The following is a 72,089-nucleotide window of genomic DNA, read 5'->3' on the forward strand; positions in this document are numbered from 1 at the left end:
ATAATAATTCAACACAATACCAATATGTGACCCCATCGAATAAAAAAAGAAAAATTCAATTAGCATTATTTGAAATGGTTGCAAATTAAAGTTTTATCTTAAGGCGAGGCTTGGCCAATGAAAAACTTTTGCAATCGTAAGGTTGGAGGAAATGAATGCAATGGTTGGACCGAGGTGGCGATGGCTTGTTCATTAAGGGGCCCTCTACCATCCGTCCTTCCCTCCCTCTTTGGTAGCATCTCCCTGTGCCTCCCCATCACAGTTGCCTCCCCTCTGCCTCCCTGGTGACCTATACTCCACCTCCCCTTGTGCTCTGCTCCCCTCCCCTCCGATTGGTTCCTCCCGTTCGACTACCTCTTCTCCTCCTCACGTAAGATTTTGGCAATGCCCAAATCTAATAATAATGAGGTTTCACAAAACAAGTAATTCTTTGATGCAAGAGCTTTATAAAACACTTAATACAAGAAGAGGACAAAGATTAGCACGTATTTCAAGCACTTGTGAGCAAAACATCACAACCTATCTTTAATGAGACCAAACACACATCGAATATACATACTAATATACCTCACTAATGAAAGCATGCTCAAACATACCCACAAATCAAAAAGGGGTATCATGAACCTTGCCTTATCCAACAACAAGAGTCCACTTAAACAGTTCCCAAGCTTTGCATGAAGGTGGTGGCCTAAATTTGACTAATATTACAAGGACACTTTCAAAAAAGCACCTTAACACACAAAACCTTCCAAGTCACTTGAAATGTACACACGTTGGGTTTTCCATTGCTCCTTACATAGTCACATATGGCCTCCCCAAGTCACTTTGAATATACACACGTCAGCTTTCCATTGCTAGAAAAAGCTCTTTACATACAGAGAGAGTACTTTGGAAAGTGAATCAGGCCACATGATGGCCTCCTTTCGACTTTTGACTAACTTTGGCTTTCCATTACTAGAAAAGGATCCTCGCTTAGTAATGTCTCCTGTAACCCCCAAAAAAAACGGTAAAATAATCATTTTAGCGCTTAGAGAAGGCATAAGAAGTGTGGGAAGCATTAGACAACAAAATTGAAAAAGGAAGGCACAACACCATGCCCCATCTTGCTACAACGAAACTCTACTCATTCCCAATCCAAGTAACCATATGCTGCTTGCTTGGTGAATTCGTACCTAGGCCTTTACAATGTGATTAGGAGAGTGACAAGAATATATCATCATTACTTACATGTACATATTGCCTCGTAATATTTGGTCCCTCGCATATGATTGTTCCTTACCATGTCTTAAAAGAAAGAACACAGTATATGCGGGCACTTCTAAAGTTGTAATCCTTGAGCCTATCCTAAACTACATCAGTACAAAGAGGTGCTTGGAGTTACCAGATAACATTAAACCTACATTGATTCTTCAAAAGCTGGGAAATCCTAGGTAGTTAGTGCAGCTAGATTTCCAAACAACCCAGTGCCCATGGCAAGGAATGATTAATATAGAAATATGTTCCAAGTACTTCCATATTTCCTTCTCGTGCAATAATCAATTGGCCACTTTAATGGCAAATAAACATAGACAATAACCGCCTTTGTGCTTCTAGATTATTGACTCTCCTAACACATGATGCATGAAAGAAGACCAAAAAAAGCCACAACAAGAAGTTATACTTCCCACGCCTTTTAGTTGGGAAGAACACCAAATTGGGCATGTTGATCAAAACACCAGAATGCCTGATTTCTCCTTGAACTCATAATGCTTTTTCAAACATCCATGAACACAAAATCCCCTTGGTTTGAAATAATTAGCTAGCACGGTATTAAACACAGTTGAGACCTTTAGCTGTAAGTGCACCTGAATACCTTGGATGCATTCACACACTCTGTTACAGAAACTTCAGGCTTATCTAGTTCCACATCTTCATCGTCTGTTGAAGCCACCACCAGACAAATGCCTCTTCTTCTCACTGTAAAAGGAAAAGCCCACTCAGGTTCCAACATTCAGGACTTTTCTGCTATTGGGAAAACCTTCAGATAGCAATTTCACAAAGATAATTCCAGCTGTGTCAAAGACCTCACCATAAAAATAATGCATCTACCACAAACCTTTAACTACCATAAACTAGCCAGCTAACTCTCATAAATCAGGTCTTACCAGCTCACAGACACCCAATTTCCAATAACTGACATCCAAACATGCATCTCATCTTTCCAAATCATCTTTGAAACATTGGAAATATGGAAAGTAGCCTGCTTGCTCATCAAAAGGCAACCTGCTATCTTCATGAATGTTAAAAATTCACACATCAGATGATAAGGAGTACACAAGAGACTAGTTGAAAAACCTAATCCAACCTTCCCCCTCGCTTCAAGCGTCCGACTGTTCATACAAACAATGTCCAGCATCCAAAGGCTGAACTTTGAATCAAAACCAGGAGGCCATGCAGAAATGCATGTATCCAAGGACTCAATTTTGTGGGCTGAAAGCATGACATGACCATGTTACAATTGCTAGACTACGAAGTGCTGTACTTTACAAGAGCTGCCTTCTTTTGACATGCAGTATTCCAGAATGACTCATCTGCTAATGAAAGCAAAAAGGAAAATGTAATGAGAAGCAGCTACAAGCAGTCTATCTAAGTTGTCAGGTAATCCCACCACTTCTGTTTTAGGCTTCGCTCTTCCATCTCTTCTTCCTCTTCTTCGTCCTCTTCTTCCTCCACACGCTCCCCACCTTCTCCTTCCTCATCTACAACTTGTCCATCTTCTTCTTCTCCCTCTTCCGCTTCCTGTTCTTCCTGTCCCTCTGCATCCGCTTCTGCCTCTACCCCTGTCTCTGTTTCAGCATCACCATTTTCATCCCCATCATCATCATCTGCCTGACCCTCTCCGAGTTCAGGAAATCGACCAATTCCTACACCTACTTGTTCAACACCTTCATTGGTGCCCGTCTCGAATCCACTTCGACTTAACTCCACAGCCACTTGCAAAGTAAAATTCTCTTCATCATAATCCTGTGAATTTTCGTTTGGAGCTTGACTATCAGTCATAGCTGTTACATCCTGGTGAACTCGAAAGGAGAAATCAGTACGCAAACGAATGAATAGGTTAGACAGATACTGAGACCCTGAAAATTGCAAAAAGAAAACCAAAAAAAGGAACACAAACAAGTCTGCAGCAATTCACCAAAATATGAACCCGAATTCATGCACAAAAGCATTTATAGTATGTAGGTTGACAATGAATAGTTCTGATTTCACAGAACTGGAAGGATATTTGAATAATAACACCACTGCATGTGAGTCATATTGCGCCAACATTGTAGACCAGGAAGGACAGTATGTTAATCGTACCAGACGCATCAAGCATTCCTTGAACCTCTACTACAGGTTACCAAAGAAAATATCTGCTATCCAAAGTACCAAAGACAGTATTTTTAGGGGCGAGGGAGAAGGCCAAGGGAGGGAAAAGCACGAGGAATATGGAATTAGGAAGCACTGCCATAACCACAACAAGTACTGTTGGAAAAGGGCACAAGGCTCATCACCAAGCTCTTTGTCAGTAACCTTCAAGGACCCTCCGTATTTTCAAGCAGAGCAAATCCTTCCAAAATTTGCACATGGATAGAAAACGATGACTGTACAAGGCAATACAACAGCATTGCTGCACTTGCAATGGTAACATTTACTACTTGTCATCTAACACAACCTCTGGATGGATCCACAGTACAAAGATATCTCGAATTTCATGACGCCCAAACAATGGGTCCAAATTAGCCAGCAACATTCAGTACATCGACTGTCCTTCCAGAGTGAAAACAAGACTAAGCAAGGCTACTTACATTCACATGATCCGGTGATGACACTTCCTGCAGGTCATCGTCAACTTGTTTATCTTGACCTGATATTGTTTTCTCTTTATCATCATTTGACGTTTTCTGGGCTCCCATCTTTGTACTGAAACACCACCAAGAGATATATTTTAAATCCTTCAAACCTTGCTCATGTATCATGGTTCCTGAATACTTTTGAAACTTTGCTAGCTGCTACCATCACCAAAGGGACAATTGAAGTTGGGGACATCTCACTTAAAAGTTAATTAAAATTAATGCATAACCCTTGTACATCTTGCTAGCGTAGGATTAAACAATTATTTATGCAATGCTGTAAGGGCCCAGATCAACTCAAAAGCTTTTGTTGGAAAGATCCCCCCCCCCTTCCATAGAGTATTTCGATACTTATTCCGTTTATCGATCAGTTCGACATTTATAACTAATGATACTGAATATGACAAGTCAAGGACTTCAAAGAGCCGCCTCAACTAGTCACATCCAGAAATGGTTTTTGAATTAGATGTATATACCTTCCTAAGACTAGAATACATCTAACCTTACACACTAAGAAGGTGTTTGTAAGGGACTTTAAACAAACTTATGAGTAAATGAGAAATCTATAACCGATGAAATAGCATAAAGAGACTGATGTTTCTTGCCCAAGTACTTGAGAGTTCAGCTCAGATCCAAGATAACTTCTTCCTGAAGTAGACCTACACCATGGCACTTGTTGAAAACCATCGAATTTCTAAACTTCCAAAATGTGCCTAATCACTATTGCCCTTACCAATTGCCAACAACTGAAAATCACATCATTCAACTTACCTCTGTCACTGTTAGAATTATAGATATAATTCAGCAGTGACCAATGTAATTTAATAAGCTAGTTAGGGGCACTTTTCCCTCTTTAAGAGTTTTTTCCCCCTAACTGCAGTTAGTTCACTAACTATGGTTAGTGACTACTAAGGTTTTGTCACTAGGACAAAACCTTATCTCTCACTCATTGAGTTGTACTCTTCACACTCTTCTATTGCAACTCAGCTCTCAGCTTTCAGCTCTCCAGCTCTCACTCTCTCTCTCTCTCTCTCTCTCTCTTTCTCCATTCTCTCACATTTGGTATCAGAGCAATTGATCCAGTTCCCTGCTTCTTCCCCGTTCAGCTCCAGCCTACAACCCACGCTCCTGCTGCTACACCTCGCCCGTACAGTCCGTACGACTGTACGGAATCCGTACTTGGTCTGCGCGTCCGTACCTTGCCGTACCTTACCTACCGTACCGTACCCGCCGTACAAATCTGCAACACGCGTGGTCGTCGTACATCGCGTCCGTACAAGTGCCGTACAGTCCGTCATCAGACTGTACGGTTCGCCGTACATTTCCGTACCTGTGCGTACAGTTCGCTGCCACCACCGTACAGTTCGCTGTCACCGTCCATACCAACACGTACCTTCTCCGTACTCTGTACCTTTGTACTCCGTACTTCCATACTGGTCCTGCTTCCGTACAGCAGGTAGTCCTCCGTACAATCTCTGATTCCGTACAGGAGAAACTCGCTGGTGATCTTTGGCAGGCTCATTTTGCAGACAGCCATTGTTTGGCTCAGTTTTTTGGGAGTACATTTGGGGCATTTTGTTTGTTGCAGACATTGCAATCATTTTGTAGTTTCGGAGCTACACTTGGAGCAAACATTGCAGATTTGGTCTAAAATTTGGGGCTTTCTGCTGAAATTGCAAAATTTGGGGCTTTCTGTACTTCTGCCTCTTTCTGGTTACAATTTCAAGCTCGAAATTTGGGGCTTTCAGTTTTGCACTACAATTTCTTGAAGAAATTTGGGTATTTTGTAATTACACTGCAATCTCGCTGTGAAATTGGGGGCATTTGCAGACAGAGCGCAATTCTTACAACATTTGGGGCTTTTGATCAATTTGCCCCTTTCGGGTTGCAATTTCAGGCCTATTTTGGGGCTTTTGTGTTGGGAGAGCAATTTCTGGAGTTTTCAGTTCATACTGCCTTTCTTGAAGTGTTTTGCAGCACTTTTGGCAGATTCTGGAGAGTTTTTGATGCTTGGACAGATTTCTAACAGTGCAAGTACAGAAATCTGAGTTGCATTTACAGCCGGTGCTTGGCTGTGTTTTTTGGGAGTTGTGCATTTCATTCCCAGTAAGGGAATTCAGTTTTGTATCTGCTTAAATCTCTTTCTCAGATATGGCCCAGCAAAATCGGAATGACTTCCAGTTCAGTGGTCTTTCACAGGAAAACAAGTTGGATGGTACCAACTACTCCCTCTGGAGTTTTATGTTACGCAATATTCTGATTTCCCGCAATTTATGGGATTATGTGAATGGGGGTGAGATCCGACCAGCAGGTATGGCACCTAATACCCCTCCTCAAAAAGGAGGTGGAAGAGGTCGTGCACAGGGGGTAGCTGCAGAACAAGTTGTTGGTGCAGCTATTGCTACTACTCCATATCAGAAGAGATGGGATTCACGAGATGCCTTAGCTTTGTCATGCATCTCTCTTTCAGTGAAAAGATTTATCATTCCGCATATCCGGTCGTGTAAGACCTCCAAGGCAGCGTGGGATATTTTAGAAAGCATGTATACAGCCCGGAATGATGCAAGGGTATCTTTCTTGAAAAGAGAGTTAAGTAATACACATATGGAAGAGGGTGACTCCATGTCAGTCCACCTCACAAAGCTACAGGATCTTAGAGAGCAATTGTTAAACATAGATGAAATTATTCCTGATTCAGAGATGATTACAACCACTCTGAATTCTCTTCCTGAGTCTTATCTCAGCTTTCATACCTCGCTGAACTGATCATTGAGGGGGGTGCAAATCCTCTCACTTTTCATGAGTTGATAGGACTTCTGCTTCAGGAAGAGCAGACCAGGAAAAACTTGGCTTCACGTGCAGGTGAACAAGCCATGCTCTCAAAGTTTAAATCAAAAACAAAGGGACAGGCAAAGACATCAGTAAATCAGCCTTCCAGTGGGTCAGGACAGCCTTCACAAAAGGCTAAAAATGATGCAAGTAAGCCCAAGAAAAAGGGTTTTTGTCACTACTGCAAAAAGCCAGGTCATCACATTGCAGAATGCAGGAAAAGGCTTGCAAAAGAGAAGAAAAACAGCTCCGGTATGGCTGTTTCAGATTCAGCTCCTCATGCATCTGACAGTGGGGATGCTGCAGCCAACTTTGTTGGACAGGATTATGCCTTTTTATCTTGCATTTCAGATTCTAGGCTGGCTGCTCCAGATGCTCGGGATAGTACAGCCACCTGTAACGATGATACTTATGCATTTTTTACTTGCAGTTATGACTCTTCTACGGATGCATCTGCTTTCAGTGTCAATGAAACACTGAACACTTGGTATTTTGACAGCAGTGCATCAAAGCACATTTTGATGCACATCACTTCTAGGAAGTGTCTTTTTACTTCCTTGCATCCACCTCCCGTTGGTAAGAAAGTCACTTGTGCCAATAACTCATCATATTCAATACGTGGCACAGGAGATGTTGAGCTCACTGCCATTGATGGCTCAATTTTCAGACTTTCACATGTCTTATATGTGCCTGGTATAACCAAAAATCTTCTTTCAGTGTCCACTCTTAACAGAGCTGGATTTCAGGTCATCTTTGAGGATGACAAATGTGCTGTCCGAGACAGGGAAGATGATTATGCCTTAAGATTATATGGTACTCTGCTGCGTGGGCTTTTTCAGCTTGATCTGTTTGAGAAAAGAGCAGCCCATGCTCTTGCAGTTTCTACCCCTACTGCTGCCATGCAGAATGCAGAATTATGGCATGCCCGATATGGCCAAATGCATTACAACAGCTTGATGACACTTCAGAAGCATTCCATGGTTGATGCATTGCCACCTCTTGAGATACCTCCTCCACATGCCTGTGAAGGGTGCATTTTAGGCAAGATGCATAGATTCCCCTTCAAGAAGGATGGTTCAGTTAAAGCTGTCCGCAAATTACAGCTTATACACAGTGATGTCTGTGGTCCCATGAGGACTCCATCGTTGAGTGGTCATCTCTACTTCGTTACATTTATTGATGATTACTCCAATTTCACTTGGGTCTTTGGGCTGAATCGCAAATCAGAAGTGTTCACGGTGTTTAAACACTTTTCAGCCATGGTTGAAAATGAAACCGGACTCAAGATACAGACATTGCGCACAGATAGAGGTGGGGAATACTTGTTTGCAGAATTTGTTGCTTTTCTGAAAGGCAAGGGTATTGTGCATCAGCTCACAGTCAGGCTGACCCCTCAGCAAAATGGCAAAGCTGAGAGGAAAAATAGAACTCTCATGGAGATGGACAGATGTATGCTGAAAGCAAACACATGCCTCACAAATTCTGGCTTGAGGGTTTGATGTGTGCCAATTACATTTTGAATCGGGCTCCCACTAAGGCTTTAAAAACAAAAACTCCCTATGAGGTCTGGAATGAGAGAAAGCCTTCAGTGGATCACTTCCGAGTCTTTGGATGCCTTGCTTATGCTCATGTGCCAGTTGAATTTAGGCACAAGTTGTTAGATAAAGCCATTAAGTGCATATTTGTTGGGTACAGTGCAGAAAGCAAGGGGTACCGTCTCTACAATCCTGCTACACGCAAGATCATAGTCAGTAGAGATGTGATATTTACTGAAAATTCAGCTCACACTCAGGCTGAATTTCAAATGCCTTCTTCTTCAGAGGATGTCTTTGAGGGGTTGCTACCCATTGCCTTGGGTTCCCCTGCTGATATTTCTGATGCAAATCAGAATTTACAGCCACCTCCAGATGCTTTAGTTCCGCCACAGGATGTCTTGCCCCCTCCACAGGCAGTGGAACAGGTGGTGCAGCAAGAAATTGCAGACATACATGCAGCAAAAACAGTCCCAAACTGGCTGTTACAGACTCTCAGGGAGAGTAAAATTGATGCTCCGTTACCTGGCAGGACTCGCAGTGCAGCAAGGCACATGGAAGGTGCTAATTCAATGGAATCAGCATATGCAGGTACTCTTCTTGATGAGGAGCAGCCTGCCACATTCGAAGACACAAAGGACAATGTGCATTGGATGAATGCCATGCACGATGAGTTGCAGTCCATTGAAAAAAATCAGACTTGGGATGTTGTAGACTTGCCACCAGGTAAACATGCCATTGGCACACGATGGGTTTTCAAGGTCAAACGGAAGCCAGATGGCTCCATTGACAGATATAAGGCAAGCCTGGTTGCTAAAGGCTATGCTCAGAAAAAGGGCATAGATTATGAGGAGACATTCGCTCCTACATCCTGGATGACCACCATCCGATCAGTTATTGCAATGGCTGCACAGTTGGACATAAAAACAACCTTCTTAAATGGGGACTTGCTGGAAGAGGTGTATGTCAAACAACCTCCAGGCTTTGAAATTACAGCAAATGCACTTCATGTATGCAAGCTCAACAAAGCTTTATATGGGCTGAAACAGGCCCCTTGTGCATGGTATGCCAAGATTCATGCCTTTTTGACCAGCAAGGGGCTGCACAATAGTCCTACTGAGAGCACCCTCTACATCAAGATGGATGGGGGGGAAATTTTAGTCATCCTTCTTTATGTCGATGACTTACTGCTCACAGGGTCCAATGAAGACAAAATTGCAGATTTCAAAGCTGATTTGCAGACCAACTTTGACATGTCAGATTTGGGGCTGCTTCACTTTTATTTGGGGATCCAGTTCTCTCATGAGAGACGTGGCACTGTTATGTCTCAGTCCAAGTATGTGCAGAAACTCTAGGACAGATTTAAAATGCATGATTGTAAGCCCATAGCCACTTCCATGGAGCCGGGGCTGAAACTCACAATGCATGATGCAGGAGAATTAGTTGATGCCACACTTTACAGTCAGGCTGTTGGATGCCTCATATATCTCTGCAACACTAGACCTGATATTCAGTTTGCAGTATCTCAGGTGAGCAGGTACATGCACAGCCCAAAAACTATGCATTGGCAGGCAGTTAAGCGCATCTTCCGTTATTTGCAGGGCACGAAGTCTTTTGGCTTGCTATTTCCCAGGGGGGGTGACTTGCGGATGCATGCCTACGGTGATTCAAATTGGGCTGGTGATTATGATACAAGGCAGTCCACTAGTGGCAATTGTTTCTTTTTGGGTAAATCTTGCATTTCCTAGCTGAGCAAGAAACAATCTACAGTGGCTACCTCATCATGTGAAGCTAAGTACAGGGCAGCTTTCACAGCAACAGTTGAATGTGTCTGGCTGCGACGTCTATTTGCTGATCTTCATCTGTCTTTGGAGGGTCCTTCTCCAATTCTCACTGATAGTCAGTGTGCCATTGCAGTGGCAAAGAATCCAGTGTTTCATGCTCGCACCAAGCACATTGAGGTTCACTATCACTACGTCAGAGAGAAGTTGCATGGAGGAGAGATCAGTATGATCTTTGTGTCCACACATGACAACGTTGCAGATATTTTCACCAAAGCACTACCACGTGAAAAGTTTGAGGCATTTCGCAATGCTTTGAACTTATATCCGTTTGGTGATTGATCAGCCTTGTACATGACATTAGCACTGCAGGGGGGTGTTAGAATTATAGATATAATTCAGCAGTGACCAATGTAATTTAATAAGCTAGTTAGGGACACTTTTTCCTCTTTAAGAGTTTTTCCCCCCTAACTGTAGTTAGTTCACTAACTATGGTTAGTGACTACTGAGGTTTTGTCACTAGGACAAAACCTTATCTCTCACTCATTGAGTTGTACTCTTCACACTCTTCTATTGCAACTCAGCTCTCAGCTTTCAGCTCTCCAACTCTCACTCTCTTGCTCTCTCTCTCTCTCTCCATTCTCTCACAGTCAGTGCGAATAGCATTCTTCCAAGTCAGATGTATTAACCACTAAAAATCTTTCCATTTACTAACTTTCCACACCATAAACCTCTGGTGACCAAACACTCCTAGAAAATATGCATGTGGGACTCTCTCCTCACCATACACAAAGGACACATAGGGGACATTCTGGGATTCCATTTAGCCAATCTAGCGCTTACTGGTAATTTACAAGCAATTGCTCTCTAGAGTAGCAAGTTGCTGTTGTACAGACCTGGTTTGACGCTGGTTTGCTGTTTGCATGCCTCCCGAGACAGCTGCACGTACCCCAAGGCTGCTGCCCGCATCTGGATGTGTTTTTGATCGCTGAATTGCTGCTGCACACATTCTGAAGCACTCATTTTCGAAGCAGGGCTGTCATTTGAAGCTGCACGGGTCAATTCCAAGCTGCAGGTGGATTTTGCCATGGAAGATTAGCCCTTCTTCACTTGCCCAAGCCTCTACACCCACTCTTCTTTCTGTTCTCAGCTCTCAGAATCTGTATCTCTCACTCTCTCTTTTTCCCTTGGTTGGAAGTCTTTTCTACACCCCTGGGGGGTTGGGCAGAGGATAGGTGCAGGAAAAAGCCTGCCCTTCTCCCATGGACAGCGGTTATATACATTCTGACTTCCTTTTGGTTTGCTTTTGCTATCTTGGAAGGTTTGTTGCTTTGCATTTTGTTGTTTGGAGTTATTTCTGGGCATTACAGGCTGTAAGTAGATACCCAGTCATAGAGGGTATGCCTGGTTGGTGCCAGAGGAACAAATTGGTTGCAGTCTCATGCCTTAAGGCAATTTGAGCACATCTGGGGATTTGCATTGATGCCTTGTCACAGTCAAGTGTCACAGTTGATGAGAAATGCCTTAGTTTTGACCCTCGCACTTGGGTACTAATGGTGCACTAGAATTGGATGCAGGCCGAGGCCAAGGATTGGCTCTGGTAGTGGAAAATGCAAGCAGAACAGTATAAGGGTGCGCCCTTGTTGTAAAGCGGAGTTCCACTATTAAAGAATTAGATAAATACCGAAAGGGGCGCCAAGGTATTTGGGGCCAGTGTGGTGTCTCGTGTAATGTTTCTTTGAGCAGGGGCATTCTAGCCTCCATCCAATTGTTTTCAATTTATTTCCAAGTGTTTTTCAGTGGCAGTTAATTAATGGAAGTGATTGGGAATGATGCAAGGTGGCTATAGAAGGTGTGAATGCTATGATCGTTACGGTTTACTGCCCTTTAGTTAACTGAAGGCTGCTTTTATTAAATATAGAAATACACTGAAATAATTTAACTTAATATAGTCTCGTGAGGCACGTTGACAAGTGGAGGGTGACCTGTTTGCAATTTTCCATCCTGTGTGAAGGAAGTTTCTTTCGAGAAGTAGAAGATTGCCATGAAGATGGCCCATGAAGGCCCTAACTTCAATTGAAGCATGTATTTAGCATGGTCATCTTCACTGCGGTCAACATTACTTGCAAGTATATGCATGGCGAGAATAGCTACTTTATTGGATGCTCTTACCCCTCTTTGAATCTTGTCTCATCATTGTGGTATTTCATGAGGATATGATGATATTTACCAAACGGGAGAGTAGAGTCACTAGGCAAGCCTTTAAAACGACAAGGCAAGGAAGTGATTGGTGCAGAATCCGATGAAGGGGATGAAGGTTGGGTTAGTTCCTATGTAAGGTTGTCTTTCTGCTCTAATGCTGAATGAAAAGAGTAAAGTTGAAAAGTAATCAGCAATGGCGTGCATTGAACAGTTGCTTTCTACTTTTGTTGTTCGTTTTCTTCAAAATTAATTTTGTTTTTGTTATTGCAAAAGAGGCTTCATAAAAAATTAGGCATATCTTTAAACCTTGCAACAAGGAAGCCAGCCCAAGAAGTCCAATGTTTGGCACTTTTATGTGGAATAGCAATCTTCTCTTAGGTGGCGGAACAACAACAACAAAGATAAAGGAAAGTCGTCAAAAAAGAAGTCTGATGCAGATCATGAGACCTTGAAGGCGAATTCAAGTTGCAACCACTGTGGCAAGAAGGGTCAATACTGGAGGAGTGCCCGAAGCGGAGCCACAAGCAAGGTACCGGTTCATCTGCATCAGCCGTGACAACCCCAACGTTTGTACAAGTGGAGATCATGGACACTAGATTTCCATTTTCTTCAAGTAGGGAGGTGATGGGTCAACCCATAGGTGAGCCTCGAAAGGATAGTGGTGCTTTTAGGCACATAACTCTTTCCCGAGAGCAATTCTAGACCTTCGATGGCAATCAGGAAGTATCTGCATCGATGATAAATCCACTATAACAGTTCAAGGTGAGGACAAGCTAAACATCATTCCCAATGGCAAGAGGGGGGAAGCATACCCCCTAGGTACTTCATATTCCGACTCCTATTGTCAGAGTATGAAGATTGCAAGGCTGGCAAGCGCATGGAGTTTGAAGAGGAGTTAGTGGCTATCAAAAACAAAGCGACAAGCCTGGTAGTTTCGAAAGGAGCAATTGACCACGGGTCTACAAACTCTCTGTACTTTCTTCTCTTATAGGTACTCATCTTGGTGATTTGTGGCATTCCGGACATGGTGGAGCAAGAGCGAAGCCTCAAAGTTGGCGTGACTTAGCTTGGGGGGGAGGTCCAAGCACGAGCAGATCTATGACATAGGACAATTGTACTCCGGGTTCGAAGCAATCTCATGGAGCAGTGAGAAGCAACAAGCCTTATCATCAGCACCAAGTTGCTTGTGGAGCTGCATACAAGATGGTACGGCTATGAAGGCTACTTGGCATGGAGGTGATTTCGATGAAGGACATGAAACATCTTCAAATGCTCCATCAACATCCCAGCTCCGTCAACATCCTAGTTCCCTAATCTTTCAGATTGGAGATGGTATTAAAATTTGAAAGTGAACATTTAACTTTGAACAACAAACATTGCTTTCTAGAACGTACCCCTGCAAATAAAGCACATACCTGAGAAAATATTGGGCTATAGGGAGAAATGTTTGAGAAACAAGAAAATGGTTATTACATCATACGCAAGGGACTTCTAGTCTACATACCCTTGCCCAAGGTTGCAAGAACATCCACATACTCCCATTCACCACCCTTAATCCTTTCCATGCACAATTTTTAAATTCCAAGAGAAACAAAAAAGCTTGCAAAATTGCAATTCGAAATCAAGATTCAAGAAAATTGCAATAAGCGATTTACCCCCCAAAAAAAAACCCTGCAATTTTGCAATTCAGAAATTGCAATCAAGATTCATGAAATTTGCGAGACTGGATTTGTGTTAAGAACCTGCAAATTGCAAACCTCCTTCCCTTCCCCCCCCCTTTAAAAAAATTGCAAATTGCAAGCCCCATGCCTATTACTACTCTATGGTCCACCCCCCCAATGCACTCCTCATATAGGGGCTCACAGGTGGGGAGGTGACCGGTCCTATTCCAACAAGACTATGACCAGTTAGATCTCCAGATTATAATTAATTTCAACCATATATCTAGATGAATCCAGGAACATCTAGAACCAGACCTTCCCTCCATGGTAGATCTCCTCTTCTAGGTACTTCCACATTCTCTCTGCTGCCCCATTACAGCTCATGTGCTGCCCATGTGGCAGCCCCATGCCTATTACTACTCTATGGTCCACCCCCCCAATGCACTCCTCATATGGTGGCTCACAGGTGGGGAGGTGACCAGTCCTATTCCAACAAAACTATGACCAGTTAGATTTCCAGATTATAATTAATTGAATTCAACCATATATCTAGATGAATCCAAGAACATGCGCAAACTCATCCTCTTAAAATTATAACACACGGTGCAGTTTCAATCAAACAATAGTCACTCATAAGATTGAAAACCATGAACTCCATCAAGCATAGCAGGGACTAGCTACTATGATATCCCCATTGACGTTATCAGCGCCTAACAGTGGGTGTCGACCACAGTATAAACATATGCTCTCACACATATAAATCCACACACCTACACATACTTGAGCATCCATTTATACAAAGGTCTTCATACTGAGTTTCTGTCAGCACTCCAGAGGTGAAGGGCAGACTCAGCCGTGACAAAGGCTAGCACTAAAGGAGAATTCAACCATGTCATAAAATGCATCCTACATACTTGCACAAGCTACTTGGTAAAGAATCCATACCAAAAGTATCAGCCAGTACATCACAGCCACTTTCAAACGCCCTGCTGAAGATTAGTTCTCAGAGGCACAGTTCCTTTAAAACTAATCAATTTTTGAAAAAATAGGAGCACTTCAAGGTACACACAGAAATTGAAGATGTCTTACATGGTAGAACGCCTAAAATTGTAGCGCTTGACTCCAGGAGTCTCTTTTCCAGAATCACCATTTGCACTACTCCCAATATCACGCTGACGTCGCTTCCTCTTTCCACCAGCCCCAATTTCAGATTCAGCTTCCATATCTTCTGCATCTGTGTCACTCATTTCTTCATTAGCTTGTTGGCGCCGCCGTTTTCTTGCTTGTCTGCTGGATTTAGTATCTTTATCCTGCTCACTAGCCGATGGTACAATAGAATCTCCATCCTTACCTTCTTCAAATCCTTCTTCCATCTCCAACAGTCCTTCCTCTCTATCACCATCCGAAGCATCTTTGCCAGTCCCTTTCCTTTCCTGATAGGGTTCCAAGAAAGCCTTTGCATCCTCCACAACAGCATGTATAGAGCGTGTTCTCTTGAAACCCTTACCTTTCCACCTTTGTCCGGAGTGATGCTTTCCTTTAACACCATAGACATGATCTGGAGTAAAGCTGCCACTCGATCTCGACAGATGTGCAGCCTCGCTATCTTCTCCATCAACTAGTGTCTCCTGTGGTTGTTGACTGCCATGCTCATCAGGAGAATGTGCTGCAGGAGCTTTCCAGTTCCCGTCATCACTTTCTTTTAGACCTTTTGTATCTCCCTTGAAAACAAACTTTGCAGACTTTGCTTCCGGAGAAAGAAAGAGCCCTGAAACACATCTTTGCAACCAAGAAAGTCGGCTTGGAGTTCCCAAGGATTTTTCAGGAGTCGTGTTGCTATTGACTATGGGTGGAAATGAAATGCCTTTCTCAAGAGTTGATTCCTGTACGAGAGGCAAATGCTGCTGGTCGGCAGTTGATATCAAGCCTTCAACATCGTTCCTTTGTAGTATTTGCTGCTCCGATCTGGTGCTATCATCTCCAACCTTTAGATCTTGCCTCAATTTTCTCAACTTATCAGCCTCCTGCAGGGTCTCCTCCCTTTCTTTGATCAAGCCTTCCCTCTGCTCTTTCAGCTTCTCTCTCTGTACCTGCAATTCCTCAATATCTTTCCTGATTTCCACCCACTCTCTCTCAGACTCTTCACGGAGTTTCATGAGTTCTTGCCGTTCTTTCTCAATCTTGAGCCTCTCTTGGTTTGCTTCCTCTACTTTCTTTTCAGCCTGGTTTCTTAGTGTTCCTAATTTTTCCTTTTCCCTCTCTGCATCCTTTTTCATCCTCAATTCCATTTCCTTGAGCTGCTTTTCCATTTCCTCTTTTCGCTTCTCTATAGTTCTCTCCAAATCTCGCCTCTTAACATCTAGGTCCCTCAAAAGGTCCTCTCTTTCCTTTTCTACTGAAGCAAACCATTCACCCCTTTCATGTTCTACAGTGCTGGTGAAAGCTTCCTTCTCAAGTCGCAATGTTTCAGAATCTTTCAGAATTTGCTCTCTCAATGATCTTTTCTCTTGCTTCAACCTGGCCTCTTCATCACGCAACCATTTGGATACCCTCTGTGCCTCTTGATCGGCCCTTTCAAGCTCTTTCTTCAGCTCCTCTCGCTTCTCATCAAGAATGTCCCATTCCTTCTCAAATCTTTCTTTCTCTTTCTTCAATTGTTCAGCCTCCATGGCCACTGCTTTAGTGCGAGCCCTGCAATCATCTATTTCCTCTTTTAAACAAGTCTGCAATTTAAGTAACTCCTCCCTTTCCTGTTCAGTAACTCTAAGTTTCTCTTGCTCTTCTAAAATCTTTTGCTTCTCTAGTTCAATATCTGCCCTCGATTTTCCAGCCTCTTCTAGCAATACCTTTGCAGCTTCCCGTTCTTCTTCAATTCCCTTCTTCTCTACCTCCAGTTGTTTCTCCTCAGTTTTCACAGCACGTTCCTTCTCTCTAAGTGCCTTTGATTTCAAATCTATTTCCTTATCCTTCTCTTTCTGCTTCTCAGACTTCTTTTCCAGCTGTTGCTCTCTTTTTGCCAGTTTCTCCTCTTTGCGGTGAATTTCACTTTCTAAATCTTGAACTGTGTCCCTTTTCCGATCAAGCTCCTCTCTTTCTTCTGAGAAGGATTTCCGTTGCCTTTCCAGCTCTGCCAGGGCCACTTCACACTCTGCCTTCTTAGCATCCAGCTCTGCTTTCTGCTGATCCACTGCCCTTTGCAATTCAATCTGCATCATTCAATGCCTTGGGTTTAATGTACATTACAGAACTTCAGAAAAGGAAAAAGACAGTACAATAACTCTTATTAAAAGCAAATAATTTATATGAATCCAGGAACATTCCCAAACTCATCCTCTAAAAACACAACATAGTGCAGTTTCAATCTCACGAAAGTCACTCATAAGATTGAAAACCATAAACTCCATCACGCATAGCAGGGACTAGCAGGAACATGCCCAAACTCATCCTTATAACACAACACTTTTTAAAAGAAAAGTCTATTTTTTCTTGAGCAAATCCAAAAGCTAGTCAATACTTAATACCCTTGTCAACCAACCTTTATAAGGCCTCTTCAGCATAGCAAACAATCTACAGCACTATTCGAGCTCCTCCTTTGCTAGCCCCCCCTCCACCCCTTCCGTTGTCACCCTAGCTCTCCCCTGGCTCCCCCACCCCCTCAGCTGCACCTGTTCTTCCTTTAGTCCCCCCCTCCTGCTTTTGGTTCCTTCTTCCCTTTCGTGCAGCTGTTTTTTTTCCCTTATACTCACTCCTTCCTCTTCCACCTTAGTCGCCCTCCTCTCCCACCACAACTTTATCCGCAGATGTTGCCGAGGGTTTCTATGAAGGTGGTGCAGCATCCCTTAGCACAGCCGCAACTGTGTAAGGGGTTTTTTCCACGTCTTGGTGGCGGCACTTCATGCAGAGTGCCTTGGAGTCTTCCTTTCGGGTCGGGGTGTGCACTGTGCAGTGATGGGCTGCACGTAGATCTTGTCTGCCCAAACCCGCTCAGATCTTGTTTGCCCAAACATCCCACTTGAGTTTTTCTTTTGGGCTGCAGCTATCATTCGCAGCTGCCCCTCTTTCCCTTCTTCTGCCTGCTCTCAGCAGCCTTCCTTTGCTTTCTTTTTCCTTGTCTTCTTCCCCCTGTGCCTCTTCTCCCTCAGCTATCACGAGAGGTTCTTTGGTTCATTATTTTGGGGTTCGAAAATCCAAGTGGTGAACTTTTCTTTGATCTAGCCAAAGGGGCTCTCATGGCAGCTCCCTCGGCTCCCACACCCCTTCAGTTATCCTTTCTCCAGAAGACAAACAGAAGGTGCATGCAGCTGTTCAGTATCTCCAAGACAAGAACACTGGTGGGCCATAGCGTCGGCCTCACACCCACGACGAGGCAGGTTCGCAATTGAATCTAGACAAGCTTGGGGCTAGAGGGTGATCATATTCAGCAGGCCACCATCTGTGGGAGGGGAAACTTCCTCGTCCAATTGAGTTCCCCCAACACAACAAAGCCTTGGTGGAGCCGGGAACCATCTTCCTCAGTCAGCACTTAGTATTCTTTTCATCCCTAGTTTCTCGGGGACACTCCGCTTTTCAAGGGTTTCGAAGGAGTATCGGCCTATCTGTCCTCCATCGGCAGGTGCTTTGGCACAGTGCTCAAGTCCTCACCAACCACAGCAGCTACATTTTTGCAAATGATGGGGGTCCCGCCCCTTAAGGTGATCATTGAGTCACATAAGACTCCACTTCTCAAGGCTCCGGAAGGAGTGTCGGCCAATCTCGCCCTCCATCAAAGGGTGCCTTGACGCAGCACTTGAGTCCCACCAACCACTGCAGCTACGTTTTTGGCATATGATGGGGTCCCGCACCGGTGATCGTTGAGTCTCCAAAGACTCTACCGGATGAGATATTCCTTAAGACACTCTATGGTTGGGGAGAGCTCGGAAAGAGGGTTGAGGTATTTGGTCTCCCATTCGTTGTAGAAGGATGGGCGATTCAACGCGAGCCTATCCTAGGGTGGCAGGATAGGCCCCCCTCCCTCGCAACATCATCAAGGGCAACAACAGGAGTTTCGTGACGACAAGGCTGAGCGTCAACAGGAGCCCAAACCCCCTGGGTGGAGCCCTCCAAGGGGACTTGGACCAAAGTGGAGATGAAGAAGCCCGACAAGAAGCCATCTTCAACAACGAACGACAGCAGAGAGGGTATCGCCCCCTCCCCCCCCCCCCCTCCCTCTTTGGAGGGGAAGCAAGCAAGCAGAGTCCCCCTCAAGTCGATCTCAGACCCCTGAGTTGACCCCCCAACCAACCTACCAAAGTCAAAGGCCCGAAGTACTCAAGAAACTGTATAGAGGCATGACATTAGAGAGCATGTATCACCTTCCCCCCTATCCCTCCCATTTTTCTCTAGTCCCCTCCGCCGCCCCAGATCCTCCATCCCCCTCCCCCTCCCCCTCCGCCTCCCTCCACCTACCTCCGTACCCCTCTCCCCTTCCTCCCGCAGCCGTTCTTACCACTCATCCTCCGTATACCAAACCTCTCCCCCTCCGCCCCCCTTCTTGATTCCTCCTCTCCCCTCTCCCCCTCATCGTGGAGTCCCATTACCCCTCGGTGCCCAAGCCAACAAGAAAGGGCATGGCTTTGGCCTCTCCCTCTCGATCTCTACAATCTTCCTCTCAATCCCAAACCAACCCGACCCTCTCTCGGCACAAGATGTAGCTCCCACAAAGCAAACTAAGGCAAATGGCCCCTTTTTCTTAACTTCTAGGTCCGATACCTTGTTCAAGATAGCCCCTTTCGTGCGAGTTCTAGAAGCTTCGACCTTAACGTCCTGGATCATTGCCCCCTCAACTTGGAGATGACAGCTTTGATCCTGCAACCTAGAAAGGGGGATCCATTGGAGCAATTCATTACCCCTCGGGAGAGGAGAAGTGGACGCCCATGCATTTGATCTCATGATGAGGACCTAAATGTTATGCATGATGGAGGAGTGGATGGGACCCCAGGGGAGGGAGAAGTGGATTTTCCACGACGACGCGGCTATCGTCCACTTAGGCTTCTCAACATACATACGTACATATGGGGTTTGAGCCTTGCAATAGTTGTGCTCCAATTGGGATCGGAGGTTCAACTCAGATGTTCCAGTAGTGTGCTAGCCATCTTATCACATGACAGGCAATGTGGATTGGTTTACAGATTGGTAACTCCAGCTTTGAGATCCTGAACGTGTACACCCATGCTTGTAGACCGCAACGCTTTTCTTTCTGGAGGTGGCTTACTAAGAGCCTCCCCGATGTTGACTCAGGTTATTGGAAGTGACTTCAACAACCTAAAGTTTTGAGGGACCGGGCCTCTTTTTCAAGCATGCCAACGCCTAAGAGGAGCACGAGAGAACAATTCATTTTTGCAATCAATGGTCATGACCTGATGAGAGAGGTAAAGCTTTCCAAACTTCCCAACAATCTTTGCTTCTCCTTCCGCCAATGGAGGCATATCGCCTGCTAGAGCAACTTGACAGGTTCTATGTGGGGGATGGGGCAATGGACAAAGGGGGAGCTACAGACATTTAGGCAGGTCTTACTATGTCAGATCACTCGGTGATTGTACTTTACCTAGAGCAGCCCTGCCGTGGACTCTCACAAAAGGAGGTCCAAATTTTAGATCAGCAAGAAGAGGTGCAGCAGGCCATGACAGAGATTTGGCAGCAACTGAGAGCCCTCCTAGGGGTGGTTAGACTTGGGTGGCAGATGTGATCCAAGCAACGAAGAGCTCCAATCCCAAGCTCTTCGTCGATGAGTCTCTTCAAGAGCGAAAGAGATCACTAAGGCGGGATCTGTCTTCCAAAAAGGGACTCAAAGAGTAGGACTCGATCTCACAATTGGCTCATAGACCATCATGAGAGTGTGTAGCTCAACCTCCAAGATACAAAGAATCATCGCGTTGAGTTCTCGTACCTTTCTTTGCAAGCATGGTGGGTACAACAAGATTTTTTCATCCCGTTGGCCACCATTCAGCGTGGACATAACTCCAACGGCTGTGGGAGCAAGTACTCAGACCTGAAAGATGTACCCCTTGTGAAGGGTGTGACCCTTGATGAGAGGGTACATTACAATAGAAGTGTCTCTTCCATAGAATGTCTCTTGTGAAGGGTTGTGCCTCATAGGAAGTCCCCCGTCGAAAGGGCATACCCTTTCACAAGTGTCCATTCATCAAACCATCCATAAGTCTAGATATAGAGAAAGGAATACGTCACAGATCGTGACAAAAAAAACCAACTTGTTTGCAACAATCCCAAGGATACCCATCTAGATCCTTTGCACGGGGCAGCCCTTGAGAATGTGGGATCGCCTCCTGAACTCTGTTTGCTTGACAATGGTGACTACCATATACCTGCAACTCCTTTAGCCAATGGGCCAATGGGCAAACCTCCATTCGCCACCATCTAGAAGAAACAAGAGATCTTTCGTGGCCTGATGCTGGTCCATAGACACGACAAAAAACGAGAGATACTCTCGAATGAGCATTTGACAACTCCATGCATACATGGCTGATACTTCCTGAATTCATTTGTTTGAAAAGCCCAATCTTGCATGGTGCCTTCGAGAAAAGACCACTTCACCTTGTGACAAGTCTTCTCGAAACCCAAAGGAAGGATCACAACAGATGGAGACTCCTCTCAGGCTCAATCAATCGCCTCCCAAAAAGGTGAAGATATGTTGCGTTTACGAAAAAAACTTGTCTGCCCGTCGTGAATGATATCCGTGAGGAGGGTTGCGACTGCAAGCTCAAGACGTAGGCTAAGACCTTGTAAGTAGCGCCTAGTAGACTAATCGGTCTTCATTGGCGATTGTCCTTCTCCCTTTCCTTCTTTTCAAGACTGTGGAAGAGAGCTTGCAAGGACTTGAAGCTCGGGTTGGAACAACTGTTGATAGAAGTCGTTGGTCATATCTGGAAGCCACATCTTCATGCACATACACTTTGGAGTACACACCTTTTCATGTGTGACTCTTCACTCTCTATATAAGAGAGGCCCAATTGTATGGATGACACACTACAGATACACTACAGACACTCAAGCAATACAATTATTCCTTGTTCTCTGCTATTTCAGTCTCCTTTCTGTTCCTTAGCACATTTCTAAATATAGTAAATCTAGGATTTCTTACAGTGGTATCAGAGCAAATTTCGCTCCTGCCTGTAGGAAATGCCCCCCACCTTCTAGCGCCTATCCGATACATCTCTTTCCGCTAGAAGGATATCCGTGCACATTGTGCATGGAAGAGATGGAGAGAATGAGCGTAAAAATTTTTAGCGCCAACCCTGCCTAAAGTCATCAATGGCCTCTCCATCTCCCACACATCACGAGTTGATGTGAATGGACACGACAAAAATCGTGTCTTTTCATGTGCTTGGGCTGTCCCAAAACCAAGGGACGCACCTTTTCCACCATCGGACACACCTTTTGATGAAGAGTTTTGACTCCTCACCCAAGGGACACACCCCATCGTGGAAAAAAGGACACACCTCTTCATGTGGGGACACCCCTTTTAAAAACAGGGCCACACCCCTTCATGAAAAGGTACACCTATTCCAAGGGTCACACCCCTTCGAATAGGCACACCTTTTGGAACCAAGCACCCTTATCGGGTTTCTTACACTCAAAATGAAGAAATCCAAAGATAGGTGACCGAACTACTCGATAAAGGTCACATTCGGCCCAGTCGCAGCCCTTTCGGATCTCCTGTACTACTTGTGGAAAAAAAGAATAAGTCAATGCGCCTCTGCATCGACTACCGAGCCCTCAACAAGCTCACTATCAAAAACAAGTATCCATTGCCTCGCATCGATGACCTCTTTGATCAACTTCTACACGCAACACAATTCTCAAAGATTGATCTTCGTTCAAGTTATCATCAAATTCGCATACGAGAAGGCGATGAGTACAAGACAGCTTTTCGAACAAAGTATGGACACTATGAATGTTTGGTCATGTCTTTTGGGTTAAACAATGCCCCGGCCACATTCATGACACTAATGAACGACATTTTCAGGCCTTTCCTAGATAAGTTTGTCATCGTTTACCTCGATGACATCCTCGTTTTCAGCAAATCCCTACATGAGCACAAACAACATCTTCACCAAGTTTTTGAAGTTCTCCGCGCAAATTCTCTCTACATCAACATTGAGAAGAGTGAGTTCTTCAAGATCCAACTCGAATATTTGAGACATGTTATTTCAGCTCAAGGCATCTCTGTGGATCCCAAGAAGGTCGAGGTAATCCAAAACAGGCCTACTCCTAAGACTGTTCATGATGTCCGCTCTTTTCTCGGATTGGCAAACTTCTACCATACAAAGGTCTATCAGTTTTCCGAAATCGCAGCTCCTATGTCCGAATTATTGAAAAGCACAGCAGTTTTTCATTGGCTTCCTGAATCAGAGTATAGTTTTCAACAACTCAAGCAAGCACTCACTACCACACCTGTTATGGCTATTGCTGACCCAAACCTTCCATTTGAGGTCATGACTGACGCTTCCGACATCGCTATAGGAGCAGTCTTGATGCAAGAAGGCAGAGTTATTGCTTTTGACAGCCATAAGCATTCTGATATCCAAACTCGATACCCGGTTTATGATAAGGAGTTTCTTGCCATTGTACATGCTTATCGCTCTTGGAAACATTATCTCATGGGAGCCGACTCGGTGGTTAAGACAGACTATCACTCTTTAAAGTATATCTTTACTCAGCCAATCATGAACGCTCGCCAAGCACGCTCGGTTGAGTTTCTGGCCAACTTTCACATGACCATTGAGTACATTCCAGGACTACGCAATGTAGTTGCAGATGGTCTTAGCAGGTTCACTCTAGCATCAGCTATGGTAATCTCTACATTATCTGTGGATATTCCGAATTCATTCAAAGGGAAGTATTTCAATGATAAAGACTTCGGCACAGCAGTACAAGTTCTTTCAAAAGATCAACCTTCGACTTCCGAACAGAAGATTTTCTCATCCTATTCTTATACGGACGACCTTCTGTATTATCAAGATCGCATCTGTGTACCACATGACAAGGATGTTCGACGTCTTTTGTTAAAAGAGCATCATGTAGTTCCTTATGCTGCCCATCCAGGCATCAACAAGACTTATCGGTTACTCAATGCAACATACTACTGGCCTCAGATGAAAAGCGACGTCATCAAAATGGTTACATCTTGCTTATCTTGTCAACAAATGAAAGCAAGCCGACGACTTCCAGCAGGACTTCTTCAACCTCTTTCAGTTCCAACTGAAAGGTGGGAAAGTATTTCCATGGATTTCATTACAACACTACCACGATCCTCCCGAGATTATGGTAATTGTTAATCGATTGTCCAAAATGGCACACTTTGTTGCTTGCAAAAGCAGTGCACACGCTCCGGACATAGCCAAACTCTTCATACAACACATCTTCCGACACCATGGATTGCCCAAGAATATCATATCCGACAGAGATCCTAAGTTTACCAGTCACTTTTGGATTTCACTATTCGAATCTTTGGGAACTACTCTACTGTTCAGTTTAGCCTACCACCCAGAATCAGATGGCCAGACTGAAAGAGTCAACCAAGTTCTCGAAGAAATGCTTCGACATTATATTCAATCACGCCTAGCAGCTTGGGAAGAGTATCTACCACTCCTTGAGTTTGCTTATAATAACTCTTTCCATAGTGCCATCAGCATGACTCCATTCCAAGCAGCTTATGGACACACTCCGATTGTACCAACGAATTTTGTACTTCAACATCGAGTGGCCCTAGCTGATCAACTGGTTCAAGAAATGCAAGATATTCTACTCCAAGTAAGGGATCATATGCGAAAAGCGCAAGAGCGTTATCAACGGTCTGCCAACATGTTGGAGAGGTCACCGCCCCATCTGTAAGCCCCCATATGAGGAGAGCATGGGGGGGGGGGGGAACCTAAGCACAAAAGCATGGCACCCAGGTGCTAGTGAAGGGCCTGGCAGAGGCAGCTCAAGGAGCCTTCATGGCAGGATGCAGTCACGGAATAGGCGACCCGGATGGCAAGGGTTGCAGGCAGGATCTCGACCTGCAGCAAGCCTTGGACAAGGCGCAATGACAGCAACAGGAACAGCAGTGCTTTGGGGTCTGGAAAGAAACCTGGCAGGCCAGCACAGCAGGCTGGAACAGGCCTCACATGGAGGCAGACAGTGGCGCAGGGCCACGTGGCAAGGCGGGGGAGCAAAGGCTGGGCTGGACCTTGTATTTATAGGGCATCTGCCCTTGAAAGGTGGGCCAAGGGCCCTTGTATTGAGAGCCCCAAAAGGGCAGCCCACAGTCCCATAAATGGGGAGCTGTGGGTCGGTTTTGGTCGGCCAGGGGCAGGGGGCTGAACCGACCAGCAGTCGGCCCTTTCTAGGGCTGCTGGGTCAGTTGGCTGGCCAGGCTCTTGGGCCTATATAAAGAGGGCATTCAGGCCTCATTTGTATATCATCTGGAGCAGCAATTCCACCAGCAGAAGGAGCAGCAGCAGGGCTACCTTTGGGCCTACAGTCAGGAGGAGAAAGAAGTACCTTGTGCTGCAGACTTAGCTTGCAGGAAGCTGCCCACCTAGACTGGTTTCCAGACAGCAAGGTGGAGAAGATCATTCTAGACGGAAAGTCTAACTCACGCTCGAGGTGGAGCACGCAGACTCTAGTCTAGAGATAGCCAGCAGATAGGAGAAGGACTTTGTGGTAAGATCAGAGGACCACACCATTGGTGGGACTCTGGATCTGTCTCTCTTGTATTGTGTCCATAGTTGTGGACGGAAATATATTATTTGGTGGTTTCTCTATCTAGTTTGGTTCATTGTCTATTGATGAGTCTGCACACCTATTGAATGCACATAAGTAAAGAAGTTTGTGATTCCACACTCACACCGCACACCGTGTGAGCTCCTGGGCATTATTTCCGCTGCGTGTACCCTCTGTTGGGTCATTTCTAACATGGTATCAGAGCCCAAGTAGGAGGCTCACACGTGTGGGAGCCTGATGTTGGAATGCTGAAAGGAAAGAGTAGAGTGGACACAAAATCAGAATACTTGCTTATAGAATGAAGAAGAAAGAGGTCCTTAAGTAGGCACCTCATACAAGGTCACTGACATCACTGATGACCTCAAAGCTCCACAATCATCTCCTCAATCTGCTCCTAGATTCACTCAATCATCCTATGTGGCTTTTCCACCACCTAACTGTGCTTGTGCCACATAGAAACATAAGGTGTGCCTGAGGCATACACCTTGAGATATCCCAACAAACCCCCCCTCAAGGAAATGCCTCAGGCTATGTCAAGGATACATCTAGTCTCATAGTTTCTCATGCCATCTCATGGTGGTCAAGGATAAATCTATGGCTAGGTTCTCATGCTAGCAAGGGTTCCCTTGGGTGTAAGGTAAACAGAAAGGGATACAAACAGACCTTCCAATGGTTATCTCCTCTGCATGTACATGCACACAATGTCTGCAGGAGGTACCATGGAACAAAACATACACATGGCCTACATCATAAGGTTACCAAAGGTGTTTACAAAACACACAACACAATAGTTTATTTTCATTCATTTTGGAGGACTATCCAGGCTGAGTACCTTGACATAAAAAGAGAGATCTGGAGCATACTTAGAGATGATCTTCAAAATGCATAATCTTCAAAGGATGCCTCATCTTGTGGAGGCAAAATATCCATGTCAAGGCAAGGTCTTACCACATGGGCAGTGTCTAGTGCCTTATAAGATGGTGCTATAATAGAACAAGTGGATTTGAAAGTCATATCCTTCAAGAGAACAATTATCTTGTCATCTCCATAGTGGTGTAGAGAAGCATATCTTAGGTGTCTGACCTTCATCTTTTTCTTGTACTTGGAGTCAAATAAAAGTGCCATGAGAGGGTAGATCTCTGTAGTTGCTTCCTTTTTGGCAACCATTGTGTTGGCAATCTTCAATAAGGAAGTCAGGTTGGCATTTTCATCCTTTGTAGCATAACAAGACATTGCTTTATGTTTTGGCTTTTCACATATTTTGCATAAGCAAGCCATGAGAGGCTCTAACCCAAGTATTGGGTAGTGTCTTCTCTCTTACAAGTGAAAAAGAACTGAATTACTTCCAAAGTATAGCCACTTGATGTAGCAAATAGTAGTGACTAGTTTTCAAACAATGATGCTACTTTTGCATGCTTCATAGGAGTGAATGAAATAAACACTTTCCAAACACAACCAGGTCTAGCAAGTCAAAACAAAACTGAAGCAACACTTGTAGTGAAGTTATTGAAAACTTCAAAAGACCAGAAATGCTAGAGTAGCATTTTATGTAGCATCCTTTTCAAAAGTATGTCAAAACTGTCAAAACTAGAGAGCTGAACTTGGAGGGCTCATATCACACTCTTCAAAGCAAAAGAAAGAGGGCTTTCTGAGGCAAAAGAAAGCTGGTATACCACAGTAGATCCTCTGGGAAGAAGAGGCGAAAAAACGCGTCAGGTCGCCTTCACCTTCTTGAACAAAATCGACTGGTTTTTCTCTGTTTTCTCCTTCAATATGCAGCCATTGCTGCTCAGATTTCAGCACAAGGTAGCTCTAGGTATGGACTAACTCCCCCTGAAAGGAATTAGAGAAAGTCGAAGCAGGCGCAGAGAACTTGCAGCAGAGAACTTCGACGACTTCCGTACAATGGCGACCAGCAGCGTGGGTATTTCATCGATTCCTTGCAGCCAGGAGTTCGCCCCATCTAGGTGGATCTTCAGCTGGAAGGGCGTGGGAAATGAGTGAGAAATGAAGGAGAACAAGCTCAAGCAAAATTTTTGGAGAAGAGGGAGAGATGGTGAAGAAGAAGAAGAAGAAGAAGATGATGATGTGGCAGAAATGGGCTCAAGGGGGATCAAATGGCTCTGATACCATGTTGGAATGCTGAAAGGAAAGAGTAGAGTGGACACAAAATCAGAATACTTGCTTATAGAATGAAGAAGAAAGAGGTCCTTAAGTAGGCACCTCATACAAGGTCACTGACATCACTGATGACCTCAAAGCTCCACAATCATCTCCTCAATCTGCTCCTAGATTCACTCAATCATCCTATGTGGCTTTTCCACCACCTAACTGTGCTTGTGGGCACCTAACTGTGCCTCTAGCACTCACACATAGAAACATAAGGTGTGCCTGAGGCATACACCTTGAGATATCCCAACACCTGAAGGCAGGGACCTTGCTGAAGGACGACCCTGATTCAGAAGCTCTAGGGAATCGACTTCCACGACTGGAGGATTGTGCCCTTGCGAGAAGGAGGGTGACTCAGGTTCAGTCAGGTGCGTTCAGAGTTCTGGTTTACTGAATTTGAGTTTGGTTGACTTTGCTGTGTGATATATACAGCAGAGATGTCGCCCTCTACAGCCTCTTCAGCCCCTTCTTTCCCTTCCTCCTCCTCCAGTTTTCTCTCTTTCACTATCCCTAACTTTGGAGAGTCTGGGAACCTGGACGGGACTAATTACCCGATCTGGAAAGTGAAGATCCGGAGTCATTTAGTGGCTCGGAAGTTGTGGAAGCTGACCACGGGAGAGGAGTCGAAGCCGGAAGACTTGGTGGACAGTAAAGGGAAGGTACTCATGGCAGTAGACAGAAAGGAGCTTGAAGCTTGGGAAGAAAGAGATGCCCATGCCCTGGCAATAATCATAGGGACTACGGCGGACTCTGTTCTTCCGCATATCCAACTGGCCGAGACGTCAATAGAGGCGTGGGCCACCCTGAAGGATCTGTACGAGACAGATAATACCTCCCGGATCGTGCTTCTTCAGCATCAACTCTACAATCTTGATATGGAAGAAGGCGATACGGTACATAGCCATTTGACGAAGGTCAAGGTGGTGCGGGATCAGTTGGCAGCAATTGGTCAGAAGACAGACTCATGCCATCTGGCCTTGATGGTACTGAGGAGACTGCCTCGGAGTTTCAAGAGCTTTGTTACGGCTGTGATAGCAGGACAGAGGACCAAACCTCTGACATTTGAGGAGTTGTGTCCATTACTGCTACAGGAGGAAGCTTGGGAGAAGCTCTACAACGAGGACAAAGATGACAAGGCAATGCTGGTGAAGGATTCCACTGGCAAAGGAAAGGGCAAGCCTAACGGTGGCAAGTCCAATAAAGACGACTCTGACGACGAGGGGACTTCAAAGAGGAAGCACAAGAAGAAGTGTTTCTATTGTGATACGCCCGGACATTTTGCAAAGGACTGTAGAAAGAAAAAGGCGGATCTGAAAAACAAACAGGAGTCTAACTCAGATTCAGAGGGAAAGGCCAAAGCAAATGTGGTAATTGAAGAGTTGTTCTTGGTGACATCACCGAGTGTTACCGAGGTCAGATATGTTGATCCAGAAATCACAGGAAGGATGTCTGACATAGAGATGTGGGTCGACGAGGAGTCAGATGCCTTTGTGAAGGTGAAGGACAGTATGGAGCGCTTGGTACCTTCCAGGTGTGTAGCTGTTGATACTGACACGAGGGTGGATTCCATGGAAAGCCCTGGGGTCTCATGGTCAGATGAATGCTGGACTTCAGAAGGGGACAGTACAGGATTACACAGGATCTTGGCGAGTGCCTCATTGAGGTACAGGGTTTGCTTTCAGAGCGAACATTCAGGCAGTACAACAGTCTGGTATGTATTTGATATTCTGCATTTGAGCCTTTATAGCATGCTGTGGAGAGATTATGCACTTCATTTGTCTCAGGTGATAAGAGATTGGAAGGAATTGGCCTTCTTCGAAGGCAGAAGGGGAAGTATTGGTGCTTCATCAAATCTCGGACGCAGATTGCTAGAAGGTGATGGACAAAGAGTACTGAAGCCAGAAGAGTACCTGCTTGAGAACTCAGCGAGAGTTCGTGGTCCAGGTTATCCGGAAATATTAATTGGTTGCAGACCTTGTCAAAGGAAGGACGGGTTGAAACAAACCCTCAGAGCATGGTGCCTGGAAGACTCCAGGTTGTTCACTCATTATGAGGGGGACGACTGGAAGATCGTGACGGCTGGATTGCTCGAGTTCAGAGGCAAGAATGCGACTGAAGGAGGTGGTACCAGGAGGTGCTACCAGAGATGGACCTGTGTACCAGGATGGTGTGCGGAAGCAGAACCGAACCTGGTGGAGCAGGAGCCACTGGATGAAAAGCCAGGAAAAGATTTCGACACCGAAAGGTTCCAGAGGACTACGACCAGGGAGTTACTAGAGCATCTTCATCGACGTGTTGGCATTGGGCTGAGATGTGTCGGTGAGAGGGGGTGTTGGAGAGGTTACCGCCCCATCTGTAAGCCCCCATATGAGGAGAGCATGGGGGGGGGGGGGGGAACCTAAGCACAAAAGCATGGCACCCAGGTGCTAGTGAAGGGCCTGGCAGAGGCAGCTCAAGGAGCCTTCATGGCACGATGCAGTCACAGAATAGGCGACCCGGATGGCAAGGGTTGCAGGCAGGATCTCGACCTGCAGCAAGCCCTGGACAAGGCGCAATGACAGCAACAGGAACAGCAGTGCTTTGGGGTCTGGAAAGAAACCTGGCAGGCCAGCACAGCAGGCTGGAACAGGCCTCACATGGAGGCAGACAGTGGCGCAGGGCCACGTGGCAAGGCGAGGGAGCAAAGGCTGGGCTGGACCTTGTATTTATAGGGCATCTGCCCTTGAAAGGTGGGCCAAGGGCCCTTGTATTGAGAGCCCCAAAAGGGCAGCCCACAGTCCCATAAATGGGGAGCTGTGGGTCGGTTTTGGTCGGCCAGGGGCAGGGGGCTGAACCGACCAGCAGTCGGCCCTTTCTAGGGCTGCTGGGTCGGTTGGCTGGCCAGGCTCTTGGGCCTATATAAAGAGGGCATTCAGGCCTCATTTGTATATCATCTGGAGCAGCAATTCCACCAGCAGAAGGAGCAGCAGCAGGGCTACCTTTGGGCCTACAGTCAGGAGGAGAAAGAAGTACCTTGTGCTGCAGACTTAGCTTGCAGGAAGCTGCCCACCTAGACTGGTTTCCAGACAGCAAGGTGGAGAAGATCATTCTAGACGGAAAGTCTACTCAAGCTCGAGGTGAAGCACGCGGACTCTAGTCTAAAGATAGCCAGCAGATAGGAGGAGGACTCTGTGGTAAGATCAGAGGACCACACCATTGGTGGGACTCTGGATCTGTCTCTCTTGTATTGTGTCCATAGTTGTGGACGGAAATATATTATTTGGTGGTTTCTCTATCTAGTTTGGTTCGTTGTCTATTGATGAGTCTGCACACCTATTGAATGCACATAAGTAAAGAAGTTGGTGATTCCACACTCACACCGCACACCGTGTGAGCTCCTGGGCATTATTTCCGCTGCGTGTACCCTCTGTTGGGTCATTTTCTAACACAACAAACATAGACGTCACCTGGAATTTGACACTGGTGACATGGTGCTATTATTTGTAGCCCCACATCGCTATAAGACGGTTAAGTCTGTGTTTCCTAAGTTGCGACCAAGATACTATGAACCTTTCCGGATCGTCAAGAAAAATTCACCTTTAAGTTAGAAATTGGAATTGCCACCATCATGGGGTAAAATCCATCCGACATTTCATATTTCTTGGCTAAAGACGTACATTCCAGGCGATGAAGCAGTTCCTCCTGCAGGTGATTATGTCCAAGAAATTGAAGACGATTATGTTCTCCTTATTCCTGAGCGTATTCTGGACCATCGACAGCGAGAGACTCGACATCGACTTATCACAGAATTCCTTGTTCTTTGGCGAGATCTGGACGACTCCGACGCTACTTGGCAATCTGATAAAGACTTACAGCAGTACCCTGACATTTTACAGCAGTATTTTCAGAATTTACCGTGATATTTTCTACATCAGTTCATTATCTCCACCAAGGTCTTATTTTGAGTGGGAGGGGATGTCACGATCTGTGACGTATTCCTTTCTCTATATCTAGACTTATGGATGGTTTGATGAATGGACACTTGTGGAAGGGTATGCCCTTTCGACAGGACACTTCCTATGAGGCACAACCCTTCACAAGAGACATTCTATGGTAGACTTATGGATGGTTTGATGAATGGACACTTGTGGAAGGGTATGCCCTTTCGACAGGACACTTCCTATGAGGCACAACCCTTCACAAGAGACATTCTATGGAAGAGACACTTCTATTGTAATGTGCCCTCTCATCAAGGGTCACACCCTTCACAAGGGGTACACACCTCTTCGTGCACATACACTTTGGAGTACACATCTTTTCATGTGTGACTCTTCACTCTCTATATAAGAGAGGCCCAATTGTATGGATGACACACTACAGATACACTACAGACACTCAAGCAATACAATTATTCCTTGTTCTCTGCTATTTCAGTCTCCTTTCTGTTCCTTAGCACATTTCTAAATATAGTAAATCTAGGATTTCTTACATTTTTTCTGACAACCAGTCTCTCTCTCTCTTTTCCCATAATCAGCAGTTTTCGGATTGCTGATTTATATGGTTAGTTTCTCATGCATTAATAAAAGACATACCAGATCCCTTTGCTGTTCCGGCAATGCTTCCTCTTTCAGTTTCAATGCTCTCTCAAAAGCTTCAACCCGATCTCGTTCCTTCATTACAAATGCCTCAGTTTCCTTCACATGTTGTTCGTGTTGCTCTAGAACCTGCCTCACAAAAACAAACAGGGAAGAGTTAAAAGATTGCCAAAGGGGGAAGATAACACCACTCACAGCACGCACCCAACGAGCTTTAGCATGAATCAGAACACCAAGTGCTTAAAGACTCCTACAGGAATAATAGGACCATCATCTCTGCAGTTAGTGACCTTTTGTGACTATACACAAAGATGACATTTCCCCTCTAATAGTCGCACTTGTACAGGCTGCTTGTGTGAAGAGGTTTCAAAAGTACCTTTGATTCAATTATATTCAGTAAACTAAAAGATGAATTCAGAAAACTTCCAATGATTTGTGAGTCTTAAACACTCACACGTTCTCTGCTAGCAATCCTTTCTTGAAGAAGTAACAACTCCTGCTCCTTCTTGACAACTGCAATCTCCCGCTTAACTTCATTCTAATGCACTCAACAATACAAGTAACACAAAAATTACATTACAGTACATAGCACATTCTAGTGCACGCCAAACACGCACAGGCACATACACATACCTCTTCCCTAACTCTCAAGCCAGATAACCGGGCACTCAAATCTGCTTCTGCCTCTTGGACAGCTGTACGTTCTTTCTCTATCTGCTTTCTGGTGTCTTCCAGATCTTTTTCAATCTTCTTTAGGGACTCATCCCTTTCATTTGCAAACGCTTCTCTCTGGTTAAGAAGCTTCTGCCCTTCAAGTAGCCTTTCTTGGCCTTCTTGCAATTTTCTCTCCCATTCAAGGAGGCTTTGTCTCTCTCGACCGAGCTCTGCCCGATGAGCCTCCTGCCTGGAAGAACAAATGTGAATAATAATTATTTATCATATCCCTCCTCAAAAGGGCTGGAAACAGGGGAGAGAGAGAGAGAGAGAGAGAGAGAGAGAGAGAGAGAGTCTGTAAGCATGTGTGCACAAGTAGCATAAAGAATAAAAATGTCAAAACTCACTCTGTCTTGACAGCAAGGCGTTCCCTTCTTAAAGCATCCTCACGTGCTTCAACCTCCTGCAGCTTCCTCTCTGCAACACCATGCTTGCGACTGGCCTCTGCCTGCAAGGCTTCTGCTGAATGCAACTTTGACTCTGCTAAAAGAGCCTTCTCTTCAGTTCCAGCAACCATGTCCTTCGCTTGAGTTAGCTTATTTTCAGCAGAAACTTTCAATTCTGCTGCTTCTGAACGCATGTCTTTCAAAGCCTTTTCAAGCTGTTAAAGTGCACACACATCAGTCAGACGTACAAAGGTTTCTATTGAAGAAATTTTCTGTTGCAAAATATATGCAACTTTATGCTTGAGACAAGAGAAGCATAGCATGAAAGAAGAAGACAATTTGAAAAATCACAAGATTCAAGCATACTCATATTTTGTGATGGAAAGTTTAGCTAATAATTTTAAAAATGTTTATTGTTTACCCACATCTTGCCTTTAAACTTCCTTCATATAGGTAGGGAATGTGGGACAGAAGGAGATACAAAAACAATAATTCCTTACATCATAAACACATTGCTTTTCAACTGCCAGGGCTTTCTTCAAACCCTCTTCCCGCTTTTCAGCCTCAGAAATAGCAATAAGATGTGCAGAAAGCTCCCTCCTCAAGTTTTCTTCTGCATCTTGCACTGCAGCCTTCAACTTTTCAGTCTTGGAGTCCCATTCCTTCCGTTCCATCAGTAGAAGCCCCATGTTATATTGGTAATCATAGAGCTGCAATGCACCATATCAAACATGTCATTGCAAGTTCAAAAAAAACGTCAGCCTGATATAAATCAGGCAAGTGGTCTGAGCTTCCAAACTGTTTTAAACTTGAGCGGACATAAAACACACACTCAAGCGTCTTGAACAGTCTTTCATCAAAGATACTCTGAGCAACAGAAGTAAAGTTTTCTATACTGAAACCAGAGATCGTAGACCTGGGATATACATCCCACACATGCATAGTTCTTGGTTTCCTTTCCGATTGGTCTACATGTGTTAGCAGATCAATGAAAGCCCGTTATCAGAGAAGTAGTATGATAGACATCCCACAGTCATACATTCCTGTTAATTGCAATGTACAAATCAATAAAAGTCCACATACCGGCGCACACAATGTAAACACATATTTTTCCATAAACATCAGAATAAGCTGTCAAAAGAATGGACAGCACCCTACATCCAGTCCCACAGCAGAAAGGAGAAGGTAAGGGACCACCACTCTTTCCAACACTCATTCAAGTAACGTGCACAAGTAGATAAACTTGGATCTAGAAAAAATGCAGCACAAATGGCTGCACAAAAGCTCCACAGATCCTGGGCTGAATTTACAAGGCGCTGCCAACTGTATACAGCCAAGGGACTGAAAAAAAACTGGATGCCCTGAATTGAAGCTACTCTCCTCTGCACCTTTGAATGAGGCCCGAGTGGGTGAGGAGACTTTTATGACTTACGGTGAGAAATCCGACCTGGGCGGTCAGCCTGCCCTGCCCCCTCAACCTGCAATAAAACAGTCATACTATCGCAGCAAGAACACCACCCATTGCAAGTCTTTGTCCTAACAAAATGACCATGGAGTGGTTACTTTTACTAGTCTACTAGCAAAAGCTCCAAACTAGCGATTTCACCATCCACAGCATAAATTGCATGCACTATATCGAGCATAAACTGCAACTAGACATAAAATATAGACACATCACATTACACCCTCTCCAGTGAATAAGAGCCAGAATCAAGTCTGTGCATGTTTGATAGAAATGAAATCAATAGAAAACCACAAGAGAGGCTCACCTCAACCATGATGATGCATGGTATCAGGAGACCCATTCCAACGGAAGAGTCCGAAAAAAATTCAGTAATATGCTAATTTCACAAAGAAAATTAGGGCATGCCTTTTGATAAACTTGACCGATGTCACTGATGAAGCAAAGACTTGACCTCTACAAAGCTTAGTTGCACAGAAACATACAATGCAGATTCAACACATATATCATCCTATAAACACTAAAAAGGAAGCTTCTGATTCTATAATTGTGAATATATGCATTAACAAACCCTCCCATCGCATATCAGCAGACTTATATAGTTTATCACAAAGCTTGGCATCCTTGCTAATTGAAATAGAATTTATTTGAAGTGCCTAGGTTCAAATCGAAAAGTTCGCATCAATCCCAAAACATGCAATATCCAGCCTCAACCAACCAGTAGGAGCCCAACAGGTTTCAGGCCTGAAGCTCATCCGTAGTATAGCCCATCATTCTGAAACCGATAAGCTGCCCAAAAGGATGGATAGCAGGTTTGAGGAATACTCATGATGTCTCCCATGAGACTTAAATTGTCCGCAGCATAAACTTACTAAGCAGTTTGTAAGAAAATGACAGTTGAAACACAGACCGAGCCACGAGGAAAGCGTACTAAAAGGTAGAAGCTATGCCAATGGATGGAACGTGAATTGGGGAAAGTTTGAGATTACCTGGCAGCGGCCTTACAAAGCTTAACAGGATAGGACTGTTACTAGAGAAGGCAAGCAGGTATGATCAGATGTTACGACAGAAGAACGAGGCGCTCTAGGAAAAGGAAAGCGATGAAAGAGTTGGGTGCCCACAATAAGAACCAGAAGAAGAAAGAGCTCCAGAACTTTAGCCAATAGCCACTGCCTAGTCAATAGAAGTACTGCGTGCAGCGATGTGAAGGCTTCAGAGAGAAGTCCAGGACTCTGGTCACCTCAAGGAAAGTCTCTCGATCACTAGTAGGATGCCAAGTAGTGCTGGCTCTGAAGCCACACAGTCCACTGCTCTCTCCTCCTAATGTGCACCTTTGTTGAGGACTTCAGTGTCTCTATGAGGAGCCCAAAAGTCTGCCAGCTTCCCTTCCGCACCACCTGAGCTCCTCATAAGTGCTGTTGGAAAGGTCACCTCCCCATCTACAAGGCCCCATATGAGATAGCAGTGTGATCTGCTCACCACCTGAGCTCCTCATAAGTGCTGTTGGAAAGGTCACCTCCCCATCTGCAAGGCCCCATATGAGATAGCATGGGGGAGGTGGACCTGGGTCCTGAGAGAAGGCCACATGGGCAGCACTGGGGGCAGAGATCGGAGACAAAAAGGCCAAGTACCTGGAGCTCCAGAGGCTGCATCAGATGGTGCCTTTCTGCAGAGAAGGTGGCAGGGGCATCATGCCCTGGATCTGACCACTGATGAGCAGCAAGATGGCGGGGCACCTACAAGACGGAGCTGTTGGAGCAAGTTCCGAGGGTTGAAACAGGTCAACGCATTCATCCTTCCACGGATTATGCACAATTTCGGACATCCATTGCCATCTGTGAAAAATTTTCTGATTTTGAGGAGTTGATTGCTCTCCTAATCACTACAAGGCATAGGCCATTTTCCGACGGAAATACCGACGCTTTTTACATTAAAATTTTTTTTTTCACGGGCGCAAAGGTCGCTATAAAAGTCGTTAAAATCGTCGGAAAAGGAGCGTCGCTATAAATCGTCGCTATATAGCGACGCTGTTAATCGTCGCTATATAGCGACGATGCAAACGTCGCTATATAGCGACACTATTAATCGTCGCTATATAGCGACACTGGTAAACGTCGCTATATAGCGACGATTAACAGAAGTAAAAAAAAAGGGTTAGTGGGGCTAAACAGGGCTTCCTTTTGGCCTTGTTTAGCCCCACTAATCCTTTTTTTTTTTTTGTAATTACAAAAGAGAGTTTTCTATAACAAAATTTTCGCATCTTGCAGGATGATACAAAATTGTTCTTGTGAACGATGAGGAAGAAATGCATATACATATACAACTGTGTTTGTAACAAAATTACCCTGTGAAAGGGCGATACAAAATTGCTCAAACGAGCGGATATACAATGAGCTACTACCACTTCTAATCCGAATCCGAATCCGAATCGTCTTGATGGCCTGTTCCTTGGTCCTCGACACCTGCGTCTTCTCCCTCGTCCCCGACACCTGCGTCTTCTTCCTCGTCCTCGGCACCTGCGTCCGATCCTTGCCCCTGTTGATCGCTTGTCTCTGATGATGGGACGCTTGAGCTTTGACCCTAAGAGTGAACCATATAAATCGAAAATTAGATTGGAAGATCAAGAATGAATAAAAGGCCCCATACTGAGTGGATAACTGGGACAATAGAGTTATGTCCTTAGACAATATCTGCTTCCTTGCCTCGAGGATCTTCAGCTGAAGTTCTTGTAGCTTGTTGCCGTGCTCCCGCATCGATGACAATTTTTTGGGATCCAACAACGCATGTGGACTTCTAGGGAATCCCTCTTCATGGAAGAGGTTCGATTATACAGAGACGCCAAGTGCTCCCATATACTCTTGGCCACCGTCGTGTGCTTCATGTGATTAATCACTTTGAGGAGCACAATTAAGGAAAATAAACGACCTTACCCTTGCATTGAGAGCTGAGACAGGGACTCGGCCTTCTTCTGCTCCAGGATGCGAAGATTGGATGCAAGGGGATCGGGTCTGGCAACTCCCAGGTGTATAAGGGCTTTTGCCAGAGATCACTTGCAGTTCTCTTGGTTCTTTCTCTCCCTCTCAGTTTGGTGTGTGAGGTTCTCTCTCTCTCTCTCTCTCTCTCTCTCTCTCTCTCTCTGTTTCTGTTCATTTCCGCTGCACTTCTCACATGGTAATAGAGCCAGGTTTGGCTAGAGACCCGAGGAGCAGAGGGAGTGTTGAGACAGCATACAGAGAGGAGGTTTAGGATGCTGGTTGGAGGTGTTTCTGAGGAGGAGCATGTGCGAGGAGTGGACTGTTAGGGTGCCCAGCAAGGGGTGACTTTGAAGGGTGTTGGTTTTCCGGAGGGATGGATAGCTAGGAGTGAAGGTACATTGGGCTGTCAGCCCCCTCATCTTCTTCCCCAGCCCTCTCCTTTCTTCAACCTTATGCCCCTTCTATCCTATCCACATTCTCTTTCAGTTCAGCTCTCTGTTCACTCCGACATGGCGACTTTGTCCGAGATGGCAGAGAACAAGACAAAAATCCTAGTTTTGGCCACGTTCTAGATTGATTGTGAGTTGGATGGGCTCAATTACGGAGTCTGGCGGGTGATGATGGAGTCTGTGTTACAGTCATAAGATTTGGCACTTTTCATATGATAGGGGGGAAACCTCTACACAACAGGCTGCTCAAGAGCTCCACAAGACTGCTCAACAACCTCAACCAAGAGATGCACAACGGGGCTGGATGAACTGCTCCAGCAGATGGAAGAACTCTCCACCAAGATGGCTGGAAGGACTGCTCCAGTAAGTGAGAAATGAGGAGAGGAGGAGGGCCTATATATAGCCCCAGCCCCCCCAAATCGGCCAGTCTGCTAGGGGGCTGATTAGCCAACCAAGTGGGCCAAACCCACAGCTGTATATGGGCCGACCAAGCTGCACTCCGTATATAAGGGGCTCACCCCCTCCCTGCATATGAAGTGTGAGCACCAGGGCACACCCACAACAAGGCCCTCTCTGCTATCCTCACACGGGGACGGGCACACCCACAAGCACTGGCCCTCTCTCACTATGGTGACGTCAGATGTTGACCTCCAACAGCCACATGGGCAGCATACAGATATCCTTTCTATGGTTACATACAAGCCAACCTTTAGGGAAAACATGTCTCACAGAGGACAGCCATGGTGCTGGCCATCCCTTCAGCCACACATGGGCATTGTCAAGATAAGTCAGTGCATAGGCCTCCATATGCAGCCCAGACAGTGAGCAGAATGAAGCAGGGCGAGGAGGTTTTATAGGCCCCCAAAAATGGGTTGTCCAGATCATAGCTACAAGGAAACACTGTTCCCCCTTCCGGAACAGTGTTCCGGACATTCCAGGAATCAAGGGCTAACCGGAATGGCCTTGGAACGTCTCCCCCCCCTCCCTCGTTTTTTTTTACTCTCTGAAAATTCCAAATGGGTATTAAATATTTTAGAGCTGAAATGGGAAGTTCAAAGCTGTAAAATGTTAGTTCTTTTACTTTATTGTTCCCGTTCCCCCTTCCGGAGACGTTCCCGTTCCAGCATCTGATGTCCCCGAAATCTTCCTGTTCCCTGGTAACTATGGTCCGCATTGACGTCTGTTACCCAGGGGGGGCTTAAGTTATTCAGTCCAGGCAGTTGCAGGCTGCAGATCTGGCCTCCAGAAGTGCATAGAGGCACTAGAGAAGGCAGATAAAGGCAGCAGCATACAGCCAGCAGATCCAGCCCTCAGAAGTGCACCAAGGCACTAGAGGTGGAGATTACAACAGAGGCCTAGCACTTGTTAGAAATCGACCCACAGGGGGTACGACAGCGGAAGACTGATAGAATAGCCCAGGAGCTCACACTATGTGTGTGGGAGTGGAATCACAAACTTCTTTACTTAATGTGCATCAAATAGATGTGCAGACTAGTAAATAGACATGATCCAGCCAGATAAAGAAACCACCAAAATAACATATTTCCGTCCAAGGCTATGGACACAATACAAAAGAGATAGATCCAAAGTCCCACAAGAGCGTGGCTCTTTGATCTTACCAAAAGGTACTTCTACTATCTGCCGGATATCTCTAGAACACTGAGCCCGCGTGCTCCACCTCGAGCGTAATAGACTCTCCGTCCAGAAGATCTTTCCACCTTGCTGTCTGCAAACCAGCCTAGGTGGGCTGCCAATGAGTGTACTAGTCTGCAGTCCTTCTGCCTTAGTTCACCTCCAAGTTGAGGCCCAACTGTGGGTACTGGTGCTGCTGCTTTCTGCTCCTCAAAAGGCTGCTCCAAAGATGTGTTATGAGGGCCTGGAGGCCCTCCTTATATAGGCCCCAGAGCACTTAGCATACTCACATCTTCTACAGTGAGTATCTTCACAATTATATCAGTTTGCCTTCACACCTAAGCGGATTCTCTCTCTATGTCAGTTAGCCCTGACAAGTTTATGAGAGAAGATTTTAGCTCACATGTCTCTTATAGCCATATTGACAGCAAATGTAGGCATTGAAAACTCCTCATACATCAGACCACCCTTCATTCAAGCATTCAACGAGTGCAATAAGTTGCTTATTTATACTTCTATGGTTCTGGCTTATGCGCTTGCCTGCTCCTTATGAACTGGTTGCTTTCAACATTACATCTGAGGATTTAGAAAAGAAAAAGAATGGCGTTCAAGCACATACAATGTTTCGAACAATGTGAAGCTATTATTAATGTGAAACAGTGTACTATGAGTTAAAATTATGCAAGAACGCAAGTCTTGAAAGATCAAGAGTGATAAGCTCCAAAGATGTAAAATACCTTAGAGAGAGATTCTAATGACTGCAACTAAAAAAATGAAATTAAGTATTCCCTTTTTTTTTAAAACTAATCCTGAAGGAAAACAAATAGTACTTTGAACGTCACAGTAGATGGGGTTAGGGAGGTGTGGTACCAGAGGTTATGCCTTATTGAACCTTGCTATCACATCACAAACAATTATCTCTGGGACTATAAGGCATGTATGCTACAAGTCTACAATTGAAAATGCGTGTATGCAACGGCAACCATATCTGTGGTCAATCAGCAAGCTGAGGATGATGGCCCAAAAAAAGACAGATTGACTTCAAGGAGTCGAAAGAAAGCATACATGCAAATTACTAAGATCTCAAGTTACATGACTGCCAAAATACCTCATTGCCAAACATAGTTGACATTCATATGTATTATGAGATATATGATGAAAATATATAGGAACCTTAAGTTACACGTCTACCTAGAGCTACTACACTATGGAACAGAGAGACCCAAGAGGATTGTAGTGTTGAATTGGAGTAGTGTCGAAGAGACAAACACACAAAGAGAAATCACTCTTTGGAAGATATGCTTAGAGCATGTGTGAGTAAAAGGGAAATCTTCAAATTAAGAATTTGCCTATAATAAAAGGTACAGGCTGAGAAATATACCTTTGTAAGACTAGAATAAGTTCAATCATACAAATTTAGATTTTTGTTGTTCTAAAGACCAAAAATCTACACAGAAAATAAAAGAGAAAATGAAAGAGAAGAAAAAAGAGGTAAACAAAAACTTTTATGAAAAACAAAAGGAAGACATACTTAGCAAGCAAAGCAACACTTATGTCGTCATCAATGCCCAAGCATAAGCAGCTATAGTGGGTTTCTAAAGACCCACGGAGTCTCTTGGGCAAACCCAGTGCTTACTAAAATACATCAAATAAACGAAAGGGAAAGAAAACAAGAAATAAAGAAGAAAGGAAGAAGGTGACTAAGCAAAAGTAAACAAGCAAGTCAAGAAACAAAATCTTCCAAAAAACAGGCTGAGAAAGTCTATTTAAAGGTACTTGAAACTACTCGTGAGTTATATTTTGTCTCCTTGCTATTGTTGACCATTCACAATTCTTGGTGAGCATGTTTTAAAAGTTAAGAGTTTATTTAAAGGGGACTCATGAGTGTTCCATATTGTCTCCTAGGTATTGTTGACCATTCACAATGCTTAAGAACGGTGAGCAAGCTTTACAAGCTAAGACTACTAAAGCATGTAGAGGACATCCATCTCGTAGGAAAAGAGATTCTTACTAAGTTGATTGAACCACCACAACATGAACAAGAAATAGCTTGCCATATAGTAATTTAAAAAGATTCGAACCCCAATGGCAGCTTCTGCTTGGTTACGAAAGAGTTCGTAAGCATAGCTTTGCTTACTAGGTTTTTTACTCTTCGTTTTCTTCTATGTCTCTTACAAAAACCTCTTCTCCCCTTGTCTCTCTTTATCTCTCCTCTGCTCTTTTTTTACCTCATAATTTTCTCTTATGTCTCTTACAAACCCTCCTTTTCCCTTGTGTAACCTGGTGCTAGAAAATCCGATACGTGCAGGAGCTATAGAAGTTGATTCGCCAATTAGATAGAGCGCTGGGAGAGAAGGGTAAGGAGCAAGACACAGCACTAGGGCCCAGAAATATAAGAGCTGAAACCCCCCGAAGGTCTTTATTGCAATAGAATAATCTTTGTACAACTGGCTCTTGAGAGAGCATAGAATGAGTACAATTCTGAATGAATCTGGAAGGCCTAGGGCCTTTCTTCTATAGACTTGGCCTAGCAAAAGGCTAGCACCTGCTTTCTAAAAGCTAATTTTACACAAAGCCAAGCTTTTAGTATTTTTCCTTCTAAATTTGGTGGTTTGGAGCTTTTAGGCGCCTTTTAATCTTGTGGGCCCTCCTTTTAATGAGGCGCCCCCTTGTCTTTACTTTTTGAGCCTTGTGGGACCTACTTTCTACACTTTTCTCCCCACTCTTGGGTCCTTTTTGCACTCTCTTAGGTCCTACACATGGCACAAACAAATTCCAACACTTTAACCCATTAGAAGTTAGCGAAATGCATGCGTTCCTAGTTCTTGAACTATTTCTAGTCCCTTGTGGGCGTTCCCACAGTTCTCTTTTTACCAATGCAAGGCAAAAGTAAAACAATAAAACTTATTCCTGGTTCACCAACTTTATCATTCTTTGACCGAAGTCAATTCTAATAAAGATTACTCTTTATTTTCTTAGGAGAAGTCCCAAATGGTGACATCCCCTCAGCTTCTAAATAGTTGTCCTCTACTGAAAAGCTTCTTGATACAACTATAAAACTTGAGGATACTCTAAGAAGAATTCCTCATCTACTCATTTGGCATCAAGTGCCGAATAATTCTTAAACTTGACAAGGTATCTACGGATAACCTTGCCTCGGGGTCCTTTCTTCTCTGTATGATATACAATTTGTTCTGGTTGGAGAATCTCTTCCATTTCTTCCACCTCAGGTGACTCTACTAGAACTGGTTCTGTGGGTTCTGGTCCTTGATACTTCTTTAGAAGACTCACATGAAAAGCATTGAGAATCTCCAAGTCTCAGGCAGCTCTAGTCGAAAAGCAACTTCATTTATGGCCTCACTAACTCTGAATGGTCCATAATACCTAGGAGACAACTTTGGGTATACTTTCTCTTTTCCTTTCATCTTTCTGAGACGTGCTTTATGTTAGAAATTACCCAACAGAGGGTACGCACAGCGGAAAACTTATAGTAATGCCTAGGAGCTCACACAGTGTGGTGTGGGGTGTGGAATCACAAACTTCTTTACTTAATGTGCGTCACATAGATGTGCAAACTCATCAATAGACAATGAACCAACCAGATATAGAAGACACCAAAACTCATATATTTCCGTCCAAAACTAATAACACAATACAAAAGAGATAGATCCAGAGTCCCACCAATGGTGTGGTCCTCTGAACTAACCACAAGGTCCTTCTCCTATCTGCCGGCTATCTCTAGACTCAAGCCCGCATGCTCCACCTCAAGCGTCTGTAGACTTTCCGTCCAGTGTGTTCTTCTCCCCCTTACTGCCTGTGAATCAGCCTAGGTGGGCAGCCCCTGCCAAGCTTTGTCTGCAGCACAAAGGTCCCTATTCCACTGCTCCAACCTGCTTGTGAACGGCTGCTCCAGAAGGTATGATGATCTCAGCACCTTGCTGCCCTAGAAGACAGCCTAGGCTCAGCCCCAAGTGAGCTCAGTCTGCAGCAACTCTGGCCCTGCTTTGCCTCCTGGATGTAGGCCCAAAGATCAGGCTTCTGCTGCTCCTGCTGCTCCTATGTTTGCTGACTTGCTGGATGATGAATGAGGCCAAGAGCCTCTCCTTATATAGGCCCTAAGGCCTGCTGAGAAACCCGACCAGTCTGTCCCAATCTGGGCCGACTGGACAGACCAGGTTGGCTGGCCCAACCGACCTGGTTGGCTCAGCCCAACCAGCCCCAATATGGCCCTTTACTGGCCCCACAAAATCGCCCTCCTGGGCTCTCTTTTCAGGGCTTGCTGGCCCACGATTCTATGCAGGGGCTGAGCCCTTGGCCAGCCCTAGATAGGGCCTGGTTGGCTGGCTTTGCCCAGCCCAACCAGCCCTCCATATGGGCTGCCATGTGCTGCCCCATCCCCTGCCATGTCAGCGCCTGTTCTCCCTGCTGGTTCTGCCCTCTGCCAGGCTCTCTCCAGCCACGTATGCAGCGCCGTACTGTTCCATACATTGCTGATGTCACCGCGCCTTTTACCTGGGACACCCCACCAACCATGAATGCACCAGATCTGTCCCAGATCCACACATCCAAGTAATCTCTCTTTGGGCACTCCTGTCCTAGGTCTCCCTCCCCCACGCTCTCCTCATTTGGGGGCTTACAGATGGGGAGGTGACCTTTCCAACACCCCCTCTCACCGACACATCTCGGACCAATGCCAACATGTCGATGAAGATGCTCCAGTAACTCCCTAGTCGTAGTCCTCTGGAACCTTTCGGTGTCGAAATCTTTTCCTGGCTTTTCATCCAGTGGCTCCTACTCCACCATGTCCGGTTCCGCTTCCGCACACCATCCTAGTACACAGGTCCATCTCTAGTGGCACCTCCTGACACCACCATCTTGCGTCACATTCCTCCCTTCGAACTCGAGCAATCCAGCCGTCCATTCTTCCAGTTTTCCCCCTCATAATGAGTGAACAACCTAGAGTCTTCCAGGCACCATGCTCTGAGGGTCTGTTTCAACCCGTCCTTCCTTTGGCAAGGTCTGCAACAAAAGTACATCTCCAAATAACTTGGACCGCGAACTTTAAACGCACCTGACTGAACCTGAGTCACCCTCCTTCTCGCAAGGGCACAATCCTCCAGTCATGGAAGTCGATTCCCAAGAGCTTCTGAATCAAGGTCGTCCTTCAGCAAGGTCCCTACCTTCAGGCTCCCACACCTGTGAGCCTCCTACTTGGGCTCTGATACCATGTTAGAAATTACCCAACAAAGGGTACGCACAGCGGAAGACTTATAGTAATGCCTAGGAGCTCACACAGTGTGGTGTGGGGTGTGGAATCACAAACTTCTTTACTTAATGTGCGTCACATAGATGTGCAGACTCATCAATAGACAATGAACCAGCCAGATATAGAAGACACCAAAACTCATATATTTCCATCCAAAACTATGGACACAATACAAAAGAGAGAGATCCAGAGTCCCACCATTGGTGTGTTCCTCTGATCTAACCACAAGGTCCTTCTCCTATCTGCCGGCTATCTCTAGACTCGAGCCCGCGTGCTCCACCTCGAGCGTCTGTAGACTTTCCGTCCAGTGTGTTCTTCTCCCCCTTACTGCCTGTGAATCAGCCTAGGTGGGCAGCCCCTGCCAAGCTTTGTCTGCAGCACACAGGTCCCTGTTCCACTGCTCCAACCTGCTTGTGAATGGCTGCTCCAAAAGGTATGATGATCTCAGCACCTTGCTACCCTAGAAGACAGCCTAGGCTCAGCCCCAAGTGAGCTCAGTCTGCAGCAACTCTGGCCCTGCTTTGCCTCCTGGATGTAGGCCCAAAGATCAGGCTTCTGCTGCTCCTGCTGCTCCTATGTTTGCTGACTTGCTGGATGATGAATGAGGCCAAGAGCCTCTCCTTATATAGGCCCTAAGGCCTGCTGAGAAACCCGACCAGTCTGTCCCAATCTGGGCCGACTGGACAGACCAGGTTGGCTGGCCCAACCGACCTGGTTGGCTCAGCCCAACCAGCCCCAATAGGGCCCTTTACTGGCCCCACAAAATCGCCCTCCTGGGCTCTCTTTTCAGGGCTTGCTGGCCCACGATTCTATGCAGGGGCTGAGCCCTTGGCCAGCCCTAGATAGGGCCTGGTTGGCTGGCTTTGCCCAGCCCAACCAGCCCTCCATATGGGCTGCCATGTGCTGCCCCATCCCCTGCCATGTCAGCGCCTGTTCTCCCTGCTGGTTCTGCCCTCTGCCAGGCTCTCTCCAGCCACGTATGCAGCGCCGTACTGTTCCTTACATTGCTGATGTCATCGCGCCTTTTACCTGGGACACCCCGCCAACCATGAATGCTCCAGATCTGTCCCAGATCCACACATCCAAGTAATCTCTCTTTGGGCACATCCTGCCCTAGGTCTCCCTCCCCCACGCTCTCCTCATTTGGGGACTTACAGATGGGGAGGTGACCTTTCCAACACCCCCTCTCACCGACGCATCTCGGCTCGGTGTCGAAATCTTTTCCTGTCTTTTCATCCAGTGGCTCCTGCTCCACCAGGTCCGGTTCCGCTTCCGCACACCATCCTGGTACACAGGTCCATCTCTGGTAGCACCACCATCTTGCGTCACATTCCTGCCTTCGAACTCGAGCAATCCAGCCGCCACGATCTTCCAGTTGTCCCCCTCATAATGAGTGAACAACCTAGAGTCTTCCAAGCACCATGCTCTGAGGGTATGTTTCAACGCGTCCTTCCTTTGGCAAGGTTTGCAACAAAAGTACATCTCCAGATAACTTGGACCGTGAACTTTAAACGCACCTAACTGAACGTGAGTCACCCTCCTTCTCGCAAGGGCACAATCCTCCAGTCGTGGAAGTCGATTCCCAAGAGCTTCTGAATCAGGGTCGTCCTTCAGCAAGGTCCCTGCCTTCAGGCTCCCACACCTGTGAGCCTCCTACTTGGGCTCTGATACCATGTTGGAAATTACCCAACAAAGGGTACGCACAGCAGAACACTTGTAGTAATGCCAAGGAGCTCAGACAATGTGGTGTGGGGTGTGGAATCACAAACTTCTTTACTTAATGTCCGTCACATAGATGTGCAGACTCATCAATAGACAATGAACCAGCCAGATATAGAAGACACCAAAACTCATATATTTCTGTCCAAAACTATGGACACAATACAAAAGAGATAGATCCAGAGTCCCACCATTGGTGTGGTCCTCTGATCTAACCACAAGGTCCTTCTCCTATCTGCCGGCTATCTCTAGACTCGAGCCCGCGTGCTCCACCTCGAGCGTCTGTAGACTTTCCGTCCAGTGTGTTCTTCTCCACCTAATCAGCCTAGGTGGGCAGCCCCTGCCAAGCTTTGTCTGCAGCACACAGGTCCCTGTTCCACTGCTCCAACCTGCTTGTGAATGGCTGCTCCAGAAGGTATGATGATCTCAGCACCTTGCTGCCCTAGAAGACAGCCTAGGCTCAGCCCCAAGTGAGCTCAGTCTGCAGCAACTCTGGCCCTGCTTTGCCTCCTGGATGTAGGCCCAAAGATCAGGCTTCTGCTGCTCCTTCTGCTCCTATGTTTGCTGACTTGCTGGATGATGAATGAGGCCAAGCGCCTCTCCTTATATAGGCCCTAAGGCCTGCTGAGAAACCCGACCAGTCTGTCCCAATCTGGGCCGACTGGACAGACCAGGTTGGCTGGCCCAACCGACCTGGTTGGCTCAGCCCAGCCAGCCCCAATAGGGCCCTTTACTGGCCCCACAAAATCGCCCTCCTGGGCTCTCTTTTCAGGGCTTGCTGGCCCACGATTCTATGCAGGGGCTGAGCCCTTGGCCAGCCCTAGATAGGGCCTGGTTGGCTGGCTTTGCCCAGCCCAACCAGCCCTCCATATGGGCTGCCATGTGCTGCCCCATCCCCTGCCATGTCAGCGCCTGTTCTCCATGCCAGGCTCTCTCCAGCCACGTATGTAGTGCCGTACTGTTCCGTACATTGCTGATGTCATCACGCCTTTTACCTGGGACACCCCGCCAACCATGAATGCTCCAGATCTATCCCAGATCCACACATCCAGGTAATCTCTCTTTGGGCACATCCTGCCCTAGGTCTCCCTCCCCCACGCTCTCCTCATTTGGGGGCTTACAGATGGGGAGGTGACCTTTCCAACACTTTTTCAAACGTTAGTGAGACCCAGTCTGCTTCTTGGAGATTTATCTCCCTCCGGTGCTTGTCTGCTGCCTTCTTTTGCTTTTGTTGACATCTTTCAATTGATGTCCGTACTTTAAAGAAAATTGTATCTAAGTCTCGAGCATATTGGTCGGCTGCAAATATCTCGTCCTTTGTTCTGACGATGGGTGATAGAATCACCTTTCCATAAATAAGGTCGAATGGGGCTTTTCCTGTGGAGCTATGAACATTGTTATTATATGCAAATTCCACAAGAGGAAGATACTTTTCGCATTCGACCTTCTGCTCAAATGCATAACACTTGAGAAGATCCAATACCGTGGAATTGGTATTCTCACCTTGTCCGTCTAACTGAGGATGAAAAGAAGATGAAACCTCGAGCTTCGTCCCCATATTATCAAATAATGCTCTCCAGAATAAACTAGTCATCTTGGGATCTCGATCACTAACAATCGACTTAGGCATCCCATGGTGCTTGAAGATCTATGACAAAAACAATCGAGCCATGGGATCTGCCTTAATAAGGTGGTCGATTCGGGGGCTCACTTCTTGGAAGGAGCTCTATAACATGATCTTCAGATCGAGCTCTCTTGGTAGAGAATCGGAAATACAATCTTTGAAAGATTCTAGAAACAGAAATTTTTCTTTTTCTAAAGGACTTATTCCCACTTGAGGTTCACCCTCTTTCTCTTTAACAAAGGCCACATGCAAAAATTCATAGTTGCCAACCAAAACGGAAATGGAATAAACGAAAACGGGAAAAACTGGTTCACCCTCTTGAAAGATTCTAGAAACAGAAATTTTTCTTTTTCTAAAGGACTTATTCCCACTTCAGGTTCACCCTCTTTCTCTTTAACAAAGACCCCCATCGAACAGTACTGAGGTCTATGGACCGTTGCTACCAAGGAAAGTAGCAAAACCACGCTCTGATACCACTGTAACCTGGCGCTGGAGAATTCGTACACATTTTTCGAGATACATGCAGGAGCTGTGGAAGTTGATTCGCCAATTGTGTTGGGAGAGAAGGGTAAGAAGCAAAACACAGCACTAGGGCCTAGAAATAAGGGCTGGATTCCCCCGCAGGTCTTTATTGCAATAGAATAATCTTGTACAACTGGCTCTTGAAAGAGCATAGACTTGAGAGCAATTCTGAATGACTCTAGGAGGCCTAGGGCCTTTCTTTTATAGACTTGGCCTAGCAAAAGGCTAGGGCCTGCCCCAACACCAAAGATTCCCTAGGCAATGAGCTGGGTTCCTCTGGAAAAAGCCGGTTTTTCTTTCAGCCTTTTCTTGGGTTTGTTTTTCCATACTTAGCACCTTCGGGGCTGCTGTTTTGTATGAAGTCTTTCAAGCATTAATAGAAGGTTCCTTTCTTGGGGGGGGGGGGGGGGGGGGGGGGGGAGGGGAGGCTGGGGCCTGCTATCTAAAAGCTAATTTTACACAAAGCTAAGCTTTTAGTCTTTTTCCTTCTAAATCTGGTGCTTTGGAGCTTTTAGGCGCCTTTTAATCTCGCTGGCCCTCCTTTTAATGAGGCGCCCCCTTGTCTTTACTTTTTGAGCCTTGTGGGACCTGCTTTCCACACTTTTCTCCCCACTCTTGGGTCCTTTTTGCACTCTCTTAGGTCCTACGCATGGCACAAACAAATTCCAACACTTTAATCCATTAGAGGTTAGCGAAATGCATGCATTCCTAGTTCTTGGACTATTTCTAGTCCCTTGTCCCACAGTTCTCTTTTTACCAATGCACAATAAAAGTAAAACAATTAAACTTATTCCTGGTTAACCAAACTTTACCACTCTTTGACCGAAGTCAATTCTAATAAAGATTACTCTTTATTTTCTTGTGAGAAGTCCCAAATGGTGGCACCTTGTCTCTTTTTCTCTCTTCTCTGTTCTTTCAATTATTTTACCCCCAAAAAAACTAATTTGTGAAATTGATATATTCTTGTCATAAATAAATGGAAAGATAGGTAGGAGGAAATTGCAACATGGAAAAGCTTAAGCATTCTCTAGAAAAGGCTTCCAAACATAGCCTTGGAGGATGTAAACAAAATTCCAAGTGAAGGTCACCTCTCACAACGGTATCCCCTTAGTAGGGGATCCTTGGTATGATCCTTAAATGGACCTAGCAAAAATACTAAGGAAGGGCAAACACCCTTAGAAGGAATATAAAGTATAACAACACTATCCCCTTGGTGAACGATCCTTGGGGTGATCCATGAATCTAGGAAAATACTTTCGAATGAGGAACCCTAAGATCAAATACCCTTGCATGAGGGCATGCACACACCTAAAGTTGATATGAAAGGGCCATTGGGAACAAAGGTCTGAGATTGAAGGTGAATGTAGGCAAATGCTCACTGCGTCTAGCTGAGATAAAATTACCAGTTTAAAAATCTGCCTCCACTAAAAGCACCTGTGCAATCATGACACTGCTACAAGAGGCGCTACAAGGATTTTCAAACGATCGACGATGGCATGTGCTCCAATTGACGCCATGTAGACATTTTCTTCAAGAATCAAGAGGGCCAAGAGAGATGCAGCTGGGCGGACAAAAAGCATGATAAACTTCTTGTAAACAAAAGCAAGGCCCAAGAAGCTTCTCAACAAGCGTGGTATCTTCATAGTCACAATGAAACACATTATAAACTTCCTATAAACAAAAGCAAGGCCCAAGAAGCCTCTCAACAAGCACAGTATCTTCATAGTCACAATGAAACGTGAAATACCTTTACCTACACTTACCTAAATCGAAGATACTAATATTCAGTAAACTTTAGTTGAAAAAGTTTGAAATTTGAACTTTGCAATCTAGATTCTAGTCTCTATATTTTTAAAGTTCAAAGATCACACTCTAATTTAAACTGTCTCCTTAGATTTCTTTAACTACTAACTAGTAACACCTTGAGTCTAGAGTACTTCCAAAATCATTGGGCATTATAGGCATTGTATGAAGGTGTTCTGTGATTTTTAAGCTTATTTTGCATGGTTTCAGCATAGTATATGTCTGCAAGGCTTAAAATTTGCATTTTTGAGACAAAAAATACAAGCCAAATTTTTTAAACGCTCCTTGTTTTTTTGAAACATTTCACATTTCTAAGTATTGGGTATCCCGCAGGCAACAATCTCTAGGATCCTTATGCACATACTATACTGTCTGCTGCCATAAAAGTGCACTCCCTATCTTTCCCACACTGTTAATGCAAACAAATCTCAGGCAATTTCCTTGCCATGCATGGCATGCTCCTCTGCTGAAACTGTATATGAAGAAACTTGAAATAAGGTGTGTTGTGGATCAATACACCTTTGTAAGACTAGAATATATCCAATCATACAAATTCAGATTTTTTTAATTCTAAAGTCCAAAATTCTATGAAGAAAATAAAAGAGAAAATGAAAGAGAAGAAACATGAGGTAACAAAAATTTTTGAAAAACAAAAGATAGACATACTTAGCAAGCAAGGCAACGCTTATGTCGTCATCGGTGCCCAAGCATAAGCAGCTATACTATGTAATGTCCATCATACCTACGAAGCAGGCATTGCATGGGACAATCCAAAGGACATCAATTTACCCACGTCCTTTGCTCATCACCTCCTTAAATTATCATTATGATGGTAGCCTACTTTACACGAACTATTTAAACCCTAACCCCATGTTTTGAATGCAGACAGGAGCATGAAGCATAACCCATTTTTTTAAAATCAAAATCAGCACTAGCAACCAACTGAGCAAGCTTAACCATGATGACACTCACCTAGCTTCCTATTGTGCCTCTGAATAAGCGCTCACAACATGGTTCACGGATTCCTTTATCCAAATGTCAAATAATCTACAAGCAAAATGGAAGCATGTACACTGCATTTACGAAGCAAAGCAATCCCATTGGAGGACATGATATGCCACATATGCAACCATCAAACCATGGAAATAGAGCAGCATGCATGTCCTCCCTACTTCCATGTCAGGTAGAGTTTTAAGGAAGTCATGCATAATACCTGAAAATAATTAGCTCAAGCCTTTACTACATAGAGACATTGAAGATGAAATGCCATCATTTTCTCCTCCTTGGAGACCCACAAATGGACAGACCAATTTGGTTAACGATAAAATTGGCGACAGGATACAATCTTTCTCCTGGCTTCCACAGCATATCTACAAGAAAAGGCCATGTGAAGAAAGCCCCCACCTTGGTTTTGTTTAGTTCTTTAGCGGCTTTTAGCTCACTCAACTCACTCGACACACGTACTCAACTCACTCGACACACGTACATGCATTTGCGGGCATGCCACACCCCCACCCCCCTCACACACCTTATTTAGATCGAATTTTCCACTGCCAAGAATTTTCAGTAGTTGTTCACCAACCACGTGCACCTATTTGATGGACCTACCTAGCCTGTTCGTTTTATGTCGTTTTGGGTCCCATACAGCACAATTGAAATTCCAATGGCGCTTACGTTGCCAAGAAAGAGTGCTTAGCTTCCCTACTCTCTTGACTATCCCGTTACTATGCCACAAAACCTTCAGCCCTGTTTTCCTATGTGAGGAAAGAATCGGCCAGCCCACATTCCCAAAAATCGACCATTTTGAAACCTTGCCTGCCCCTCACATGGTGCCGTGATGCATTGCGTAGTTTCAAGACTACTTGTATCAACATTAGGTCAAAAAAGGGTGGTTGATATTACCACAACTTGGATCAAGCCTTCCACCTGCACCCAGGACTAAAACTATACGACAATACGTAGGGACTTCAATCCCAAGAGGAGTACAGGTGCAGTCTTTATTCAAAGAAACAGAAAATAGTATCGACCATGACATTGTGTAAGCTTCTCTGTTACAGGATTGCAAAACAAACTTTGGCTTCAAATCTCAGAGACCATCGCAAATGGCGCTAAATTCGCCCCGTAGATTTCAAGCAGAAAACCCTCAATGAAAAGGAAAACCAAGAAACGAACCTCCGCTTCTAAGCTCGATACGTGGACCATTAAGGCAGCACGGTCTTTCTTTTCGATCGAACCCTCGTCCAACGCTCCCGCCTCCTTGAAACGCCTCCAAATTTCCGGTTCGGACCGGCTTACAAATCCCCCATTGTCATCCAAAGGTGAAAACAAAGGGTGTTCGATTAGGCCGCGTTCAATCAGGCCTTTCACCGGGCTGACCTCATTAGCTCCTGTCGTTCGGGTTTCCGGCGAAAGAATTTTCCCCTTGTCTCTTTTTTCCGCGGAAATCGGGGACCAGCCGGGCCAGCCCCTTCTTTGTGGGGTGAACATGAGTTACAAATGCTCGCAATTCGCTTGAAATCAAAGAAATTAAAAATGGCGAGTCGAGCAGTACAGTTAGGGAACCGATCGATGTCCAGACAACCTGCGCAATTCCTCCGCGTTCACCAAAAATGATGCAAAGCGCCCTAGGGTTCCCAAGATTCACGAACTCCAGGCAGTCCGAACAGCTGAAACCCAGCTGACCCCGAAAACCAAACGGCCGGGAGCTACTACTGTTCGCAGACGGGGATCGCGCCTAGAGAAGAGGACCCAGATGCGAATTCAGGTCGTTCCCACGCAGAGCAAGCGAAGGGCGCAGGACACATCCGAGCAAGCCACAGAGCCTGAGGCAGAGGAGGGGGAGAAGCGTGAGAGGGGAGGGGAATTGATAGAGGGGGGAAAGGCGGAGGGATGTGGCGAGCGCGGCAAGTAAACAAGGAGGAGGGGGAGGGAAAAAAAAAGAATGAGGCGCTTCGATGTGCGTGAAAGGCAAAAGGCAAAAGGCAGGGGCTCTTTATCGCTGGCAAGGAGCAGAGATAGGGTGCATGCGGGGAGGAGAGGCAGAGTCCGCCATAGCCAGAGCTTGCGAAGAAGAGATCCAAAAAGGAGGGAGGGAGGGAGGGAGGGGAAAACCTATGAGGATGTAAAGATGTGAAGGGGGGGGTTAGATGGAGAGCGCCATAGCCAAAGCCAGAGAGTTTCGGTGCGCCATAGCCAGCGAGCTTTGGTCCGCCATAGCCAGCGAGCTCCAATCCGCCATAGCCACAAAGCTCGAAGCTTAAAAGCTCAGAGAGATGAAGCAAAAAGAAAATGGCAAAAGCAACCCGTAACTCCATTTCTTCATCACCCGCCCTCGTGGCGCCCCCGTGGCATCCCCCCATTCGCCCCTCCCTTCCCCTCCCTCCCCTCCCACTACTCACCCCTCCACGTGTCCCCCCTTGCCACTTCCCTTCCACCCTGGCAAATTAAAGTCAAAACCAACTTCTCGTCTACAACGGTCCTTGCTTGCGGCCTCGTGTAAACGTACCCCCCACCGAAGGACCCTCTCCCTGTTTAGTCGACGTGAGCACCTCTCTACCGCTTTAACTTCCTTTGCTCTCCTTGCACCCCTTCCCTTAGGATGTTATCTTAGAGAGGAGGAATCACCCCATCTCAGAGAATCGGTTCGTTTTAGTAGGTAGCGTCAGCACGCCCACGCCTCCAACATGAAGCAATCCAACTTGGTAATGACCAATTCATGCGGGCGCCGCTCCTCGAAAGGACGAGCGAGGTTCAAAGAAGTAGTTCTCTGACTGATCTCTTAAACACTAGTCACATTAAAACATCTCACTTGGTAATGACCAATTCGGGCGCCACTCCTCCAAAGGACGAGCGAGGTTCAAAGAAGTAGTTCTCTGACTGATCTCTTAAACACCACTCACATTAAAACATCTCACTTGGTAATGACCAATTCATGCGGGCGCCGCTCCTCCAAAGGACGAGCGAGGTTCAAAGAAGTAGTTCTCTGACTGATCTCTTAAACACCAGTCACATTAAAACATCTCACTTGGTAATGACCAATTCATGTGGGCGCCGCTCCTCCAAAGGACGAGCGAGGTTCAAAGAAGCTAGTTCTCTGACTGATCTCTTAAACACCAGTCACATTAAAACATCTCATCCAAGAATTGTGTCCATGGCACTCTCTCTCTCTCTCTCTCTCTCTCTCTTTCTCTCTCTCTCTCTCTCATTCATGTTTTTCACTCTTTTCCACATCACTTAATATCAATATCCTCCCACACAAAAGACCCCCATTGCACACACTTCTAAGCATGCCAACACTTTCCTTTTTACTACACTTCACCCCCTACCATATGGGCCCACCTCCACTTGCACAATCACCTTTTTTCTTCAAAAGTCATCCCGATCCCTTAGAATTTGTCCATCCACATGATGTGCAGTACAATCCACAACATAGTCTGCTCTTGTGCCTTCCACAAGAGTTACAAGCAACCAATCAATATTTGACATCCAACTACCTTCTAAATAGTCCCATCATATGTGGTATGTGTGCCCCTATTGGCTTATCATAAATGGAATTTGTGCTTTCCACTAGTAGGTCAACTTTTTTAAAAAAACATCAAACCATTATTTATTCAAGGATTGAAAGCATGGCATAAGAAAAGGCTAGGATGACTTATTATACTCTCTATGTGATGCCTTCTTTCAATGAAAGTTTAGAAGAAAGCACTTAAAGATTCTCTGTGTGTGTGTGTGTATGTGATGCCTTCTTTCAATGAAAGTTTAGAAGAAAGCTCTTAAAGATTCTCTATGTGTGTGTGTGTATGTGATGCCTTCTTTCAATGAAAGTTTAGAAGAAAGTTCTTAAAGATTCTCTCTCTCTCTCTCTCTCTCTCTCTCTCTCTCTCTCTGTGTGTGTGTATGTGATGCCTTCTTTCAATGAAAGTTTAGAAGAAAGTTCTTAAAGATTCTCTCTCTCTCTCTCTCTCTCTCTCTCTCTCTCTCTCTCTCTCTCTCTCTAAGTTTTTTTCTTTATCTTAATACAAGCCGGCAATTTTACCCCTTCCCCCCATAAAAAGAGGCAACAATTCTGCCTAGCCCATGGACAAGAGGTTTACTTGATTGGATCTACGTAAAGAGCCTACTGAGAGGGAAGAGAAGACATCATTTTGTAGTGGAAAACACTACAATAGGAATGGCAATGAAGTGTTATAAGACAATGAGTGTTGTGGAGTGGGAGAAGCACACCTGAGGTGAGAGCTAGCATAAGTGTAATCCTTCATGGGCATTGGCCTTATTTCCATTTAAGTCTTATCTACTATTTTGTATAGAGATTTTATTACAACAAATTGTGGTTTATTGTGGTTTACTTCCATTTGGCTTCAAGTAGGTTTTGTTATTATCTTTGTTATCCAAGATACAATTGTGGTTTCTAGACACCCTTCTGCACAGATCACCTCTCCAACATATGAGGTGAACATTGCGGCTAAGACCGAGCAACATGACTTACGACGGCACTAAGGCAAAGGTCTAGCTAGAAGTGGTAAAGCACAAAGATTAAAGTAATTGAGCATTGAGTACAGAACCTTGGCACAAAAACCAAGGTGTGAACACAAGCCTCATTGATGCTCAAATAGAAAGTATCTAAGGTAGCTAAGCAACTAGCCCTATAGTCGAGGTAGAGTTGATGAGCCCTTGATGAGCCTAGCAGTAAAAGTGGGCCCTCTAAGAAGAGGAGCTTAGATGGTGTCTAAAGTCAAAACAAAAAAATGTCATGTTGAATTGGCTTGAATCAAAGAGGAATCTTGAGAGTTTAAGGAACCTCTTGAGGCATTCTAAAAGAAAGGAATTGAGCCTAAGATTGCTAAGACACAACAAGGAAAGATAGCATATCAATTGGTTAAAACAAGGAAAATAACCACCCCCGTCGGTTCAAAAATACACCAACTGCAAGATGTGGGGAAGCTTACCATAACCCTTTTCCAAACTAAGTGTGAACTAAGAGTGAGCCTAATGAAGGTCAGTATTGATGCTGAAGAATGGACCAAACGACCAAGTCAAAGGAGCAAATGATCAAATGGAAGGACCAAATGATTGAATGGAAGGACCAAATGATCGAATGGAACAATAGACCAAATGGAATGATAGACTAATAGGTGCCCTATGAGATGAAAAATGGGAAAGTCCTATTAATTAGTTGTGGAGAAAGGAAGAGGGGAAGGCCATGATTAAATTAAGGTATAAATAGGGAGGGCATTAAAGGAGGAGGGAAGTGAGATTGGGGAGGGGGGAGGGACCACTCATTAAAGAGGAAAAAGGGGAAGGGGGATGAGGGAGCGTTTATAATACTATTATAAGAGAATGGGGATATGATATTCCTTTATAGCTTAGTGGTAGTTCTCACCCATGGGAAAAAGAAGGTTTTGGTTTTGAATCTTTTCTTGAATGTTTTGAGAAGCCCCCCTTGGACATAGTCTATGCATAAAATAAATTAAGCGATAGATAAAAATATCCTAATTAAGCCTCCATGCACCAAAACTAATTAATTTATGGGTTGGAATATGAGAAAGTGAATAGGAGAGTTAGAGTGACTGAATGGAAAACCAAATGCCAGAATTGAAGGATAAATTTGAAAGGCCAAAAATACATAGAAGGTGTTACGCAAATTGTATTTCTGATATTTCTTACTATGGGTATTATTCTATTTTAGGTAAGTGTGACTAGGGCAAAGTATTCCATGGGAGCGCATCGGACGCGGTGCGGTCCTAGTGGATGCTTTGTGGTTTAGTTGTGGATGCCTAACTAACTTATGATTTGCCATGCTAGATGGTCAGTATTGTGGCTGATTCCATGCTCATTCCATGTTAATACTGAGTCGCTAGTGTTATTGGCATTATGTTTGATTATTGTACAGTTGATTCGGTGATTCGTTCAATTGATTGTTTATGACTAATGTAATTGGTGGCTTGAGTACTGGTGATGGAACTAATGGCAAGGATTGGAGTAGATGCGAGAGTACCAATCGACGTGTCGCACAGTGCATGCTAAGACGGCCATGTGCTAATTTTGTATTTAATTGACATTGTGAACCTTAAGCCACATATATTTCTTGCTATGGGTATTATTTTATTTTAGTCATCAAGTGTGACTAGGGCAAAGTATTCCATAGGAGCGCAACGGACGTGGCAGGGGTCCTACTGGATGCTTTGTGTGGTTTAGTTGTGGATGCCTAATTAACCTGTGATTTGCCATGCTAGATGGTTGGTATTGTGGGTGATTCCATGTTAATGCTAATGTCGTTAGTGTTATCGGTGTTATGTTTGATTATTGTACTTTGAGCGCAATTATATTGGGATCAGTTGATTTGGTGATTCGTTCAATTGATTGTTAATAAATAATGTAATTGGCGGCTTGAGTACTGGTGATGGAACTAATGGCAAGGATTGGAGTTGGTGCAAGGGTAATGATCGAGGTGTCGCATGGTGCATGCTAGATGGCCATGTGACAATTTCATACTTAATTGACATTGTGAACCTTGAGCAATATCTTTGATTTAATACACGACTTGTGGACAATGCCCATTGTGAACCTTGGGCATTATACGCAAGTTGTGATTCTAGCACCCAAGGCAACATGCCTATACTATCAAGTAAGCAATATCATAAGTGCCAAAAACTTCGCTTTTTCTCACACACTTTTCAAATACTCACGTGTGCCATATTCAACAAAACATAAAACACCAACAACCACAAGCCCTTGAAGATCCACTTGCATATCTTGCTATGAATCACATGAACAGTCATAAAAGATAGTCAAGCTAGCATCTCATTACAAGTCATATGGGTTGCTAATGCGCGTAAGAGCATACTCATACCCCTCATGCCCCTCCTCATCTAAAGCATCCACTTGATCTCCCTTTGCAGCAACACTTTGCACAAGAGGCTCCACAATAGCCTTGGTAATGGAAGTGTCACTATCAAAAAGAGAAGCAGGCCAACCCTCTATCCAAGCATGCTCTCAGAGTGGTGCCACACCATTGTCCATCTCCATAGCTAAGCCACCTGCATGACACAAAAGGCTGAATAGCCTCAACAAAACAAGATGACCTCTCCATTGATCTTTTGCTTACAAGCCAAGGACTCTCTTCCTCCATAAGTTTTTAAGATGTTGCATACCGCATGCAAGTGTCCCTCTCTCGGATGCGTCAATTTTACGAGCAAAAACCTATGAGCAGGTTTATCCGAGCGTGTTTTTCAAGAGATTTAAAAAAATGTATTTCTTTAGGAAACATGGTTTTTACACTTTTACTTTCACTAGAACTAGATCCCTTTATCATAAAAATATACAAAGTAGTCACTCATTCATTTTTACACAACATAATTTTCTTATTTAGAGACATCCCTTTGTACCCCTGTTATTACCTTAAAAAAGTGTTGATTCCTTTAAGAAACATCCCTCATAATCACTCTCAATGTAATAATACTATGCATAGATAATTACTTATTAACACATTTATATCATATGGCACTTGGGCTTATATATCACTCTCATAAAATACATGTAATATTTAATACTATATATGCAAGATTTTTCAAAATATAACTCCATAAATGTGCTCAAAGGGGGTGTTCCGATCAATTTGAGTGGTTGAATGACTATATTTGGACATTGGATATGAAAGTTATGTCACTTTTAAATGTACCTTGGGAGACCTGCTTCAAAGGGGTTTCGCTGGCGAAACTACCTGGATGGCTTGCTTCAATGAGTTTTCTTTGAAGAAACCCTTTCATGAAGATAGGTCGAGAGAGGGTTTTCAATGTCACCCCCTATTAAGTAAAAGTTGTAAGAAGGATCATAAGGGAATTTTCATAGAGAAGTCTACTCTACATGTGGGTTTCTTCAAAAGCCACCCCATTATGCTCTCACCACTCCTAAAGATTCACCTAAAGATTTTTATATAAAATAGGCATTGCTATAATACTTTGCATATTTCTAAGTGAAACTATGTTTTCTTTTGATCGATTTTTGCCATATTTATTCATAGTTGGAAGCTTTTTTTTTCCTTCGCTCAGACGCTCGGAAGATTTCGCTCAAAAAATGCTCGTCCCCCCCTCTCTCTAGTCAGAACCTGCCCCTCACTAAGTCAGCCCACCAAGGACTCCCACTATGTTATCCCATGCATGGATTCGTGTGTCGCAAAGTTACCAACAATCTCTAGCCACCTCTTACACTGCCTTGGTATGTCATGCAGTCTACCTTCTTGAATAAGGTGGGACAAATACCTTCAAGATAAACACTATCTTCTTAACTCTTTATCACATAGACAAGTATGTACAACATAGTAAGAATATCATTCAGCAATACCGATACACCAAACACTGAGATGCTTGGTCTAGTTTAGTTACCTTCTTGTGCACCATCTCCTCATTTTTTGCTCTTCCTACTGTCCCTAGCGAGAACATGTGTTTTCGGCCCTCCAGATTAATGTCTTCAATGTACTGCTGCAACGTGTAGTCGACAGGCAACTCCAATGGACGGTCCAATGCACAAAGTGTAGTCAAGTCCTCCAAAGCCATAATTGAAGAAACCTCGAGCAAGATATTTTAACTTTGCCAATGTGACAATGGAGTCATGCCCATCATAGTGCAAAGAAAGGACCTTGGATTTCCAAATATCCCCATTTTTGGGATCAAGAATGTTGAGAACCTTAAAGTCCATTGCAAAGACAAATATAAGTATGATATAAAAAACAATAAACAATTAAACAAGCCTATGAAAATAGACAAAAACTCACCATTCCCATTTTGTTATCATACTTTTTGTGAACACTGGTTCTCTCTTTGCATTGTGCATCTTTTCTCATGTCCTTTGGCACCTTCTTAGCAACTAATTCAAGGGCCTCCATGAGGGCGGCAATGTACTTGACCTAGCAAAAATAAGCATGAAGAGTAAAACTAATTTTGAGGAGTTCAAGTAATAGGCACCCACGACGTTCCAAAAAACAAAATTTGTTAATTAGTTGTGGAGGTGGGTTCATGGAGGGGAAAAATTAACGTAAGCATAGTGAATATTAAGCGAATGGCAGTGGCACATTCCAGAAGAATCGTGTCCTAGAAGCTTCTTGCCCTTGAGCGTGTATATAGAGAGGAGGGGGCAGACAGTTTTGGGGGGAGAGAGAGAGAGGGGGGGGGGGGCTTTAAGCAAGAGGGGGTGGAGCGGTGGGTAGGGAGAGTTGAGTGGAACAAGAGAGAGAGAGAGAGAGAGAGAGAGAGAGAGAGAGAGAGAGAGAGAGAGAGAGAGAGAGAGAGAGACAGAGACAGAGAGAATTGCTCGCTATTGCTCTGCCATAGCCAATTTTTTTCTCACCTTCGTTCGTGGAGGGTAGCCAAATTTAGTTTGCAGGATTTGGCTTATTTCAGTTTGTAATTTTTCTCATTCCAAAGATTGTGAGTGCTCATCAGGGGTTGTGGAGGAACTGCACTGGGAGAGGGAGAGAGAGGGGGAGAGGCGTAGGGATGAATTTCCTACCAAAAGTTAGAGATGTGTTGCAATTGATCTAGATTGACGATTGTTACTAGATTTGAAACTATGAATTTTAGAATTCGAGCGAGCCATTAGAGCCATTATTAATACATGGATATCAAAGGAGTGGATCACAAAAAATAGCAAAATCACCAGTCTAGGAAGAACCCCCCTACTCAATGGATACCATAGCTTTTTTATTTTAGAGTCCTTTGATCTCGATTTTTCTATGATCTGGTAGTGGGTTGTACTCAAAGTACTCATGAATACATTACATCACACTCATAGATGTTGTTTGTATTGATGAGTGTGTCTCAGAGACTTGGCTTGATAATCGCATGCTCATTCAATCTGCACATTCCCAAACACATTAGCATACAACACCATACACACTTTATGTTTCCAAATATCCTTACATATCCACCTCGTAATATAAACAAATGGACTTATGAGTTCATTCTCTGCAAGCCTGCAAGCAATGCAATTTTAGAGGTGCGATGTTTGTCTATTACCAAGCACATAACTCTTATGTGCCTTGACTCTGTCTCCATATATGCTTCTGAAATTAGTTGTGTTCAAGTAGTGGTACACTGGTTGCCCTCCCAGACATAAAACATTCCCTAGACATAGCTTGCACTTTTTTCTAGTTGCCACCTCCTTTTCAAATTCAATTTCCACCTCTCTTCATAGAGGACTCTAGGAATCTCTAACCTCATTAGAGGCCATTGTCTCCTCTCCATTGGACTTGCACAGAGAGACAATAAATGCTCCTTTCTCAGGCATAGATCCTTCAAACTAAAAAGTGCTCTTAAGGCTAGCGACATATATTCTAAGACCTGTCACACAGGCGTAGGGAATTAGATGGCAAAATGGGATTCATGGACATTCATCTGAACTAAGGAACCTGCACTTATTGGATCATGTCACTCCCCTTCTCCATCTCTAAATCCATCTTTGCTAGATCAATGTCTAGCTCCTCATCCTCCTCCCTATGCAAAGGCTCTCTCTCTGGATCAACATTACATTCACTAACAATGAGTTGCACCACTAGACCAAGGAAACCATCAAAGTCTATGCATGAAGGATTGCTTGGGGAAAAGTCTATTAGCCCAACCAAATATGTAGTTATGGCACCTACCCTTTTGGTATGGTAGGTTCGAACTGTTGTAAATGCCGTGGGTATTGACCACCATGCATGTCAATCAGGGGTCTTGTATATCAGGTTCTCAAGTCCTAGAAGTTAGGGTCATTCCTACAACATAAGCATACTCATGTGTGTAGATTACAACCCATAGCTATTTGTATTCAAGCTAATTTGGCTATAATAGAAATACAATCATTGCAATTTTTCCATCTATCTCTCTTTTAGCATTTGCATCACTTTGAGCTGTTCATTCCCTTCACGCCCCCCCCATGTTGTGCATTGTTCACCTGATTCGCATTTTCTCAATGCTCTTTTAGTCATTTGGAAAATGTAATTGCACCACCTCCTTAGATGAAGACGGGCCATAGGACAAATTAAAGAACCATTGCCATGATCCCGCATTTAGTATTAACACTCATATCTAAGGAAAGTGTTCCTCTCTAAGGTATCTATCCAAGCCCGCACAACATCATGTGAGTTTATTCCTTGAATTGATATGATGAGCTCTTATTAGACTGGCTTGCTTGATATGTGCTAGGATTCCTTTGGCAATGGGGTTAGCTTTTGAGCCTTGTATTAAAATCTCATAGATTCATGCAAGTTTCCTAGCATGGAGGTCAAGATCCAAGAATTCTAAGTTTTTACACGGGAGTTTCTTGTTGAAGTGATTTCAAGGGTCCTTATTAGGCTAATATGGACGTCAACATCCAAGAATTCTATTTTTTTATGATGGGAGTTTCTTCTTGAGGTGAATGGAAGAGTCCTCATTAGGCTGGCTTTCTTGATTTGTGCTAGAATTCCTTTTCTAATGAGGATATCTTTTGAGTCTTATGCTAGACTAATGCAAGTTTCCTAGAATGGAGTGAACATTTAAAAATTACAAGTTTTTTCATATGACATTGTCTTCTACCTAAACAGTGACAAAGGTTAAGAGTGTGCGAGATAGTGCAATCATAACGTTGAAGTTTTCCTTAAAATTTATATTGGTGATTGTGTACAATTGGTGCTCAATAGGTGTGCTAGTTACTAGCCCACCACTACTTAACTCAGTCACATAGGTGACTATGTACAATCTATTCTCAATAGGTGTGTTACTCTTCTTTCCCTATGAACTAATGACTCCCTGGTACAATGCTTAGGTTAACACACAACCAATTTGGAAAGAGCCTAGTCATGTTTGTCCAATATAGTGTTAGAGAAGATCATTAAGTGGGAGTTTGGAACTCGAGACACTTTGATCCATTGATCATCTTGTAGGTCTCAACTAGATGTTGCTCTTTTTGAATCTTAGAAGTGTTTAGATAATCTTTTGACTCTACTATGAGAAATTGAGAATTGTCGATTCATGCTATTTCTTATCCCTTTTTGGTAGACATTTGTTGAATAAACTTTAACAAGAGGCCCCTTGTCAACATTCTATCTTGGTTTGTTGACCGCCTCCATACCAGGATCAGGAATTTGGGAGAGAGTATCTAGCATCACTGCTTCAACGTCTAGGTAGCTCATTGTAGCTAGGTGATGGGGAGCTAGTAGGCCTTTCTGACATCTACAAAGTTACCATCTGGCAGGACATTACATTCACTTCGCACGTTAGTTGGGAGTACATTACTCTAGGTTTGAGAGTGATCAACACAAAACATGGAAGCATTTCTATAAGGCTTATCCTGCATGCATCTTTTATACTCTTTTGTGAGAGGAATTCACTGGATGTATAGTCCTCCACTTTTCTTGCTCCCTAGGCAATAATTTGGATTCTTAAACAAAAATCTATTTCTTCTTGACAGCGAGTTACTCATTGTACTTACCATCACTAGCTCCTTTAGGAAGCTAATCTGTATGGTGTGTTTCCAGCATTAATAGAAGTTTCTTTTCCCTTTTAAAGGAAAGTTTCTTGGGTGTGCACCTCCCATAGTGTTGGTAGATTTATCTCTTGATGAATCCTCAAGTGAACCATAATGTTTTTAAATATACGAGCCTAATTGTCAATCAAATGCCCTAATGTTAGTGCCCAAAATGCTCCCACTAGTTGTGGGACCTCAACTTTTGTTCTACATTCTAATTTCAATTCTTGAATGTGTGCATCTTCTACATTTGAGACCTGTTGCACTTTACAAGGAGGTGTTTTCCATGGCTTCGTCTCTCCCTCTATAAATGTTGCAAATGTGTCATCCATTGTCATTTGGATATAATACCATATATTCCCTCTTGTTTCAACCTCTTTCTTGTACCTTGACCTGGTTTTTCAACATTCATATCTGATTGCTTTTTCAACTTTCCTATCCATCTTTTAAGCGTGGAGTCCATTTATTCAAAATTTTCTAGCTACCTATACAAAACAAAAAAAGGTTATGGAGCATGCCCTTGAACATGCAAGGGCATGGATCTCTAAAAGTCCAAGTAACGTTTCAACAATGCTACATTCTCAGATCTCCTCCTTGTATGTTCATCCCTAATGTCCATCTAGATCCTCAGTTAGAGATTTGTGTTCTCCATTTAGAGCAAATATCACTGTACATGGAGCTAGTGAGTTGCATCTCCATTCGAGGTAGCCATCAAACCCAACATCCAAAGCACCAACTCTAGAGGAGCGTTTGCTCTATTCTTGCTTTCTTGTGGGAATGCCTTTCTCTATTGCTTGCCCATCATGCAAGCTTCACATGGTTCTTGGATTTCTACTACCACAGGTAAGTGAGCAACCATACCTTGCTTCTGCATCTCCTTTAGCACTGCAAATCCGATGTGGCTGAATCTTTTGTGCCAAATTCTGCTTGTGCCCACTCCAGCGGTGGTTGTAAGAGCACTTAGCTCATACAGGTTGTTCCTCCTTACTCCTGTGCCAACAAGATTGCCTACACTATCCATAATTTTTGCTCCTGTCTTGTTGAATCTCACCTCATGGTCAAGGTCAGTTATGGAAGCAACTGATAGCAGATTTCTCTTGATTTGGGGAACATACAACATATTAGATAGTTTCTTAACATCTCCATTTATAGAAATAAATGAAACCGTACCTGTACCCTCAATAGGGCATTTTGCATTATTTCCAACTGTCACGGTCATGGGTTCCTGTAGAGGCTGCATGGAACAATATAGACCCTTCTTGCAGGTCATGTGACGGGAGGCACCACTATCCAATACCCCCATGAATCAGTGGTTGACACTTCTCGAACTGAGGAACACTCTTCTTCAATGGCCGGAAATAGATCCAACTCTGCTTCCGCTGTGTTAGCTGTCTCTTTCCCCTTATCTGTCTTCTTCAGGGTACCATTCTTTTCATTTGCTTTCTTGACTTAGCAATCTGCAATCACATGGCCCTTCTTCTTGTAGTAGAAGGAGAATCTCCCTGAAACTTCTTCTTGCCGCCCTTCTTCTTTTTGTCACCACTAGTAGAGGACTCACCTTTGGTGGAGGAACCACCTTTGCCTTTTGCAGTGGCAGAGAACGCAGCATCCCCATTGCTGCCTCCATCTCGAGCTTTAAGCCTTAATTCCTCCTCCATAAGTAAAGCACAGAATTCCTCAAATGACAATGGTTGGGGTCTCACATGAGTGTTAAGCATTGTTACTAGTCCATCAAACATTGGTGGACATATCCGAAGACACCACCAAGCTAGCTCTTTGCTAGTCTTTTGTATCCTAGCACCAACCATCTGGTCACGTAGATTTTGATTCGGATTATGAACGCCTTCATTGTCTCTCCTTCATCAAACTTCTCAGCTGCAAGCTAATTCTCCAGTTTATGTATCCTTGTCTAATTCCGCGTCTCATACTGACTCTTCAATATATTCTAGGTCACAGTTGCCTTAGATGTATACTGAATCAAGGTCAAAACACTATCAGTAGTACTTGTAACCAGGGCACACAAAGCATCTGCATTCCTATATTTCCAAGCTCATATAAGGTGTCGGCATTAGGAGGTATCGTACTCCCCGGATTTGCTAGGTCGGGGGTTCCTTGTGGTTCTGGGTCAGTCCCCAGTACTGTCTCTAGAAGCTCATATGAATCCAGAATAGCAGTAATTTTAAACTTCCACGGAGTGTAGTTCGTACCATCTAGCTTGCCTTCAGTGAAGGCTGGTGGGTGAATCCTCAATGCCTAGATTGTTGGTGGAGTAGCAGCTGCTGAACTCGAGCCGTGCTTTCTATTGCCACCACTCCGTATGTTGTTGAAGCCCTCGCCTCTCTTCTATTCTTCGATCCTTAGAGCTGAGGCTCTGATACCATGTTAAATTACACGGCATAGTGGAATAACAAAGAATAGAGAGTACATAGCGAAGAAAAATTTCCTTCAATACTTATGTGGTACAAATGATGGCTCCGTCCACCTGTGCACTCCCACAGTGGAGCTTAGATGGCAATCTAGACAAATACTAGGTGAACAACTACTAGCTGGAAGATCTCTGCTAGAAGATCTGATCTAGTACAATGGACTGGGGAGGTTGCCTCTTTATAGAGCTATGAGGGTGGTAGTTGGATCAACGTAGTCAGTGGAACCGACCAGTCAACCTAGTGGGTGAAGCCGACCAGTCAACCTAGTCGGTGGAACCGACTAGTCGTCCACGAAATATTCAGGGAATATTCCCTATACCGTCTCACACATGGCTTCTCCTCATATGGGGGCCTTACAACTTGAGCACCTTGGACCAATGGTGGTTACCAGGAGGGTGGGGCATTGAGCATATCTAACAGGGTATAAAATATTGAGAAAATATTAAATCTCACAAGTGCATGTAGAATAGGTGGATCTCACAAAAAGAGATCTCTGTATTGAGAATCGAGAGGGCTAAGGTGGACTCCATTGAATCTGTGTGCTTGCTTGAGAATCGCTTTTCCTCAAGCATTATGATGACTCAGGTGCACTTGCTTGTACACGTAGTTGATGAGGTTGCCATTGCAGAAACTGTTCATAGTCGTTGGATGTTTTTCCTTGAATGACTTATGAAAACCTTGAAGCGATTTGTAACGCAAAGGGCTAGACCTGAAGCAAGCATGGTGGAGGGATGGCTTGTGCAAGAGTAATTAGTATACATAACAAAGTTTCTTGCATCCATGGATCCTGATATGCCACATGCTTTGAACATCAAGGATGATGATCGGGTCATTGTAGAGGTTCCCTAGGGTAAAGGGATTGAAAGAAAGATGAGCGAAGAGCAAAGAGAGAAATTCACTAAGTTTTGTGTCCTCAATAGTACCGAGGTGCAAAGATGGGTGGAGAGATATGAAGAGGCAAAAGAAAAAAGAATAAATGAGAGGACAAGATTTAGAATCATGCACAGGTAGAGGGTGCCATATACACTGGACCTTGCTCTTCTCTCCAGAGACATGTCCCATGATTGGCTACAAGAAGCTCTTTGTGAAGTCAAAGATGATGAAGAGGACATAACCCAGTGGGAGCTTGCAATCGGATGTATGCCACATGTAAGTTTTTTACCTTTCTAGTTAATTTGGGTATTTATGATCACAATCGCTCAAAAATGCATTCTAATTGTTTTAATCATGTTCTTTTGTAGCACCAAAAGTATAGTGCATTGTGGTCACATGGATGGTATTTTCATGCGGAACGCATCGATTCAAGGAGAGTCACATATCATTGTGGAGTCATGGCTAGCTTTGTACAAGATAGCCAATCAACTTTGTCACATCGATTCAAGGAGAGTCACATATCATTGTGGATTCATAACTTTAGACTAGACATGACATCTATGAAGTTGATTTTAGTCAATTTAGTTTTTTCATTCTTGATGTCAAATGGTTTAGAGATATTTACAATGGTCCCAATGCCATAGTCAGGAGAGACAGCTATGGTTTCTTTTCCATTCAATCCACCAAACCGTGGACCAATGAAAGTGATACTTTTGTTCTTCCATAGCATTGTGAACAGGTACATGCTAATGAACTGACTAAAAGATAATATCTTCGTTTTCAAACAAATGCTGGTAGATGTTCATATTTATATATATTTACACATGAGCATAAATAAATATAATTACTAGCACCTAATTTGTATCTTCAACATAGGTGCTCTTTCATTTGGATTGTTTGGATTCAATATGGTGGTACGTGGTCCAAGTTTCTCCTCGAAGCAAACATATTTTTGAAGATAGGAAGGCAGATATGAAGATGCCGGTAGAAGATCCAAATAATGATGCTGATGGATCTAGTGAAGAGGATCAAGATGACGATATGGGACACAAAAAAGGTGACAATAATGACACTGTAATGGAGGAAGATGGAGGTCACAACTTTGGGAAAGAAGAGGGAGAACTAGAGGATCAATTCTTAGGTAGACATACAATAGGGGATGATGATGTAGGTGATCAATTATATGTAAACCTTGAGATAGATATATTTGGTGCACAAGACTTGGCTCAAGAATCCATCGATGTAAATGCTATTGATTCATAGTTTTTACATCGACAACATTTTCCATGTGTAATTTGGCCCTCACATTTTTATAATGACATTTTGTACATTAATTTGTATGTTAAGTTTACTATCAATATATGAGTGTTTTGATCTCAATTTTGGTGGACATACTCTTGATTTTTAATCTTTTAAATGACCAAACTTGTGGTCTAAAATTATTTTGGGACCCTTCGAAATGATGTTCTGCAAAAATGTTGGTAAGGCAAATTATACCCACAAGTTGGTGAAAGCATTGGAAAAAGTGTCAGCACAAGGGTTTTTGTTTTACATAACCTCATCACACACATAGAACACATGTGGGTCACCAACGTTAGTTTTTAATAACCATGTTGGACACCAATAGTCAAAACAAGATGCAACTTAGTAGGATTCTAATGCATGATGGAATAGAGACTTTTTCTAGGTTTCATTTCATTTAGAGTAGTGTAGCATATTGGTTTATGGTGGTAGACAACCCTTCTTTTGCCACACAGTGAACTGAAACATTTTTGATAGGGTAAGTTCAAATCCATTTCTTTATATCTAGTAATGGATCAAGAATTGGTATGACTCTCAATAACGTTTTACTAAATAACCGTACCAAATATTGTCCCATAAATACATCTATGCATGCATTTTTATTTTACAAATCCCCGTCGTGCACAATAGAACACATGAGGGTCACCAACATTGGTTTTTCATAATCATGTTCGACATTGATGATCAAAAGAAATAAATTTTTTATAGGAATCTATTAGATGATGACATAAAGATTGTGGCTAGGATCTATTTCATATCGAGTAGAATAGCATATTGTTTTACGGTAGATAACTCTTTCTTTGCCACACTTCGACGACAAGAAGTATTTTTGTTAGGGTAAGGTCAAATCCATGTCTTTATATCTCCTAATGGACTGAGACAAGGTATGCCTCTATGTCACATCATGCCCAAGCACTGTACTGAATCTTGTCCCATATTTAGGTCTATACATGTATTTTTTAAACTAAAAATCTATGTTGCACACATTGGAACACGTGTGGGTCGTTAATGTTAATTTTTCATAACCGTGTTGGGCATCCATGGTCCAAAACAAGATGCAACTTGGTAGGATTGTAGTAAATGATGGCATAAATTTTTTGGCTAGGAGGTACTGGATTTGGAGTAGCATAGCATCTTATTTTAGGATGGATAACATTTCTTTGTCTCACCTTGAGGAGAAACAGACCCCTTGTAGGAGGAGACGTCATGGGTTGTAATCTCCAGAGGACTTCGATTCCACTCAGCTCACTCCTAAGGGGACGTGGACTCCCCACGGGCCAACTCCTCAGGGGACTACCCCTTGGGGAACTCCTTTGCTAGAAGTCCATGGCTTCATAGAGAGTCTCGATGAGTTTTTTGCATCCATGAGCGATGTAGAGGCAGCGAGATTCTTCTCTCTCCTATCCTAGAGGACCTCAACTATTCTCTCCCCTACACCCCTTAGGGATAGATCAAGTACATCGATGGCTTTACTACTGCTCGATAGCTGTCCGTTGTAGCCCCTTCCAAGGGATCATCACCTAGACGTACCCATCATAGGTCTAGAAAGAGTAGTAAGGGTCAAGGCTACTGTGGAGGCACGAGAGATGTAGACAAGTCTGCACACTCCCATCCTACTCCTTAAGCGCTCACTCTAGCTCTGCTACTCCATCCACCGCGAATCCTTTGGACTTTGTTTTGCCGGAGGACCTATCCTACAAAGTGAACAGTGTTGGGGAGGTTATATAGGACGATGGTGGGAAGGCAATCACAAGATACATGAGGAGGTTGGTGAGCACCCACTTCCCCAATGATATATTCAAGCCTTGGAACCAACATGCAATAAAGCCAAGGAGGCAGTCATAGATGCCCTCAAGAGACAATTTCCAAATCCTAAAGGGTATGAGTTTGATCGAAATTCCATGCTTACATGCATGGGGGAGCTCCTTAAGTCTCGTCACACATGGGGGAGCTCCTTAAGTCTCGTAGATACAAATTAAGGGATGTTGTTAAGTATGGTAAGCACAAGCCAGGGTGGGAAGACCTGAAGGATTGGAAGAGAGTAGATAACGATTACAAGGAGAATCAATTATGTGGTCAAAAACTCATAATTAACCTTTAAAAATCTTTATTTTTAAAAATTTTAAACATCCCTGTGAAAGATTAACATGGATTTATCACAGTAAGTCCATTACTAACACAAAAAGTATAAAAGTTGACAAGGATGTGAAGCAATGGGACAACATTGCTAAAAAAATGGCAACATGCGACCATGCCACTGAAGGACAATCTAGCAAGAAGAGACTTTACCACCTCCACATTGATTTAGAAGAAGAGTATGCACCTGTGAAAAAACAACGGAAGGGTCCACAAGTAGGTGCAATGCAAAGAGAGAACATGAGAATAGAATGCTTACATCATATTGATTTATCATGTGATGGAAGCATTTACCTAGAATGTCCAATCTGTAACTTTACTCCTCCATTTTCCAATTTGACAACACTACTGAAGTTTGTGGGTGATGGGAATAAGGGCCTACTTGGATATGTCAAAGCTCAATCTTAGTAGCCATGGAAATGTACAAAGGCTTTTACCAACATGAGATGGGAATGAAATTGTAGTAGGTATAGTAAAAAGCTCTAAATTGAAAGAGCAGCTACTATAGGATGAAACCGAAGAACACATGATGACAGAAGATGTTGAGGAAAGCCAAAAGAAAAGCCACACCCTTAGGAGATAGACTTAGAAATAGAAAAATTTATAACCTTACAAATTTGAAAGCTAGTAGTGGAGGATGCAAGCACAGAGTTCAGGAAGTAAGGGAAGTCTTCTTTTGCTTTTGCAATTTTGAATGCAACACAAAGACAATGATTACTCGATGATAATAGAAATTGAGCTTAGAAAAGCTCTTTTGTTTGTGCTTGTTGTAGGAAAATGCTTGAGCCTCAAAAATAAAATGTTGATCCTTATGCCCCTCCAGTAAAACAAATGAAAGGTTTATTGTCAACTACAATTGCAAAAAGTATGCGAGGAGAAAAAATTTAAAACAATCAAACGCAGTGTTGTGCAACCATTTGTAGATACAAACA

The 72,089-nt window shown here is 44.1% G+C and overlaps 1 protein-coding gene across 9 annotated transcripts; it reads right to left on the minus strand.

Annotated features, from left to right (window-relative positions):
• Positions 1 to 639: 639 nt before the first annotated feature.
• Positions 640 to 54,202, minus strand: LOC147901229 (uncharacterized). 9 transcript variants are annotated; one of them, XR_015541202.1, is made up of 11 exons: positions 53,111 to 54,202; positions 33,987 to 34,196; positions 33,448 to 33,701; positions 33,020 to 33,290; positions 32,841 to 32,924; positions 32,384 to 32,515; positions 14,970 to 17,086; positions 3,831 to 3,945; positions 2,145 to 2,269; positions 1,853 to 1,956; positions 640 to 985 (listed from the first exon to the last, which is right to left on the minus strand). XR_015541202.1 is itself a non-coding variant. In XM_087376214.1 (10 exons), the coding sequence occupies exons 1-10, from the start codon at positions 53,423 to 53,425 to the stop codon at positions 1,911 to 1,913; spliced, it is 3,669 nt and encodes a 1,222-aa protein (XP_087232340.1). In that variant the 5' UTR covers positions 53,426 to 54,202; the 3' UTR covers positions 1,705 to 1,910. The 9 variants fall into 9 exon arrangements, 4 of the variants coding, with proteins under 4 accessions (XP_087232340.1, XP_087232342.1, XP_087232338.1 ...); XR_015541200.1 differs by lacking the exon at positions 2,145 to 2,269 and adding an exon at positions 2,648 to 3,051; XR_015541201.1 differs by lacking the exon at positions 2,145 to 2,269 and adding an exon at positions 2,648 to 3,051 and having other exon boundaries at positions 1,845 to 1,956.
• Between the last annotated feature and the right edge of the window lie 17,887 nt (positions 54,203 to 72,089).

This window comes from Dipteris shenzhenensis, chromosome 6 (genome assembly GCF_047967505.1).
Source record: "Dipteris shenzhenensis isolate YYH24624 ecotype China chromosome 6, Dip_SZ_1.0, whole genome shotgun sequence".
Classification (NCBI taxonomy): Eukaryota; Viridiplantae; Streptophyta; class Polypodiopsida; order Gleicheniales; family Dipteridaceae; genus Dipteris; species Dipteris shenzhenensis.

What these genes read in the sequence shown, in the direction of transcription:
- LOC147901229 (XM_087376212.1), bottom strand. Translation starts at nt 53,425, where the DNA reads ATGTTCACCCCACAAAGAAGGGGCTGGCCCGGCTGGTCCCCGATTTCC. An exon ending in CGCCTTGCTGTCAAGACAGA is followed by an intron (nt 33,291 to 33,447) that starts GTGAGTTTTGAC and finishes TTGTTCTTCCAG; the next exon opens with GCAGGAGGCTCATCGGGCAG. An exon ending in GCTTGAGAGTTAGGGAAGAG is followed by an intron (nt 32,925 to 33,019) that starts GTATGTGTATGT and finishes TGAGTGCATTAG; the next exon opens with AATGAAGTTAAGCGGGAGAT.